Raw genomic sequence first — 72,089 nt, 5'->3', positions numbered from 1 at the left:
TTTAATTTTCTATTCTGTATTTTAAACACATGGTTTATTTAAAACAATTCACTTTATTCACCACTTTTTTTTGTCCAAAGTCATTGGTATAAGAATTTCAATACATCTATATCATCATAATTATTAGATATAGCTATTCTCTTCACAGTCAGTGATTTTCAGTTAATTATCAGTTAGAGAGAGCATCGATAACTTAATTTGTGAGATAATTTCATTTTATTACTATTAATGATTATAGTAGGTAGAGAAGGTTATATTTTATATCCTTTTAAAGTTATAATTTTTGCTTTGAAATTGCTTGAATGTTGTATTAATTTTAATACAACTTTGGGTTTGAATAGTCCAATTGAAAATCAACAACTAAATAAATATATGATATGAACAAAAAGAATATAAAAGATACAGTTGAAACTTGATAAAATTGAATGTAAAGAGTTCAAGACTTATTTGAAAGTTTTGATTTATTAAAAGTGAATAAGTTAAATCAATTTAGTAGTGCTTTAATTTTTTTCAATGATTTTTGAGTTAATATACTCTGACTACATAAATAAATGACTTGAGTTAATATACTTTTAGTAGAAAACAAACTTAAATTAACGGATAAAACTTGATAGAGGATTAAAATTGATTATTTTGGATTGTAGGGCATCAGTTTATTCTGTAAAATTTTGTAGCTAAAGAATTTCATGAATTTGTCTCGTAAATGAAATTTAAACTCGATAGTCATTAAACAATTTTTCAATTTAATTAACTGAGTGAAAATTACAAATCTGCAGACATGCTTCCTTTAATAATGTTTGTTTTGAAATTAAAGGATATTAGTAAGAGTGAGTTGTGATAAATACATGTATTATGTAAATAGTAACTAAGGTATTAGATATAAATATTGTATCGGTGAGAGTCGTATGATCAATGTCATGTTTCAGCCTCATTAATGGGTCGACCGATGCCATGTCTTGACCCCATCAACAGATCAACAGACACCACAAATCCAATTATATTTAATCAGAGTTAGTGAAGCTAATCAACAATCATGAGTTAGGTACTACACTTCTAAACACGATCCAAACTCTCTAATCCGACCCAATAAGAAAGACCCACTAAAATAATATAAATAGCACATATTCCAAGAACCAAGGTACATCATCATACAATACTCAGATTACCGAGTGTCAAATACTAAAACTGACTTGAGTTTTGAAGTGCCTTCTGCGGTACCATCTGAATTTGGGTTACGAGAAGACTGAGAGATGGAACGAGTAAAGGAGAGGAAGGAGCTTCCAAGAGGAATTGAAGTGCAATCTGATCGACCGATAAAGGAAGTGGAAAAACATTTTCAGTAATTCTTAAGGCCCAAACCCGTCGAGAACCGATGTGTTTTTTTCTCTTCCAAAATTTCGTTAAGCAAAAATAATAATTCAAGTTGAGAAATCTACTGCCTGTTAATTAGTGAAATATCTTAAACTACAATGAGTAATATATAAGTATAATTTACAATGAGTAATTAATTGTTTGTGTAGAGAGTGGCAGTATCCAAAGTACGTAGTTTTTCTTTGTGAAATAATCAGCGGGCAGTAATTGAATTTGATATCTATACCTAATAACCTAATACAAATGGAGAGAACTCTCAGATAAGTTTAAACACGTGTCCTCTCCACAAAATTTCAGAAAAAAAATAAAAACATTTAATACCAAAATAGAAAAAATTCCACCAATCAACACAATATACCTGGACCAATCAAAACGTGTCACGTAGCACTTTTTAAAAGTAACTTTTTTCTCTGATTTGATTCCCTTTTCTCTATCATATTTCGTTTTCTCCATTCTCTCTCTGAAACTCTCTTTTCTCTAAAACCCTAATGACAACCCTTCTGCCCTCGCTTATCTCCTTTTCCTTTACTCATTTTCACCATTTTGGCAATTGTGTCACTCATATGGAACTTCTGAAGGGTTCAGTGCTTCACAGTTTGCCCAAAAGCAATATCTTCATAATCGAGGATTAGAGTTTCGTTCTTCTCTCAACAAAGCTTAAATTGGGGTCTTTTTTCCGCAACTGTGTTTGCAGAACAATTTGCAGAAGAATCATAAATCACAAACAAGGTAATGTTTTTTCAAATTCAAATTTGATTTTAGATGAATTGTGGCTCCTTTTTCGGACTACATATACCTCCTCTTATGGATTGGTTTTGCACTCCATGCACGAGGTAATCTTTTATACCGTTTCTTCATCTCATTCTCACATTTCTACTATGTTTTTATATTTTTTGTATTTTTAAAGTTTCTTACTTTTATCTTTTCGACTGATTCTTTTGATCTATTTTATTGTTTGTTTTTGACATTTTTTGTTCTCGGTTTCTTACATGTTTTCGTAACTAAAGTTTATAGATTTTTCTGATCAAAGTTTCTTGCTTTTATCTTTTTTTTTCCGATTTTCTTTATCTCTTTTACCATTATTTCTTCTGTCTTTATCATATTTTTTGTTCTTTGTTTGTTACGTTTTTCGCTTTTTCTAGGGTTTTCTTATCAAAGTTTCTTGCTTTTATCTTTTTTACCGATCCTCTTCATCTCTTTTACAGTTTTTTTTCTCAAGTGTTTTATGTGTTTTTTGATGTCCTTTTTTGTATTTTCTGTTCAAGATTCTTTCATTTTGTACATCTTGTGTTTTCTATTGCAGTTTTTTGCTTTTGTAATTTTTGTTCATTCTTGCTCATTCTGTACATCTCTTTTATCAAAGTTTATTGCTTTTCTTTTTTTTTTACCGATCCTCTTCATCTCTTTTACAAATTTTTTTTGCTTAAGGGTTTTCTGTGTTTTCTAATGCAGCTTTTTTTTTGTATTTTCTGTTCAAATTCTTTCATTTTGTACATCTCTTTTTTCTCAACTGTTTTCTGTGTTTTCTATTGCAATTATTTTGTTTTTATATTTTTTGTTCAAGATTCTTGCTCATTCTGTACATATCTTTTTATCAAAGTTTCTTGCTTTTATCTTTTTTACCGATCCTCTTCATCTCTTTTACGGGTTTTTTTTTTCTCAAGGGTTTTCTGTGTTTTTTGATGCAGTTTTTTGTTTTTGTATTTTTTGTTCAAGATTCTTGCTCATTCTATACATCTCTTTTATCAAAGTTTCTTGCTTTTATCTTTTTTACCGATTCTCTTCATCTCTTTTACTGTTTTTTTTTTCTCAAGGGTTTTCTGTGTTTTCTGATGCAGTTTTTTTTGTATTTTCTGTTCAAGATTCTTTCATTCTGTACATCTCTTTTTTTCTCAAGTGTTTTTTGTGTTTTCTATTGCAGTTTTTTTTTTGTATTTTTTGTTCAAGATTCTTGCTCATTCTGTACATCTCTTTTATCTCAAGCGTTTTATGTGTTTTCTATTGCAGTTCTTTTTGTATTTTCTGTTCAAGAATATTGCTCATTCTTTTCATCTCTTTTGCTCTTTTTCATTTGTACCAGTTGTGTTCCAGTTTTGTAAGGCATATGTTCATGAAATTTCTATTTATTTCTTGCTTTCGATATTTTAAATTCTTCATGTCATTTGTTCTTATGTTCATCTCATACTTTTTTCAACCATTTCATCTGCAGGTTTCTAATCCAGTTTTGTGCTTTTGATTCAAGTTTGAAAACGTTTAAGAGGTAATTGTGTTTGTGCATTATTAGCTTTCATTTTATTATTACTTATTATTAATTATTATTATTATTATTTATTATTTAATATTTTCAAAATTTACAATTCCAAAATCATTAATTACCTTTCTGATTCATATATTCTTTTTTTTGACTTTTGCACTTATTTCCAATTCCAATATTATTATCATTACTCTTCGAATATTTAATTTTTCAGATTTTCAAAATTTACAATTCCAAGATCATTAATTACCTTTCTAATTCATATATTCTAATGACGTCTGAAGTAGATTTGACTGTCTGAAGTAGATTTTGACTGTGCAGACTTCATTTGCAATTTCAATATCATTATTAATACCATTTTTTTTCTTTTTCTTTAGTCTTTTGCATTCTAACCATTCTCTTATTTTTGGTGTGTTCTTCTACTATGTCAAACTACAACCACACATCCTACCTCCAAAAAAGTGAAGTAAATTGCAAAGTTCTCATAAGAGCACCTGCGAAGTCTTCTGTAAAATTCGGGTATGGATGGAGAGAGTTCTTTGAGGTCGGGGTAATCCCTAATAATATTAGAGTATTATTAGTATTGTAATAGTCAAGAATTTTTATTTTTTTTTCTAAATATAATTTGACAATATATTTTTGCTAAAACAATGTTTCGCTTCTTTTACTATTTTAAGTTTCGTTCTGTTTTGGTTTGAATGTGTGTTTGATTTTAATTTAAAAATAAAATTATAATATGAAATTATAATTTAAGGTTTACAATAAAATAATGTAATAATTATTTTCTGATTCTTATACTATTTATACACATAATATGAATTTTATTGAAGCATATAATTTAATAATAATTTCATAACATTTATATCATAAATATAAAGACAAAATTTTATTGTAATTATTTTTAATATGTACAATACAATAATAATAAAATAGAAGTTCGTTCTGATTATAGAAATATTAGGGCCGCATTCATTATTCATTAAATATTAAGTAATTATTTCATTAAATAAACACATTAAAAAATCAATTTTTGAATAGAATTAAAGAAATGATAAAATTAATTTGTGTATTATGTATTTTAGTTTAGGATTTAGACTTTAAAAATAAAAATAAAAATACACATATGATAGTAATAAAAAAAATAAAGATATAGAAAATAGTGATAAAAAAATATAGAAATACACATGTTAATAATCTATATTTTTAAAATACATGTACAAAATTATACTTATAATAATATGAAATTATAATTTAATATTTACGTTAAAATAGTGTAATAATTAAATTTTTATTCTTATAGTTGTTTAAGGTAATTACTTGTGTTTAGGTAGAGATGGCAAAGCGGGCCAGCCCGTCCCGCATTGACCCGTCCTGCGCTTGGCCCGCAAAGATGCGGGACGGGTTGATCCACTCCGCAAAGTTATTGTGAGCTAGAATTTCCGACCCGCCCCGCATAAGAACTGGCCCGCGTTCTTTTTTTTTATAATTAAATTTATTTATTTTTTACATTTTGTTCTTAAAAAATTGTCAAATTAAACCTATATATTTGTTATTATCAAACCTAATTTTTTTTTTCTTTCTTTTCAAATATAGTCAAACATCAAAACATTAAACATTAAGATAAATATCAAATATCACTATTCTTCCACTTCCAAAACATTAAAAATACCTAATTTCAAAACATTAAAAATACCTAATTTCAAAACATTAAACATAAACATTAATTCAAAAACATTAAACATAACCATTATTGACATTCTTCCATTTCAATAACATTGGATGTCACCTTAGAAGAACTTTCATCCATTTTTTCATAATTATAATCTTCCCGTCATCTGCATATATTAAAACAATGACAATTAATTAATTAATTTTTCATAAAAATAATACAATAAAAATAAGATAACTTTTGGCTCAATTGAAGGCTTGGTCATGGGTAACTTCTAAAATACCCTCTGTTCCTTCCCCTTTTCTGACTGGTGTCTTGCTCCTTTATCGTGTTTTGAAATCGATTTAATTGGCATGACTCAGTTTAGGGTGATAGGTATCTCTATTTCGATGGTTGTTGGTTTTTGTGGGATGTTGGGTTGGTGGATAAGAGTGGTTGTTCTTTTTGCCCTTGTTATGGTTGCAATGAGTTTGTTTTGAGTTTGTACGGGTTTATACGAGTTTTTTTAGTGGTAGATTTTTTTGTACGTTGCCATGCTGCTACTAAGTGCCAATTTTTTTTTTCTTGCGGGTTAGCGGGCCAGCCCGCCCCGCCCCACTACTGCCCCGCGCGGGTTGCGGGCTAATGCGGGGCGGGTTGAAAAGGTCAGCCCGCCCTGCGTTTTTTACCAGCGGGCCGGCCCGCACGGCCCGTCCCGCTTTGCCATCCCTACGTTTAGGATTTTGCTTGAAACAAATTTAATTACAGTAGTCAACATTTGCAGTCTTTTTATTTTTATAGCAGAGGATTTTCTAAGATGTATTAAATTAAATTAAATGAATATTAAATATAAAGATAAAGATTTAAAAGAAATAAATAAATATTAAATATCAAGATATAAAAGTAAATTTAAATATAAATATTAAATAATTAAAATCAATTAGATTAAATATTAAATTAAATATAAAATATTAAATAAGCAGGGGTGGTATGAATGGATATTTGAATTGAAATTGATTGAAATGAAAGTGATTATGATGTGTATTGGTATGGGTAATGTTTATGTGTATATATGTGTATTGGTATTTAGAAAAAATTGTAAAATAAAGCTATAGGTATAGGTATAGATAAAATAACTACAGTGCAGTGTAAAATAAAGAATAACAATAGTAATAATAATAAAAATATTAATAATAGTCATAATAAAAATAATAATCTCTTAGCACATAATATCTTACACAATGTATAATAAATAAAAAATTTAAGTTTTTAAAGATTTAAGTTTTTTAAATAAATAAAGTTTCTAAATATATCCATATTCTAAATTATTTAATTTCTCTTGGATAAAAATTTAAAATTAATAAGATATCTAAGTTTTTAAAAATTCTAAACAAATACGAATCCTAAATTATTTTATTATCTATTTAAATAATAATTTTTAAAAAAAATTGTAAGTAAAATTTTCTACTTAATTTAATTTTTTCAAGTTTATTTAATTTAAGCATATTAACATATATTATTTCCAATTCCCATAATATTATTATTATTATTATTAATCTTTAAATATTTAATTTTTCATATTTTCAAATTTTACAATTTCAATATCATTAATTACCTTTTGATTCATATCTTCTTCTTTTTTACTTCTTCTGCACACTTATAACTCCAAGATTATTATTATTATTACCAATAATTTTCAAATATTTAATTTTTCAAATTTTCAAATTTTAAAGTTTCAACAACATTAATAACATTAATTACCTTTGTGATTCATATCTTCTTTTCCTGACTTCGTCTGCTACACACTATTTCCAGTTCAAAAATTATTATTATTATTATAAATGTTCAAATATTTAATTTTCCAGAATTTCAAATTTTAAAATTTTAACAACATTAATTACCTTTCTGATTCACATAAAATGTCCAAAATTACTATTATTTAGCATTTCAATCGAATTCTTAAATAAATACAAAAATTAAATGATTTAATGTTTTACACAAATAAAAGTTATTTTAGTTTATAAAAGTTAATTGAAAAATTATAAATATCAAATACCATTAAATAAATAAAGTTTTCAGTCATTTAGATTTTTCAACTCATGAATAGTTTACTAATTGGGGTTCCCTGGACTTCTTTAATAGTGTTTTTTCAGCTCCATCTGAAGTGATTCCTTTTGTTGGGTAAATAATATGTTTTTATGTTCATCCTCTGTACTTCTTTGATTATGTTTTTTTCAGCTCCATTTGAAGTGATTCTTTTTGTTGGATAAATAACCAGTTTTTATGTTCATCCTCTACACTATAAGACCTTTATATAATGTAAATTCATTTTCTTCGTAAATATCTTATGGGAACATAATATTAGAATATTATTTATATAATGTAAATTTGTTCAAATTATTTTTTTCTATTGTAATGTATTTGTCATGGCAAAAATTTATTCATTCCTTTTTATTTATAATTAATTTGTGGAATACTAATTTATGTAGCATACACACTGACACGGGAACACAGGGAAACCAGACACGGATCTATATATTATATAATAATGAATTATATAAATTGACAATAAAGATTTATGTGCAAGAGTATTAATTTATATGACAAAATGTGGCTTCATAATTTAATATGATTTTTGCCTAAAATATGTTTATGGAAGAAACACACATTTTTTATTACTTGTACTATAACTGTACTTGGTATAATATAACGAATTAATTTTTTAATTGCAATAATTATTCTGAGATATTTTTGCATATTAACTTAACATGAAGTTGGTCAACAATACTTCCTTTTCTTCGTAAATATCTTATGTGAACTTAATATTAGATAATTATTTATATAATGTAAATTTGTTCAAATTACTTTTTTCTGTTGTAATGTATTTGTTATGGCAAAAATTTATTTATTCATTTTTATTTATAATTAATTTGTGGACTACTAATCTATTTAGCATAGACACTCACATGGGGACACGAGGACAGGGGACACGGATCTATATATTATATAATTATGAACTATATAAATTGACAATAAAGATTTATGTGCACAAGTATTAATTTATATGACAAAATGTGACTTCATAATTTAATATGATTTTCGCCTACAATATGTTTCTGGTAGAAACAAACATTTTTTATTACTTTTACTATAATTGTACTTGTTATTATATAATGAATTAATTTTTTAATTGCAATAATTATTCTGAGAGATTTTTGCATATTAACGTAGCATGAAGTTTGTGAACAATACTTCTCTTTCTTCGTAAACATCTTATAGGAACATAATATTAGATAATTACTTATATAATGTAAATTTGTTCAAATTATTTTTTTCTGTTGTAATGTATTTATTATGGCAAACATTTATTCATTCCTTTTTATTTATAATTAATTTGTGGACTACTAATCTATTTAGCATAAACACTGACACGGGAACACCGGGACACGGGGACACAGGGACACACACACACACATATATATATATATATATTATAATTATGAATTATATAAATTTACAATAAAGATTTATGTGCACTAGTATTAATTTATATGACAAAATGTGACTTCATAATTTAATATGATTTTCGCCTAAAATATGTTTATGGAAGAAACACACTTTTTTTTTATTACTTTTACTATAAATGTACTTGGTATAATATAATTAATTAATTTTTTAATTGCTATAATTATTCTGAGAGATTTTTACATATTAACTTAGCATGAATTGCTGAACAATAATTCATTTTCTTCGTTAATATTTTATGGGAACATAATATTAGATAATTATTTATATAATGTAAATTTGTCCAAATTGTTTTTTTCTATTGTAATGTATTTGCTATGGCAAAAATTTATGCATTCCTTTTCATTTATAATTAATTTGTGGACTACTAATCCATGTAGCATAAACACTGACACGGGAACACGAGGACTGGGGACACGGATGTATATAATAAATAATTATGAATTATATAAATTGACAATAAAGATTTATGTGCACAAGTATTAATTTATATGACAAAATGTGACTTCATAATTTAATATGATTTTCTCCTAAAATATGTTTCTGGAAGAAACACACTCTTTTTTTTTATTACTTTTACTATTACTGTACGTGGTATAATATAATGAATTAATTTTTTAATTGCTATAATTATTCTGAGAGATTTTTGCATATTAACTTAGCATGAAGTTGGTGAACAATGCTTCATTTTCTTCGTAAATATTTTATGGGAACATAATATTAGATAATTATTTATATAATGTAAATTTGTTCAAATTGTTTTTTTCTATTGTATGGCAAAAATTTATTCAATTCTTTTTATTTATAATTAATTTGTGGACTACTAATCCATGTATCATAAACACTGATACGGGGACACGAGGACTGGGGACACGGATGTATATATTATATAATTATAAATTATATAAATTGACAATAAAGTTTTATGTGCACAAGTATTAATTTATATATATGACAAAATGTGATTTCATAATTTAATATGATTTTCGCCTACAATATGTTTCTGGAAGAAAAACACATTTTTTATTATTTTTACTATAAGTGTACTTGGTATAATATAATGAATTAATTTTTTAATTGCAATAATTATTCCTAGAGATTTTTGCATATTAACGTAACATGAAATTGGTGAACAGTACTTCATTTTTTTTCGTGAATATCTTACGGGAACATAATATTAGATAATTATTTATATAATGTAAATTTGTTCAAATTATTTTTTTCTATTGTAATGTATTTGTTATGACAAAAATTTATTCATTGCTTTTTATTTATAATTAATTTGTGGACTACTAATCTATGTAGCATAGACACTGACATGGGGACACGGGATAGGGGACACTGATCTATATATTATATAATTATGAATTATATAAATTTACCTTAAATATTTATGTGCACAAGTATTAATTTATATGACAAAATGTGACTTCATAATTTAATATGATTTTCGCCTAAAATATGTTTCTGGAAGAAACACACATTTTTTATTACTTTTACTATAACTGTACTTGGTATAATATAATGAATTAGTTTTTTAATTGCAATAATTATTTTGATGGATTTTTGCATATTATTTTCTTCGTAAATATCTTATGGGAACATAATATTAGATAATTATTTATATAGTGTAAATTTGTTCAAATTATTTTTTTCTATTGTAATGTATTTGTTATGGCTATAATTTATTCATTCTTTTTTTTTATAATTAATTTGTGGACTACTAATATATGAAGCATAAACACTGACACGGGGACACGGGACACAGGAATACGGGGACACGGATCTATATATTATATAATTATGAGATATATAAATTGTTAATAAATAATTATGTGCACAAGTATGTTCGAGATTATTTTTTGGAGTAGAAAGATGTTTTTAATGACTGATTCACAAGGATTTGTTTCTTATTTTTATAATCGTAATAATAATTTATACAATAAAGTTTGTATTTTTAGAAAATTAATGTATTTTTCATTTTTAAAATTGTGTTAAAATCGTACTAGAATTGTTAGAAATCTAACAAATACTTTTTTAATTGGACACTTCACGGATACGTGGTCTACAGGTGTCATACAAGAATCAGTGTGCGATACGAATATCGGACACTCACACGACATTTAAAACGAGTGTCCGAGCTTCATAGCTACTAAGGATTGTCCGAATTTCATAGATACTAATATTACAAATTTATAATATATTAATTTCATTTGCTCAATTTTACAATTTTCAAATATAAAAAAATAATATTTTTTAAATTATAATATTAATATTTATATATAGAAGGTTGTAAAATGTTTTTATGGTTGTTTTTTTTATGTATTCTTAATTATTTACTAATAATTATTAATTGATCGATTTGATTTTTCTTAATTCTTTATTAATACTATGAAATTTTGATTTATAATTTTAATTTACTCTACAATAATTTTTACTTTTGATATATAGATTTATTATTATAATATTTTTATTTAAATAATGAATATTTAAAATATTCTCGTGCATATACTAGTTGGTGTACATACAACTTAAGGGGTATGGAATTTTATTTGAAAAACATGTTGCACTATTTTTCCAAGATTCATGTAAGTCGTATCTTAGTATCTCGTCATGAAAGGAATACGACATCACATATCGACTAGTTTCTTATAAAAGTCATTCTTTATAAAAACCTAATCCTCTAAAGAATTTGCCGAGCTCAGTAGCGCTAGCTTGTAACTCGTGTGAGGGCAATAGGGTGATGGAACAAGGCTCTATGTATGTTTGGTCTGCCCACTCCAAGCCGGTTTAACCTTAGAAGGGCTCCCTCTGCAATTATGATGGTATTAGCAAAACGGCTTAAGTTCCATTGATCCAGAAATGGAGGGTGCTTACGCTGCCTGCCCCCTATGATGGAATTTGAGCCGCCTGCTTAGTGGTTCTCCATCGGTTCAGACTGGAGGGGGAGCCCTGTGGGTTGGTTTTCACATAGCAGTGGAGGGTTTAACAAGGCTGGCTACATATGAACCATCACTTTTTTATAATTTTTGTAGGTGATAAACACTGAACAACTAAACCCAGATTAGTAGTATTTGGATAAACCCTTACGAAATTATTGCTTTATTGTCCACAACTTGTCCTGCATTTGAATAGTTCCTGCACCCAATACCATCCTTCTGTTTGTACAAATAAAGGTGCAAAGAATAAGTACAACTTGACTAATATTTTTCAAACACTAAGTGATAACCCCTATATTATGTGTGGTCAAAAATCAAATGGACTATTATTCATATAACGCGAAGTTATACTGATAAAGGAATGAGAATAAGCTATAATTTAATAAACTCGACTTTTGTAAGATATTTCCAAAATGGATTGGAAAAGTATTACTAAATTATTTATTAGTGGTCCGATTTCTAGTTGATTGAGATACTATTATCGAAGGTAATTTGTTTGTTACGGTTTTTGTAAGTTAAGAAAGAAAGATGTATATAAACTATCATTGACATCGACTCTTTAATAATATGAGACTATTGAGTGTACTATAACAAGTTCCGTAGTTGAGGGTTCGTATTTAGAACTTCTTTCGTTCCTACACACAGTGACATGTTATGATTTTAAGTCTATTCCGTTAAGATAAAATCACTATGATCAATCATTCATTTGAAGTATTGTTTACTTTGGAGCTTAGAACTCCATCATAATTTTGTACTTAAAAGACACCTCAATAAATTAAGGAAGAAAGATATATGTAAACGGCCTTTGATCTTCACTCCTTAATGATGTGAAACTATAAAGATAACGGAACAAATATGTGAGACATCCTAAACTGCATTTATTCAAAAGTAAGCTAAAAATTTTCAATATTTTTCATATAAATGTAAAGGATATATCAGTTGTAATATATATATATATATATATATATATATATATATTTTAAAAATTATAATGATATTGTTCTAGGTAAATATTGACGATCTTAGATTTAGAATATTTAGTGTAGTTAATGATACGTGAACTTTTAGTTACGGTGTAATCTGTCTTTATTTCTTGTGTATTATTTGATATATACTATAATTCACATTTTATCTTGTATGTATCTGACTTTGTTATTATTCTAATTTAATAATAAATGTTATCTCCTATTATCGAGATGAATCCATAATGCTACATGAAATTATAATTTAGCAGTGAAATTTATAAAATTTATTTTTATATAAAACAACTGATAGTGTAACGTTAATAAATATCATATTGATATAATTTGATCTTATATATACGCACTAAATAAATCGGTTTATCTGTAAAATAAGAAATGGAATAGTGTTTTATGAAAGTAAAGTGTAGTGACTTTTATGGGATTAAGAATTAATTTGTGGGAGACTCGGGAAGTACGTGCTCATGTATGGTTCATTATCATAAAATGATGGCAACCATACAATAAATCTTGTTTTTGGTTATAATCTAGGAGAGACAGAAAATTCAATGCACTTACATTCATCCAGTTAACAACCTAAAGAAATTTTATAAAAAAATCTCAAATATTTTTTAAAACATGTAGAGAATTGTTAAATATTTTAGAAATATTTAAATGTTTGTAAAGGGGACAAATCCCACATTGATTAAATGAATAGTAAAATGTTTATAATTAAAAAATACTTTATCTGAATTTTTGTGTGCCAAACTTTTGCCTGGTCTACATATTAGTCACTTTCTTCTTGTCTATTCACGAGTTCACGCCTGAAGAAAATAACTTTTTAGAATATAAATTTGTCATCTTCTTTGAGAGCGCCCAGTTTCTCCTAATTTTTCAGACATCAACAATGTACTACTGTATTTCAAAGGAAACTATGTAGTATTATACAACATCATAAATTCTAATTTTGATGTCTTTATTGTAAAAAAAATGTACAATCCCTCCCATTATTATTTTTTCCCAGGAAAAGAAATACATTACCAAAGTGACTTTACATAGGAAAAAAACTAGTAATATATCACATAATAATCTAGTTTTAACTTTCTTTCTCACTCTATATCTATCTATATATACTATAGCCATTCTTTAGTAATTACTAAAATCACTTTATAGGATCAAACTGTCACATAATCATAATAATAACCCTTTAAATGCTTTGTGAACCCCTTTACACAATAAAAATCTATAAATAGGAAATAATCACTTAATTATATATTATACTCTTTATACTTCAAACATTTTTATTCACGTGAAAACAATAAAGTTTGGTCCCAAAAAAAATCTTTTACACCTCGAAATTCTTTTCCACAACCCACGTATGAGTTTGATTTATACTGACAAAACTGTTGGGTATGAAGTCAAGACCAATTGGGTTGGGCTGACTATACACCATGTTTAGTGGGTGAACTTAATCATTGTGTCCCTTTATTATCTCTATTTAAAAAATTTGTAATTTTGTACGTACTAGAATAAAATCTAATAGTTGTTCGTGTGATGTAGGTTGCAGTTGACGACGGAACAACGTTAAATCTTGTGCTGTTTATTTTCTGTCGTTGATTTGTGATTATGTGTATTGTTTCAGTGTAAGTTTTTTCATCAGAAATCAATATTTCGATTTCAAGTCAATGAAGTAAAATCATTAGAATCAATCAATATCTTTGAGTATGTTAGATTTGGGTGGTAATAATTTTGGATATTATTATAGGATAGGTAGGAGGGGCCAAATAATTGATGCGTGTAGGATAATAGTACATCACATACTTCTCAGTAATAACTTGGCAACACAGAAGACAGTAGTAAAAAGGTAAAAACAAAAAAACAATAGCCATGGGCATGAAGAAACTAACAGCAGGACGTACTATGTGGGACTTTGTTGTCCCTCATTTCGCCTCCGTCAAATCGTGGCGGATATGGTTGAGAAGCACCGGAATCACCACATCCGGGGCGCTCAGCTGCGGCAAGTGACCCTCCGTTGGCATGACCTCCACGATGGTCTTTCCGCCGAGATTCAGCTGTAGATATTCGGCCACCACAACGGGCGCCGCCAAGTCCTTGGTGCTCTGAATGATGTGGCAGGGCACCGAGACGAGGCCCAGGACTGGCCTCATGTCAAACTGGAATATGGTCTGCGCCAAACTCAGGGCTATGTCAGGTCGCATGTTGAATAGCGTTCGGCTGAACTCTTGCACCGACACCGAGTCCATGTCGCCGCCTATCACCAGAGGAGCGAACCCCGAACACCACGCTTTGTAATTCGATCGGATACCATCGTAGAGCTGCGTCAGATCTTCTTGCTGAAACCCTCCAAAGTATTCCGAATCATTCAGAAACCTATGCACAGGAAAGAAAAACAAATTTACAGGTAGAATGTGGAAATTTATTTTACTTTTTGGGTGGAAATGAGGATATTCCTGCTGTCATAAATAATCTTTCAAAATGTTGAATTCTAGTTTTTATATATCATGAAAAATGGAAATCAAATCCTCACCATATATTATTCATAATTACATGAGTTTTTTGTTTACCATATGCTCCCGCTCCACCTACTTTTTTTTTTTGAGAAATTCTATAACATCTTTCGAAATTTAAAGATTTCAGTATTGTTCTTGAAAATGTTTCTGTTTTCCTTTCTCTCTTTAGTGTATCCTAACTTATTATTCCAAAATTCTTCGATTTTGGTATTACTATGATTTATACGTTTCTCCTTTTTCGGGTACTATATATATATATAGCAACTGTCATTTTTTTTTTTGTATATGGTTTATGGTTTACCTTGGAGAGGCAGAGACGAGGATGAGCTTAGTGAAGAGATGAGGGTGGGAGATGGAAGCGAGGAGGCCCACCATAGCGGAAAGAGAGTGACCAACGAAGATGCAAGATTTGACCTGAAGCTCTTCCAAAATGGCCAGTAAATCATACACAAACCCATCAATTGTGTAATATCGGTTAAAGTCGAAGTATTCTGGATTTGTGGTACCAGCTCCCATGTTGTCGTATAGAATCACACGGTAATCATCAACCAGATGCGGTACGAGGTGCTTCCACACAGATTGGTCTGTTCCAAAGCCATGAGCCAAAATCACGATTTCATTCCCCTTCCCAACTATTCTCACGTTGTGAGCCTCTTCCACGATACCCATTTTTGTCGCTTTTGCTTTTGAAGGATTGATATTTTTTTCGTTTTTGGTTTTGGGATTGTGATACTTGGGTTTGCTCTCTAAGTATTCCTTTCATATCCACCATGGCTGGGAAATTCAAGAGAGTGGGGTCGAATTTATGCTGGTTGACATTCTGCAGATGATGCAAACCCCACCTTGCATAAACTTCTTTTTCTGGGAGGGCCAAATTTTGCCACGTGACACGGAAAAGTTTCAGATTTTTCAACACCTAATAAAGATTATATTCTTTTTATAATTTTTAATTACAAAACAGTCCATCTTTTTAATGCCTTTAAAGATTTCTAACGTGAAATACTAAAAGCAATTCTTTCGTCTTCTCTATTTTCTGTACAAATCTTTAAAAATGATCTGATATTTTTGTAACAGTTCTCTAAAATGAAATATGACACCAAGTAATATCAAAAAAAGAAAAATAGATAATATAATAAGTAATAATGTGAGAGGAAATTGTTCCATTTTTAGCCTCTTGTGTTTTATGTGGTTGATAAACTCTGGCATTTGTGATGTGAGTTTCTTGAATTAGTGATATAGAATGATAGCTTCATGATAAATCTTTTGATAAAAAATATGGATCTCACAAAGATCTCGTGTAAAAATTATGTGGTGTACAAGACCTAATGTTTGTAGGTGTTGCTTATAGTACTCTCTTAACTTTTGAATAACCTCTTTGTTATCTTCTATGCAATTTGTTGTCTCAATAGGTTTCTTAAAGGAGTATTGAAGTCAAGATTTTTTAAAGAACCGCCAGATGCCCATCCCTACTTCTGTGCAACACACACAATCAAGATTCTGGAGTTGTTTAATTACAACAATAAGTATGTTTTGAAGATTGATTTGGATTGGATTGAAATAATCGAAGGTAAGGATGATGATTGAATTTAAATTGATTATTTTGTACTGTTTAGAAATTGTATTATTGAAATAATTTTAAAAAAATATTTGAAAAAAATATTTGATTTTAAGGTTTTTTTTTTTAATATTTGGGTTCAAGCGAAAATAATCATGCACTTAAGCTTGTTCTTGATCAAGGGAAGGATTTTTTGCTCAAACGAGCTCGTTCTCGCTCAAGCTAAATTATTATCACTTAAACTAAAAAAACTTTTTTTCTTCTTTTCATTTCTTCTCGTCTTTTTAATGATTTGGATTATGTATGAATGTTTTATCTACAAAGTAAAGTGAATATTATTCTGTATATTTAATTGATTTGTGAAATTTTCAAATAATATGGAATTTGTATGAAATTGAGGTCTTTGGATGGAAGCTAATTGATAGTTGAAGAGCGAAAACATTCTTAAAACTGAAGAGGAGTCTCGATTGATTGAAGTGGAGATAAGAAATTTGTGAAAGTGAGATGTGGGTTCAACTCACCAAGGAAGAGTCCAGATTAAGTCTAGAAGAAGACTAACCTAGGAAGTGTTGGGAAAAACGGGTAATTTTCCCACTAAAACAGAAACCTAACAGAGCTACCCGACAAATAATATTGAATAAACAGAGCGGAATAATAAAAGAGATAAAGAGGGAAAAACATACCAGAAAATTGTTAACGGAGTTCGGCCAAATTAGCCTACTCTCTGAGCACAGCAAAAACAGCTCACTTTTATTATTATGAGAGAAGATATTACAAATTGGGATATATAACAGTGAAGGAGGAGAGTTTGATTTATAACCCTCAAACCTCCTTCCCAAACAATGAACCCACTGATGTGGGACTTGGGATTAAGCCAAAATCAACAAATCTCCACCTTGGCTTAATTTCAAGTCCCACCTAAAACAAATCTTCTCAAAACATAACAAAAACAAACTTTGCATTGCTTCAAATTTGCGCCTCAGGGCGCCAACTTCAAATGTGCAAGATATTAACCAAGTCTAAACAGTGTTCAAACTTGGTCCTTGTAACCACCTTGGTGAGCATATCTGCAGGATTCTCCGTAGTGTGAATCTTCTAGAGAACAATCTCCTCTTCTTCGAGAATCTCACGCACAAAGTGATAACGAACATCAATGTGCTTCGTCCGTGCATGAAAGACTTGATTCTTTGCTAAATGAATAGCACTCTGACTGTCAGAATATAACTCAAGTTGTTTCTGACCAACTCCCAAGTCTTTAAGCAACCCATGAAGCCAAATTGCTTCCTTCACAACCTCTGTAATCGCCTTATACTCTGCCTCTGTCGTAGACAAATCCACCGTAGACTGCAAGGTAGACTTCCAACTAACTGGCGCTTTTGCTAAAGTGAACAAATAGCCAGTTGTAGACCGTCGCTTATCCAAATCACCTGCATTATCAGAATCACAATATCCAACTATGCATTGACCAAGTGATTCATCTTGCTCAAATGTCAATCCAAAATCTAAGGTATTTTGGAGGTACCGTAGAATCCATCTCACAGCTTGCCAATGTCCCTTGCCCGGATTATGCATGTACCTGCTAACAACACTCACAGCCTGTGAAATATCTGGTCTTGTACACACCATTGCATACATCAAGCTTCCAACTGCATTTGCATATGGGACTTTTGCCATATATTCTCGTTCTTCATCAGTCGTCAGAGATAAAGGGCTACTCAATTTCAAATGAGGAGCAAGTGGGGTACTTACAGGTTTTGTATCTTCGTGTATACCAAAACGTTGTAGTACCTTCTGCAAATACTGCTTCTGTGACAGCCAAAGTTTTCCCCTCTCCCTGTCCCTGTTTATCTCCATGCCGAGAATCTTCTTGGCTTCCCCCAAATCCTTCATCTCGAACTCTTTACTCAACTGAGCCTTTAACCTGTCAATCCCAACTTGACTCTTTGCTGCAATCAGCATATCATCAACATATAAGAGTAAGTAAATGTAGGAACCATCTTCAAGTCTGCGCAAATACACACAGTGATCATATTTGCTTCTCTTGTACTTCTGATCCTTCATGAACTTATCAAATCGTTTGTACCACTGTCTTGGAGATTGTTTCAGTCCGTACAACGATTTGCTAAGTTTACAAACCCAATCTTCTTTACCATCAACCTTGTATCCTTCTGGTTGAGTCATATAGATTTCCTCCTTCAAATCACCGTGTAAGAACGCGGTCTTTACATCAAGTTGAGCAAGCTCCAAATTCAACTATGCTACCAAGGCCAACAAAATTCGAATGGAGGAATGTTTAACAACTGGAGAAAATACCTCATTATAATCAATTCCCTCCCTCTGAGCAAAGCCTTTAGCAACCAACCTTGCCTTGTAGCGAACATCTTCTTTATTAGGAAATCCTTCTTTCTTTGCAAATACTCATTTGCACCCAATTGCCTTCTTACCTTTTGGTAATTATGCCAGCTCCCACGTCTTGTTCTTCTTCAAAGACTGCATCTCCTCTTCCATCGCACCTGCCCAATTACCACTCTCTGAACTCAGAATGGCTTCTGGTAAGTGGATGGAATGTCATCAACAACTGGAAGTGCATAGGCAACCATATCCATGAAACGAGCAGGCTTCTAAATATCTCGTTTTTGTCTTCTAACTGCAATTGGCGCTGATTGTTGTTGAGATTCTTGGATAGAAACCTCTTCCTCATCTGACTCTTCTTCTGCCATAGGAGAGTCACTTGTGGTATTTCGTGTCGGGATCACCACTGTCGGCTCAAACTCCACCTGCTTCCCGGCACACTCCATCTATTGTGGAGTACTATCAGCTCCTTCTTGATTTACCTTCTTTAACATGGAAGATTCATCAAAGGTAACATCCCTGCTGATAATCGTCTTTTTTGCCTCTAGACACCACAAACGGTATCCCTTTACTCCAGGACTAAAGCCCATGAAAAGAATCTTCTTTGCCCGTGGATCCAACTTTGATTCAATCACATGATAATATGCAATAGAACCAAAAACATGCAAAGAATCATAATCAGTTGCAGGTTTTCCAGACCATACCTCTAACGGGGTTTTTCCATCTATAGCAGATGATGGCAAACGATTAACGAGACGTTGAGCATATGTCACAGCCTCAGCCCAAAACTCTCTGCCTAACTTAGCATTAGACAACATACAACGAACTTTCTCCACAAGTGTCTTGTTCATACGCTCCGAAACCCCATTATGTTGTAGTTTTTTTCTAACAGTGAAGTGTCGAACTATGCCACAATCTTGGCATACCTTCAGGAACAGATCACTTTTGTATTCTCCTCCATTGTCTGTTCGGAGAACCTTAATCTTCCTTCCTGTCTGGTTTTCAACTTGAGCTTTCCACTTAAGGAAAATTTCAAGCACATCATTTTTGTTCTTCATAGTAAACACCCAAACTCTCTTGGAAAAATCATCAACAAAAGTGACAAAATAATGCCTACCTCCGATTGACGGAGTCTTGGCAGGTCCCCACACATCTGAATGCACATAATCCATAATACCCTTGGTATTGTGAATTGCAGTGCCAAACTTCACTCTTCGTTGTTTTCCCAGAACATAGTGCTCACAAAATTCAAGTTTGCAAGCCTTTGTACCTTTCAACAATATCTGCTTGGTAAGAATTTGTAAGGATTTCTCTCCAGCATGTCCCAATCTCATATGTCACAACTTCGTTGCCTCTGCATCCTTCTTAGAGCTAGAAGTTGCTACCGCTACTGTCCCCACCACTGTACTACCTTGGTAGTAATACAAATTGTTCTTCCTCACGCCTTTCAACATCACCAGTGCTCCTGAAGTTGCTTTAAGAATTCCATCTCGCATCGTCACAACTAGGCCTTTAGATTCTAAAGCCCCCAATGAGATGAGATTCTTCTTTAACTTTGGCACGTACCGTACATCCCGCAAAATTCTGGTGGATCCATCATGATTCCGCAGCTTGATTGAACCTATCCCAGCTGTTTTACATGGATTATCATTACCCATGTAAACAACCCCGCCATCAAGTTCTTGAAATTCAAAAAACATTCCCGAATGGGACACATATGATAGGTACAACCTGAGTCCAATATCCACTCATCTGGATACGATGATGCTGAAAGCGAGACAATTAAAGAGATATCTGATTCCACATCACTTTTGCATTCTGCAACATTTGCATCTTGTGGAGCCTTCCCTTTCTTCTGCAGTTTTGGACAGTCTTTCTTCCAGTGTCTTTTCTCATGAAAGAAAGCACACTCATCTTTGGCAACGACTCGACCTTTAGACTTAGACCTCCCTCTTCTCCCCTTTGTTTGGCTTTGCTAACGACCTCTTACCACCAATGCTTCTTCTGATGTCATTGATTTGGTTTTCATCTTATCCTGCTTTCTCAATTCATGACTATATAAAGCAGAACAAACAGCATCTAATGACACATTCTCCTTCCCGTGAAGGAGCGTAGTCTCCAAATGTTCAAATTCATCAGGAAGAGATGATAACAACATCAAAGCCAAATCCTCATCCTCAAACTTCACATCTAAATTCAATAGATCTGCTAGTAATTGATTAAACATAGTGATGTGTGCATTCATAGTAGTACCTTGTTAATAGTCAAATCGGAACAACCTTTTTTTCATCTGGAGCTTATTCTGACCACTCTTCTTCAAAAACTTGTCCTCCAATGCCTTCCACAGTTTGTGTGCAGAAGTCTCGTTTTTTACAGCATACTTCTGCTCTCTGGACAGGCAGGATCGAATAGTTTCGCATGTCAATCGGTTGATGATGCTCCAATCTTTCTCCTCTACCTCTTTTGGTTTCTCTCCTTCAATAGCAATATCAAGACCCTGCTGGAAAAGAGAGTCCAAGACCTTTCCTTGCCACATGCCAAAATGTCCAGTGCCATCAAATATTTCCACCGCCAATTTCAAGGTGGACACTGGGAACCTCGACCATGATGACGAGGAGCCTGACACTCTGGATACATCCTTTTCTTCTTCTTGATTTGCCATTACAAACTCAAAATATAATATTCAATATTACAAATAATTTCAAACAACCCAAGGGCGAACCTTCGGCTCTGATACCACTTGTTGGGAAAAACGGGTAATTTTCCCACTAAAACAGAACCCTAACAGAGCTACCCGACAAATAATATTGAATAAACAAAGCAGAATAATAAAAGAGATAAAGAGGAAAAAACACACCAGAAAATTGTAAACGGAGTTCAGCCAATTTAGCCTACTCTCCGAGCACAGCAAAAAACAGCTCACTTTTATTATTATGAGATAAGATATTACAAATTGGGATAACAGTGAAGGAGGAGAGTTTAATTTATAACCCTCAAACTTCCTTCCCAAACAATGAACCCACCGATGTGGGACTTGGGATTAAGCCAAAATCAACAGGAAGAACTTATAAACGAGTAGAATGACCAAAAATGGCTAGTATTTCATGATTAATTCCATGTTCAAAATTACAAGATATTATCATTCCTATTTTTAGGTGGCTTGATCATCAAAATGAGGAGAAAGAGTGTCAAAAAAGCCTCTAACTGTAGTTTGGAACCCCAGTTTGAGTGAATCTTAGACAACAAAGTTTTAACCCTAACTTTGGAGCTCAAGATTGGTGTCACTTCCCTTGCATATCCTTCTTAGGATTTCTCTTGGGTCATTAGAGACCCAATTGAAACCCTAACTAGGTTTTAGAAAAACGTATTATACTGTATCCAAATACATTACCTAATTATTTTATGCTACTAGGCTCAATACATGGTATATGAAATCCTAAACTATTTTATACATTTATCTTGAACTAAAGTCTCGTCCAAAATGATGATGATTTGTCTTTGTTGAAGCCAGCTAGTTCTAGTCTTCTTTGTAGTTTTTGACCAAAACTCTAGTATTTTTTCATGGTATGAAGGTTTTGTGGGATGCTCAATCTTTCATCCTAAAGTTGTCCTCTTTATTGGACCTACAAAAGATAAACAAAAATCATATTAGACCCAAATATGCAAAGAAGTTCTTGAACAAAACTACACGCACTCATCTTCCTTATTTTGTTGATGTTGTGGTTGAATGGTTTCCCGTCAATTTGTCTATTAAGTATTGACACCTATATTTTAAAAGAGATTCTTTAGTTTCACTGATTACATAAGTCACATACACAAAGATATTAGATGGTGAGAAACTGATAAGAAAATTTATTACACACTATAACCCCTATAGACACACGATATTAGATATCTTGAACTTACATTGTTCCTTTCTCTTAATTTGCTTGTATCTAAGTCTTGGGTATTGGACTAGATGTTAATATCTGGTAGAGCCTACTTAATACGAATCTACATAAAGACATTAATTGATGTTTGCTTGTTGAATATCTTTAATATAAATGATGAAAAGGAAACACTCAACCAAATATTATAGTTTGAGAATATGTTGTTACTCTTTCTCTTCCACTCTTCCTTTCCTTTTATATATTTTTCTCCACTCGATTCCTTTTATTTATTTCTCTTTCTAGAATTTTGTAAAATATTTTAATACTTCTCATTAATTTTAAAAGGTACTTTCTAAAATATATTTTTACATCTTAAAAATATATTTTGAAATTAATGAAATATGTCCAATTTTTTTATGAAAAGCAAGAACCTTAAAAAAAAAACTATGTATATACCCTTGGAGTTTAGGAATCCCATTCCCTACTAGTAAAAATACATGGGCACGAGTATATGTGATCTAGATTTTTATCACATTGAAATAATACAAATTTAAAAATTTGTAAGAATAATATTAAAAACATTAAAATGATAAATTTTGTAAAAACAATATATATGGTGGTTATTTTTGAAAGAAAAAAAAGTATATAGTTATTTTTCAGTAGAGAGTGATTGTTGAATTTGTTTATTTATTAAAAGGTAAGATTATTTAATTAAAATATGAAAATAGTTACAATTACACCAAGAAATATAACCTATTAACGTGTTCGGCATTGTACATTTCTTATTAAATACTTTTTAATGAAATTTGATATTATTTTATATTATTGTCTAAATAATCTTCATTTATTTCTTTAAAATTACTATTGAAACAAACTTATAATAATATCAATATTTCATAATTTGTAATTATTAATTAAAATTTCTTAACTTAGTGTGTATATATATAGTATTTTCAAATAATCACCACAACGAACTTTTATTGATTAATGTAAGTTTTTTACTGTTTAAAAATATTTTCTCTCCATGGTATTTTTTTATTATTATTAAAATGATCTATGTAAATTGGATTAATTTTCATCAGACAAGATCATTAATTATTTTTAAGAAGTATTCTCGAACGGGTTTGGGACCTAGAGAACGATTGTTCCCTCTTTCACCTTTGGTCGGTCTACAATTCTCAAAGCTATGTTACACCTTCCTTCTCTCGGTCGTCTGGTTCCACAGGCGGGGATGGTACCTGCATAAGTCACTTCAACGTTCAAGTCAGTCGGGGTGTTAGCACTCGGATGTCAGAGTACTGTAGATAATGACATACCTATCTCCTTGAAATGTGTGCTATTTATATTAACTTATAATGAGCATTCATTGATGAACCGGATTAGAGATTTGGTTCGTGTTTAGGATTGCACTAACAACCCTTAACCACAGATTAAACCTGCACTTGGTCAACCCTTAACTAAAAGTTAAGGGTCGATTGGCCACCTGTCGTCACGTGGCCACATCGACATTGCTTAGACGGTGACTTGGTTCGAGTGTTGTTCGACTCAGTGTGTCGTCCGCTCGTACCAGTACAAGAAGCAATAAAAAAAATTATTTTGAAATTAGTTCTCCTTTTGTAAAGTTCTTATTTTTAAATTTAATTTAAAAGTAAATATACTTTTTCAACCATATTCTTTAAGATTTTAAATTAAAAGAGTGGTAATTAATTTATTTAAGAAAGTAGTTATATTGGTGAATAACAAGAAAGAGCAAGTAAAACCTTAAGGTAATAATTTGCACCAACTAAAACCACCTGTATGGCATTACAATTTACAAATAAAAAAGGTGGACCAAATGAACCCAATCAATGTGCCATTAAACTGCTTAATATTGTTAAACCCTTTAATTAGAAAGGATGAGAAAGTGAATGTGAAACTTACAAAAAGAATAAAAAATAACTAAATATATAACAATCTTAAAACTTATATCTTCATCCACCATCGCTGCTTTATTTATGCTAAACGAAGGACACCACACTACTGCTAACAAAATATTATACCTATCACACCTAATAAATAAAAGTACATTAAAAAAATCTTCAAAGTGTAAATATTAAACACTTTCGTCTTATTATCTGGGCCTCTTCCACTGAAAATTTTGTCTCCTACTCTTAATTGAATTGTAACATGAATTCCTTCTCATGTTGAAATTTTGGTCGTGTAAAATGGACCCCTCTACAAAATATTTCAAACTTAATATCCAGTCTCATACATATACACCAAAAGAATAACGTCAACATTGATTTATTCTTTGTGAAAAAAAAAATGTTTCTTATTTCATTTGATATATGTTTTTATTAAATTTCTAAGAAGTATGAATAAAATAAAATTGGATTAATTTATACTTCCACAGATATATAGCATTGGGTCTATCTTTTTGACCCAGATGACAAAACCAATAACTGTTTTCTTGATAATGGCATTGACCAGAGACAAAACCATTCTTGTGTTAAAAAACTCCATCTTTAACGATAGTACGAAATAAAAAAGACAAGAATGAAGGAAAAAACCTTTAATGTTTTCTTTCTTTTGTTGATTTCTTTCTTTCACGGCTTTCCCATCTTTTTTCTCTCTCCAACTCTGTGGCTCGCGTGACTTGGTGCAGTCCCCTAATCCTATTTCACATCCTCCACCCAACCAACACACAAAACATCGAAATTCACACTTCAATCATGACAGCCATAAACACCAATTCACCCATGTTCGCCCTTATCATTTAAGGCTCATCATGCATGCCCACATAACTTCTCAACAAACCCAATTCAATTATTAATTACACGCCCAAATTAACACCAAAGGGTTTTTTCTTTCTTGAAAAAAAAAAACAATTTTGATTACAGCCCTGCTCGTTCTTGTTAGAAAGCAAGAACTTTTGATTACAACGCCTGCACCACAATATTATAATTTATTTAATTCAAATTAAAGCAAGTAAAGAAAGGCACTGCAATATAACCTAATCTAATCTTAGAAGTAAAATCCAAGCATCATGCTTTTGATAGCAAAGCCTCTTCGTCGTCATCGTCATCATCATCATCAGGGTGACTTGCATGAAGTTCCTTTAGCCATTCAAACGTTCGACGACGTGACGTAACCTTCTTTCCCTGCTTTTGCCTCTGCTTCTTCGACTCCACCACTTTTTCTTTCGGGGCGTGCCTTGTACTTTCTGTCTTGTTGCTACTTTTACCACCACCGTTACCACCTTTTATCATGATCATGTTGTTCGATTGCACTGTTTCGAAAGAACAATCACAACCACTCAATAGACCACCGCCTTTGCCAATTAACTGTTTCAAAACACCATCATTGCCCTTGTTCCTGTTACTCGTTTTCACACTTTTCGCACTGTTGTTGCTGCTGCTGTTGCTACTACTGTTGCGACTGACACAGTTTGTTCTGTTCCGAACCTTGAGGTCTTGCAATCCTATCTCGGGAGCAGGGACCACACCCAAACGGAAAATTCCCCATGCTGACGTTGATTTTCTAACTGGGTTACCCAAGCTTGATAATTGTGTTGGAGTGGGTGCTCTTAACTGAGGTTTTGGACTTGGGTGCATATGAAACTGGTTTCGAATTCTGGGCTTTGTTCTCAGAGGTACTGTAGCAATTGTTTTTGTGGTGGTGATGGTAGTGGAGCTAGAGGTGCTAGTTGATGAGTTTTGGCTTCTAAGACTACTGCTTCTACTGCTACTGTTACTTGGAAAATCCAAGGATTCGTTGATAAATTGCTTACCATAATGTGGTTTAGATTGAGAGAGTGTGGCTAATAAGCCAGCCTCGGAGCTGAACGAGACACGGAATGGGAGGATTTGGCCTTTGAAGAAAACTTCATCCGCCACACACATTTCGGGTTGTTTGGAAAAGGGAGCACCCCAGGAGCGGAAATTGAACTCCTCTTGCGTTGCTTCGTTGGCAGCAGAATGTTGTTCTTGGTTTCTCGGTTGGTCGTTGAGGTTGATGGGAAGATCGCAAAGTGACAATGCTTCTTCTTCTTCTTCTTGATCTTGATCTTGATCTTCCTCTTCGTGAACTTCCTCTTCTTGGGTAGGGTTCCATTTTGCTTGGACGATGTTTGAGGTGGCCATTTAGGAAGGAACAGGTGTGGTTGGAAAGCTGGTAGGTGTCGGGGGAGTTGGGGAAGGATGAATTAAATGGGGTTAAGGTTTTTGAACAGGGTGAGGAGGGTGTGGGTGACAGAGTGACACAGGCATTTGGAATATAAAAAGAGGTAAAGGAGTGTGGTGCCCAGCACAAAAGTAAGAAATCAAATGGAGGCATTGTAGCCATCACGTAAGCGACCCGAGAAAATAGGAGAAACACTTCTTTGGTTTGGACACATGCCCCAAAAAGACACACCCAATAAGCTGCTCATACATCATTAAAAAAATATCATGTAATAATCCTCAATAAAATCATATTAATTAAACCAGTTTCTTAATGCAGTGTAAATTAGAAACATTTTGGTGGTGCTGATATATACATGATGTTTAGGCTTATGCCTTTGCAGCTTTTGGCTCGCGGGAGTAAAACGTGTTGTAGATGAGTTCTACATAGATACCTAATCTTCCACATATATAGTTTTGTACGAGGTGAGCTCCTGATGGATATTTCTCAATTATGAAATAAGGTGATGATTCAAGAAAATAGGTTTTGTGAAGTTTTAATGTTGTTCCTGTTTTTGAATAGGTTTGCCAATTGTTGTAATAAACCCTAATTTAACTTTTGTTGTTGGTTTTGAACAGCTTCATCGTGTTTAGTGTGTTAATTTAGTTGGGGTGAGGAAAGGAAGTGTGACTTTTTGGGCCTGCCAAATTGCATTAGTAGAAAGAGGACCTCTCTATCTATGTGTCTAGTGTGTAGTGTCCAGCAGGGGTTAGCCTGACTGAATAATATTGTTTTAGTCCAAGTGCGGGTGAGGACCACTACGGACCCTGCCTTATAATTTCAAATTCAATTTTACACCCAGTTCAAACATGAAGCCAGTACTGCAATGTCTTAAAACCATGAGGGTACACTCATCAAAGAAAAATACATAGTGGCAGAAAAAAAATATTATAGATTTCACAACTTATACCTCGTTTAAGAAAGACTAATAACATTTTCACATCCCTCGTCTTGATACAACCACTTATAATAATGACTATGGATATGTTGACAATGAATTGTTCATATTGTAATTATTAGAAGTTGAAGAAGAATTAAATTTTAGTGAAATGTGGACTCATGAAATTGCTAGAAGAAGTATAAGAAGAACAATTTTTTTTTATTGAAATATAGATTCATATGAAAAAATAAAGAAAGAAGAAATTTTGTAGACCGTGTCTTTTACTACCCTTTTCAAAAAGTAACATTTTTCTATAACAACTTAAAAAATTATATACTGGGCCACTTGCCGAGTAGTGAAATAGAACTTTTTTTAATTCAAAAATACATAGTAAGGCCCAATGAGGGAATAAAAAGTAACAAGATATTTTTGAACTGAAAAATTGTAGTTTTCAAAATATATCAAAATCTATAATAATATGAAATTTTAAATTAATGAGACAATTTTGAAATTTTATGTTATCTATACAGAGGATTCTCCTCATAACTTTTTTTTATACACGTTTATTTTTTCATTTTATCTTTATAGTAATATTTTATTTTAAAAATATATAATAAGAATTTTTTTATCATTTTATTGTTATTTTGGTTATTCCCATTATCTTTTTTTATTATTGATAAATAATTTTAAATTTATATCTAATTATTAATTAATAATTTTTTATCTTTAAACTTAATTTTATTTAATAATTTTGTAGTAATGGTCTTAACATATTAAGTTCTCATTGTTCATGTTCTCATTTTTCATCTTTCATCGAACATTTATTAAATTAGGATGAAAATGAGTTATTAAATAATTTTAAAATTTTAGAAGAAAAAACCTTGGTAAGAAATTAATAAAATTTGAAATATTTTGTAAGATTTAAAGTTAGGGTTCTGAGAAGAAATTTTGAGATTTTTATCTTGATTTGATATTCAGAATTCATCATCTGAAAAAAATAGATAAAACGAAACAAAAAAATAGCAATTTCTTCCTCTATACTTCCGTATTTTCTTCCTCTATCTCCATAAATCATTCAATTTTAAAACTATCCTATATTTTCTTTCTCACCTTCATAAATCAAAATTATCCCAAAGCAAAAGGTGTAGAATTTTTTTTTCATTTTTAAATTATATAATCCACAGAACCGAACTCTAAAATTTATTTTCAATTCAAAAATTATCTCAAAGCAAAAAGTGTATAATTTTGTTTCCGTTTTCAAATTGTATAATCCCCTGAGAATTTTGAATTCTAAAATTTAAAATTTTTTTTTTTTCAAAAATATATTTCCAACTAAAATATTAAAACTTTTTAATATATTTCAAACTTTAGAATTCAAAATGTAGGAGGAAAGTTGTCATTTCACATGGAGTAGGAAAGAATGGAGGTGCAGTAAGAAATTGCCCAAAAATTATTGTGAATAACATCGTCTCGTATGCACAATTAAGAAGGCCCGCCCTTCCTGGAAACAGGCCCAATACAGCTGGAAACGTCAATTCCAGATATGGAGTCGGCATTTATTTAAAAAATTATTTTCTTAATTGATCTAAAAGTTTATCCTAAAAGTAGACACATTGAAATTTAATTTATTTTTTCTTAAAGAACATAAATAAGCAAATAAATTACATGAACTAGTTTTTGTTAGTTTCTATATTTCTAAAATCTTATTTTTATTACACGTTACTACGTAAAAAATGAATAAATAGAAACGGTTTATTGAATTACCGATCTTTAATGAATATTATTTAAATCTAAGTTGATAAAAGAATTATATTTAAGAAATTAATAAATTTTAAAACACAATTAGAATAAAATTAATATTCCAGGTGCCTATTTCAGAAAAATGGTTAAGATCAGTTAAAACAAAATTAAAGTTTAATGTCTTTCTTTATAGATAAAATTTGATAATTAAAACAAAATTTAAATTTGAAGTTGTTAATTATAAACAAAAATAAAGTTTAGTAACTTTAAAGTTTTTTTCATTGAATTTATCTTTCATTATAAATATTTATTTCCAAACTCATTCCATCATTGCAACTCCAAGGTTGTAAAACTATATATTCCTTTTTCTTTTCATCTCTACAAACGTGTTTTCTCAGACAGAGTGTTCTTCCAACAAAAAGATCCACTGTTAGTGATTAAAAAGGTAAAAAAGAGACGCTATTAACTCTTCCAGTGAAATTTTGTGTTCATAAGCAAATACCCAAATCCAAAACCCTATATTCACACGGCGGTAACACTGCTTAAAAAAGAAGAATGAATAATAAAGGAAGATCAAGATCCACTCGCTGCACATGGATAAATTTGTATGCATGTTATCATGAAAGTGAAAATTGACCCCAAAAAAATAGAGATCAAATCACCAAACTAGCTTCCATATTTGTAAAGACGTAATTAACATAACAAATTAAGAGCAGAAAGAAAGCTGTAACAAGAGAAAAAGTATGATTTGGATCCATTGTATCAGCACTACAACATCATATCTAAATTTGCAACAACAAAAAAAGGATTTAGCCAACATGTCATGATCGAAAAGAAAAGCAGAATAGAGTACATGGAAATTTAAAACATGTAATAATAGATTTTATTAGGGCAGTGTAGGAGGTGGTGTAAATTCAGGGAGTCACTTGTGATTAGTGGCACCAGTTCCAGTGGCTTGGGACTTAGAGGAAAATGCAGCCCCAGAGAGAGTTGGTGCTTCAGTAGCTCCAGCACCTCGACCAGTCTTTGGTTCCTGATGGCCCTGTGTGCCATAACCCTGTTGCTTATAATCCTCCAAATCCTTGTATTTCACATAGGGACTGTCCTCTGTTGGAAGCCCTTCAAGGTTTACTTTCCCTTGTTCACTCTCTGTCTTTTTCTCCTTCTCCATCTTTCTCTTACTTACTTCCCCAGTTTCAACCTTTCTTTATATAGCATACTTCTATTTTCCACCTCCTCTGCACCTTCCCTCACTCTAACACACGTCCTCATCCCCACAAATCTCACACTAACGTGGCAGCTTTACCACCACCTTCCTGTTTCTAAAATAATCCATGGACAACAACCTCTTTCTCCAGATGCTTCTCCACCCCACGTGTACTTTGGAGTTTCGTTCCCCATTATGTAAAAACTCTATTTTTTATACTTTATATTACATTATTCCACCCTTTATTAAATATAAATTAATTTAACAAATTTGGCTACTTTTATCATGTTGTAAGGAACTAGTGAATGCAGCATTCACCATATATAAGCCTATGCATTGGGATTTAACAGACTTTTCTGAGAACTTTTTCCTAAAATACTCACCTGTTTCAACCACCCATTATTCGTCACACGATGGCCATGGCCAATTCTCATCTGCACTTAAGTATATGAAAACACAAACCCAAATTTAGTATTTTATAGCTATTATGAAAACACATTAGAATCAATATTAGAGTGGCTATTTCAATATTTATTCTTTTAGAAGTGCTTGCAACAATTCATAATAGTTGAAACACTAGATCAGAAAAAAAGGGGACCAGTCTAGTAAGTGTCAATGTCACATTGGCAAAATTTTGAAGAGTCACACCACATTAAGCAGGTCTGAAAGTTACACCGATCTGAAAACACGACACGATAGATCGCTATAATCATTTATAAATGACAAAGTTACGTATACTGTATGTATATTCATAACCTCTCAGAGTTGTTGAAATCCACTGGCCACTAGACAGTGATAGCGGCTCTTGCACTGCGCATAGGTTTCTTCTTTTCAATGTAGAAGGAATCCTATGAATAGATAAACATTATGAACAGATTTCCAATTTTCAAAATATTACACCCTAAGTTCTTTATTCTATTTTACAATCCAGCTATTTAATTCCAACTTATTCGTCTCTTATGTATTTTTTAAGCCTGCCACAGGCTTATAAACCTTTATATAAAGTATGAACTTATATAAAGACTAATTTCATATAAAAAGAATTTAAATATATGTTAATTAATTAATGAAATGAAAAAGGCAATGAATAAATATACCCTCTTGTTTTCAAATTTTACCTTATAATATAATCTTATGAAGTTTGAATAACATGCATAAATTAGAAATTTTGAAGTATATTATTTAATGTTGGCATCTATGCTAAATTTTAAGACACTAATTTATCATGTTTTGTGTGTTTGTGTTTTTTTTTGTTTAATCCATGATGATCGTATTACACTAAAAGCATGTGATCTTGTAAGCAGAAATTTTCATCAAAGATAAGTTGAGAGAAATATATATTTATGTGTGTATATATAGGAAACTATTTTCTTTTTTAGGGAACTTTATTTTATTTTAAAAAAAAAAACTTAAAAACGTAACATAAATATCTAATATTTATGTATCTTATGAATATTGATTTAGTAGTTAGTGAGATGTTACATCAAGTGTTATATTATTAATAATTACGAGAGTGATAAATATTTATTTTAAAACTATAGTGCTTTCAATGTCATATAAGAAAATATTAGAAGACACTATATAATTAAGTCATTAAAGTTTTTTTTATAAAAAAATATTTATTTTCTTAATTCTTATATTTTATATATTTTTTAATCATTACATTAAAAAAATATAAATATAAATGTTATTTAATAAAAACATAAAGGAGATGAGTGTTTATTTTAAAAAGGAAAAAAAGACAGTGTTGTTTTGTTAGAAGTAAATGTGTATTTTAAAATTAGAGGGTTTGTGAGTATCTTTAGTATGAACTCATAAAAGGTAACTGTAATTTTTTTCTCTTTTTTACAATCAAAATAAAATATATTTTATAGTCTATGATAATTTTAAAAATTAAATTGATTGTTGATCTAAATTTTCGAAATTGTTTCCTATTTTAAAAAGTAAAAATACTAATTTGAAAACTGAATTATGAGTATGATTTACCACTGTATAATGGACCACGATATGGGATTGGGGATACAAAAAAGTGTTGCAAAATAATTGTATAATTAATGACAAATAATCTAGGATAACGATAAAAATCTACCAACGTCTTTGAAATTAATGTTAAATAATTCGTCTAATTCCATTCACACCCTTCATTTCAACATCTTTCCATTTCTTGCACAGTCTCTCATTCGCTTTTCTTCACCAATGTTTCAACCATTCTTTTTGCCATTGTCGCACTCATTCCCTCCGATATTTTCTAACAAGTGCAGATGTCCCAAACGTAAACCATATTTTCAAAATGTATTTAATGTATTCTAAAATTGATTTTATGGGACATCTAATAACTCCTCAAAAATATGTTTTGGCATGTATTCCAAGAGGGAAAAACATATATAAGAAAAATGTAAAGGGTTAGAAGAGAAGAAACAAAGGTAAAAAAAACCTTGTCCTCAAACCTAAGTCATAAGTATGTGTAAAAATATTGCCAGTACTTCTTTAGTGTTGTTTTCGCGAGAATTGTGTTGAACTTTATGCATTCACTTCTTAAACAAAATTAAACTTCTAGCTCTTTACATAGGAGCACAAAACCAAATGTTTAGACATTTCATTAGCCCTTATAATGATCCAAATTATACTTATTTTATCTCTGTACTTAAACCTACCTACTTTAGTTTCTAGAAATACAATTGTTATCAAATATTTTAAATTTTGTAGTCATTACCGTCTAATGTCATAATAAACTAAATAGATTAAAAATAATATTAATAAAAAAGTAAAATATTTAAGTTAATTTTATTATTTTCTTTAAAGAGATACTTTTTATTTTATTTTATGATGTGATAGAAAGGCAGTGAAGTTTGACGGAATTAAAAGGGCTAGTTTGAATAGCATTAATGGTGATGAGCTTGGTGGCGTGTGAAAATAGAAAGTTGGTAATGAATGTGGTAAATGGGTGGAAGAAATATTGATGAATGAATGATTAGGAGAGGGTGTAGAGTGGAAGAAAAATGAGCCAATTTTAATTTGCAACAATTCTCCATGCCAGGGAGCAAACAGACCAACTCCAACCTATGATGAATTTGCAGGTGGATAAACCAACTTTGAAGACTTCTGTTTTTTGGAAAAGTTAAATATAATAATACTATAGAGTAAAATGAGTAGCCAATCAAGCACACCCGTCTTCGAGTGAGATGAACCTTAAGTGCCAGGTGTTAGCATCAAGCCCAGTTAATTGAAATTGGGGTGGCAACCACGTGCTTCCCATCAGACCATTCTAAGCGTCCAAACGCATTAACTTTGTCTTGTGCGGAAGCCGAGGAAGAAAAAGTGACCACAAAAGATTTCTTCTCATTCTCCTTCAAAGTCACCACTTGCGGATCAACAGAGATTTTCACCGACGCTGTGTCTGACGTCACTGAAGCCTTGTATGTTCCCGCGGGCCCCACGTTAGTGAGGGTCCGACTGTGCTTAACCACCCCAGACCCACTCCCTGATTCAAACAACACCGCAAACGACGGGTAGTTCAGGTCGTTCACACTGTACTGCTTGCCCGCGTTGCACTCGAATTTTCTCTTAGCCAGGGTGTTGATTTCAGAGGCAGAGTAGTTTAACGCGCAGAGAAAACCAAGATAATCATCCACCGTTAGATCATACACCAGCCCTGGGTTAAGGGCAGTCACCGGGTCCACGTGTCCCGCTCCGTGATCGAACGGCGTCGAGGGTTTTCCTGTTGCACTGTCTTGCAACTTCGCACCGGTTTTGTAAACGGTGTAAGCCGTTGTCATGAGAGCCGATCGAACCGCTGCTGGGCTCCACTCAGGGTGAACCGACTTTATCAAAGCTGCTAAACCGCTCACGTGAGGACAAGACATGGAGGTGCCAGAGATTATGTTGAAATCTACGCGCCTGTTATCAACGGGCAAACCCGTGGGACCCACGGCCTTCGACCACCCCGCCAAGATGTTGACACCTGGCGCGATCAGATCTGGTTTCAGGATCTGAGGCGTGATCGAGTTAGGACCTCTTGAGCTAAACGCCGCAACCACCGGTGATGGCTGAATCCCCACCTTCGTTCCCTCAAACAAAATACTCACAGTCGGTTTCGCCTCGGTAAACAAATACTTCTTGATGGCGTCGCCGGCTTTCTCCCCCACCGCCGACGCTGGCAAGAGGTGCGCATCGGCCACCAGCTCCTCACCGTTGGCAGCGGTGTTGCTCAACACCATGCCCAAAGCTCCGGCGGATTTCACCACTGAACCTTTTTGTACTCTAGCAGTTAATCCACGGTCGCATAACACAATCTTTCCGGCTACTTTCTCCGGAGACAAGGTTCCCGTGACGCACAGGTTCCCGTTCGTGGCGTTGCTTGCATTCCCTGCGTAAACAAACGGTAGCGGGGAATCGGGTAAAGCGTTACCTCGGTAGAGCGACACGCCGGAGAAGTTAAGCCCGTTCCCTAGAGAAACATAAGCCGGGAAGTCACGATCCAGAGTGCCAGCACCCACGGTAGTAATCCAAGGTGCCACGTTTGAGAGACTGTAAGGACTAGGACCCGCGTTACCAGCAGAGCAAGAAACTAAAATCCCTTTCTCCATCGCGGAAAAAGCTCCAATAGCAACACTGTCTCTGTAATAATCAGCCATTCCCCCACCGAGCGACAATGACAACACATTAACGTTGTCTTGTATCGCGCTCTCAATCGCCGCAAGAATATCGGAACTGAAACACCCTCCCTTCCAACAGACCTTGTAAGCAGCGATTCTCGCGCGCGTCGCCATTCCACGCGCCGTCCCGGAGGCGTAACCGAAAAGACTTGCACCGGAAACCACCGACCCCGCGGCTGTGCTGGCTGTGTGGGTGCCGTGACCGTCGTCGTCGCGAGGGGATCTAGACTCCTCCGTCTCGTTGATGGGACCCAGCATGGCCTCGCAACCCTTCGCAAAGAACCTGGCTCCGATCAACTTTCTGTTGCAGTTGGAAGTGCTGAAGTTTGTTCCCGTTTCGCACTCGCCTTTCCAGCTACTAGGAACAGGTCCAAGCCCGGTGTCATCGAAGCTCTTGCTCTCGGGCCAAACGCCAGTGTCCAGGACTCCGACGACGACGTCACTCGCGGAGTTCGACTCGGGGAACATGTCCGCGCTCTTGTCGAGACCCAGGAACTGCGGCGTCCTCGTTGTGTGAAGCTCATACCTCATCTCCGGCAACACCGCCAGAATCCCAGTCTGGCTTTCGAGCAAACGCGCTTCCTCCGGGGTTAACCTAGTAGCGTATCCGTGGATGGCGTTATCGTAGGTGTAAATCATTTGGGCTGAGTTAGACACTGATTTGAGCGACGATTCATACCACATGGCATGGTGGTCAAAGCTTTGGGGCATTTCCGATTTTGCAACGTGTACAATGTAGGTGGCCCTCTCCGGTTCTGAAGCCTGAGCCGCAGGGTAGCGACCCAGAAAGAGAAGAAGTAGAAGCAGAGGCAAAGTACAGGGAATTGAAGCCATTGGAGAGAGTGAGGGAGCAGGGTAGAGGGAAATGAAAATGGATGTAGTGGCTTTAAGGAGTGGTGTTTTTAATGCACACTTTATGGGAGTGTCCCAGTTTAGCATTGTTGTGAAAAAAAAGTAAGGAAGCGGTGGGTGGTTGTCTGCTTCTCAAATAATTGCGCTGTGACAAAAGGAGGAGAAAGAGTGAACTAAGATACTATACATCTCAATTAGCTCATTAAAGACCTTTCATTTAGTTCACATGTGCGTTTATGACCGTTCGTTCACTTATTATTATTACTATTATTATTTTCTTTTGCTTTTTCTACCTGTACCTCTTCTCGCAGATAAAAACTTGATTATGCTTTAGCTTTTTAACAGGGCCCTTCACACGTCTGCCACACTACCACGTTCCCCAAACGTTACTTCATACACCAATCCTTTACCTACTAACCTTCAACGGCATTCCTTTACCCATATTTTTATATACCATTTCTATTTACACCATTGCTACATGCATACCGTGCTACACGCTAGAGAAGTTGAAGATAAGGTGAAGCTTAATATATTGTAAATTACTAGTTTTTCGATCACGGGTATTTATTTGTAGTGTACACTTACACAGATTCCACTTCAACTTTATTAAATCGAGATATTTTAATTAGGTATGCCTTGGACCTTAGCGTCTCTTACTCTATCCTACTCAACCAAATTTTCCTTTTTCTTTTCCTTTTCCTTTTCTATACATTTCCTCCTCTGTTAATAAACTGGTTCACGGATTACCAAAACCAAGAAATTTCACTCACGGGCTTTCTTCTGTGCTGGGAATTTACATGAATTGACAACAAACAGCACACCACTTGTGTCTTCAGATAACTTTGCTCCTTTTCTGAATAAATATCTTATAGTTTTTAATAAGTGTTGTTGAGATCTTTGCCATTTGTTTATACTCCGATAACTTCGGTGACGTCAATGTACCATGCTCTTGGACTAATTTGACTTTAGTAATATGTTTCTTTTTATTTTTCTTATTCATTACAAATAAAATCAAAGTCACATTTAATGACAAGAAAAGTGTTGGTCCTCACTGCCAGTTACTTACAACCACCTATAACTTTCTTTCTTCATTTTTAATTGTCCATTTTTTAAAATATTTTTTATTTATCAATTTTAAATTTCGAGATAACATCATTTCTTTTAATTATATCTTTAATTTAATTAACATGGAAAGAGAAAATATAATTAAATATTACAAAATGAAATGAATATAATCTTCAAGCACCGCTACTCATTGGATGAAAAAGTATATCTTTTTTTAGTGAGTTGGCAGATAAGATCATATGCAAAAACAGTAAAATAATAAAATTCTTAAAGATAAAAAACTATCAAAAAACAAAAATAAACTCTTATTAATTATTTTATTTCTGCTGGCCGCCTAATAATTACATTATTCGATTTAATTTATTTGGTTGCGTCAATTATTGCTTCATCCAACATGTTAAAAGGTTACACTACCCCAATGTTTGGGAGAGAGGAAGAGAGGGGATTAAAAATAATTATTTTGTTCGTTTAATTGAAGCGCAATGGGTGAAAAATAATTTTAAAAAACTGCACGATTCTGTTTACTATTTTATATTTATTTTCTTAATATTTATCAAATTAATTAATCATATCACTTTTTTTACTATATTAAATAATTACTTTTTTTTTTCAAATCAAATGCATACAAAGTCAAAAGTTGAAAATAGTAGCTTATACTTTATCATCATAGATCAAGTTCATAATCATAACCAAACATATTAATGGTCTTTATGCAGAATGTTTTAGTAGATCAAATTAAAGACCTCAACAAAAAGATTAAATTTGGTTACTAACCTAACAGGTCACGTTGGACTGACTGATTAAAGGTAGATTGAAAAATATATGTCAGATATCATACGAAGAAACTCTCCGGATATCACCAATAATACATTTGAATATAGTAAATTACATTCAATCCCAAATTAGAAAACACTTAGCTACTTATGAGAGCTCATCCAATCTTCGTTCTTGATCTAATTTGCATAAGAAGGGCTTATCTAAGCAAATTTTTCTCCTATAATAAAGTTCTCTTCCTCTTCTCTTACTAACCTCTCTCTATAAAAATCACTTCTTTTTTCATCGTCCCTATTTTAGCTGTGTTTCAAAATTTATTTAATGAACTTTAGCTCAAGTGAGCCAATTTAGGTTAAGTTAGATTTCGGTTTTTTTTAGCTAGAGCTAGATTAGTACTGCACCATTAATCAAATTTGGATAATTTTAGCTTGAGCTAAATCTTCTTGTGATCCAATTAAGTTTTTGCTTTATTTCCATGCATCATATTCATATGCAATTTACACAAAAAAATATTATATTAAATTTATTCATTTGTTTCTTGATTCAAAATGTATAATCAGATTCAACAATTCTCGTATTAGAGTAATTTTCTAACATTATAGAATAATTAAGTTCCAAAGTATTCAATTTTGTCAATTATAAATACTATACATTTGCTCTTATCAATTACATAGTTTTTTTTTTATACATTTACTCTTATCAATTACATAGATTTTTTTTTTTATACATTTGCTCTTATCAATTACATAGATTTTTTTTTTAAATAACAAGAGACACATTGTATTAACTTTAACATTGAGAAACTATTTGTAAAAAAAATTAGTCAAGTGAGAGAAATCACTCCAAAACCATTTAGTATTGTTTCGAGACAACGTTCAAAAAATGTTTTTAAGCTTTATTCAAATCTCAAACCAACATATCTACTGTTATGGTTGGACTGCTACATCTAAAATTTCATTTATTAAAAAAATAGTTAATAGAATAACTTTTTTAAATATGGTATGATATAATTAACTTCATTAACGTTACTTAAATAAATGAAAAAATTCGCTGAGAAAAATACATTTCATTACATTGAGAAGTTACAAAAATTGTTTACGGGAGAGTTTTATGTCTTACACACGATTTTTATTCTTTGTTTGATATACCTGAGAATAAAATAAAAGATAGGAAAATTATACGTTTTCCCTTGTTTAGTTACCTGGTTCATGAAACTCTGATGTTTTATTTTTCTTTCAAAATGGATAGTAAAAGACAGAGATACATGTTTTTTTAAATCTAAAATAACTAAAATAACCTTATTTTTGTATAACTTTTTTTTTTACAAGCATATTCATATTATTTTCTATACATATTTATTTCTTTTCTTTTTCTATCAAACAACCTACAAAAGTTATTTTTTAATTTATTTCTTTCCTTCTACTTTCTACCTTCTCCCTCAAATTAAACATACCATTAAAGATCTTTAAATTTCACTAGATAGATGTGACAAATTTTACTTAATTTCTTATCTATTTTTTCTATTTTCATTTTTTTAAATCAAACACACGGGGAGTCAAAAGCTGAAAATAGTACCTTATACTTTAAGGTCATAAATCATGTTCATAATCATGACCAAACATGTTAATGGTCTTCAAAGACAGATTACCCTCATTGAAATGACCTTTGAATTACATTCTCAATCAATTCAACTTTTCATGTTTTGCTATCAAAATATTTATAATCAATAACATGGCCTTCAACTAAAATGTGTATATACCTTTGTTAAATTACAAAATAAAGCTTAATTTCATTAGTATGAAAATCAGTGAACATATGAAGTTAAAGAATTATTCTTATTTTTGTCTTACTAGTAGCAATATTTTTTGTGTGTATATAAGTTAACATGATTTTAACTTTTTTTTAACCCAAATCATCCAATTTTACTTTTTTGTATGATTTTATTATTGATGAATTCAAATATTTATTATTTGATGAATTCAAATATTTGTTAGCAAGACTTAAATCATTGTCTGAAAGTAAAAAAATTAGCAGTTAATACTCAATGATATAATTTCTAAAGTACGTGATTAGGGACTTATATTCACATTTTTTAAGCGTGAAAAAAATTTATTTGGAAATTTCAAACACTTTAATGAATTTTAATTTTTTTTTGAATTGTCAGTGTTTTATTAGATTCAGACAATCTAATAAACTACACATTTAAAAAAAAATTCTAATACAACTTAATATATTTTTTATTCCGGATTTTTTTTCAAATTTTTGGTTTTAATCTTTAAACAACCTTTTAGCACTTTTTTCTTATATTTTTTCTCTAGTTTAAATTCTTGTTATTAAAAATATTAAGTGATAATGTAACTATTATCTTCTAACAAGTATGCATTTTTTTTTAATAATTTATATTATTAATCTTTACTTTTGTTAAAATACGTAAAACTATTAATATACTAAAATCTTATAACAACTATGGATGGGAAATTAAATGTTATTTAAAAATATAATATTATTGCATTAGATTTCTTGATCATTTAACAACTTATTAGATTAATAATGCGATTACTAAGTTATCAATTAAATTTTTTAAAATAAAAAATAAAAAAAAGGAGAAAATTGTATGCACTATAAACACTACTTTTTTTTTAAAAAAAAAAAACAAAAATTGTATGCACTATAAACACTTGATCAACTTATTATTTCCTTGCCTTTTTTTATCAGTTCAAATATCGTATGATTTATTATACTTGGTATGTATTTAAACATTGTTGGTAAAGTTGACTTTAAATAAAATCAACTTTTAAGTAAATAATTTATGTTGGGATTAGAGGTGTCGTGCATCCAAATCTATATCTGCATAGATTTATACAGTAAAAGAATTGTGTATACCTCACATTTTAAATGATTTTTATTTCTATAAGTCCTACAAAATTCAGATTAAATGGGTTAAGTATACATTAAATTTTTTAATATTAATTTATTAAATATTATACAATTAATAAAAAAATAAATTTTGTGTTGAATTATACTTGATGGTATAAATTGCTCACAAGTAAATCTCGTTTAATATATGAGTTAATAGGAAAAAAAAAACAAATATAAAAAAAATCAAACTTTTACTCGCGAGTTGATCATGCGCGTGATTCACGGAATTTTGACCAAATAATATTTGAGAATTGCCTAAAAATCTACATATATTTGAGAATTGCCTAAAAATCGTTATAAAAGCATGTAGGTGTAGTTTTTCCTTATTTTACTTAGAGTTCACTGAAACATTCAAACATGGTAAAAAAAAATTAAACCAAAATTATTTTTTACCTAATAACAACAGCAAATTTACATTTACATTTTGTACATGTTTGAGTTGTCGTCAAACTCAACCCACATTATAATACACACTTCTGCCTAAATAAGACCTAATTTCACTGTAATTAAAAATATGAAAACTATATTTTGATACCCTCTAAAAAACACTCATTTAAAAAATACAATTTAATAATATAATAAACATATTAATATTTTAAACTATAAAATAAAAATATGAATATATTTAATAGTAACATGATTGTTTTTTCTTATGAATAAGCTCCTAAATATCAAAGTCATAAAAGCCATTAACAGAGTGACCATTACGTACACTTAAGTCACTTTTTACTCTCTCCAATGGCACGGTAGATAATAGTATGATGCAGCGACATTTTTCAAAACATAATGATAAAATAGTTTGTAGAAAGCATGAATTCGCCGGAAAAGCTGCCAAGAGTGCTCCGTTTGTGCGTAGACAGAGACAATGAAGCGTCTTCTGCTGCAATTGAGTGGGTGGAGTGTCATGTTCACCGCTTCATGACGCGTTTTCTGAATATACCATCCCTCGAGTTACACGCTAACAACAAGTTACAAGTTACAAGTTAGAAATACTTGTTATATCATGTTACTTATTGTCTGATTGTGATGCTACCATCGTGAGTTTTATAGTGAGATAGATACCATATCAAACTATCTTTCTTCACTTTAATAATAATTAAGGCTCATAATGTAATTAGTTTTTTAAAATGATATATGAACGGTGCAGCTTTTCGTCTTAATTAGTTATAATATATTGCATTGATGATCCATATACCACTTGAATATTGCGAGTTTTTTCATAAATTTCCGTAATTACGAGCTACTTAATTGCTGTGTTATTTTTCTGCAACTGACTACAACGACACCGTCAACATATATTCTGTATTTCGAAATTATAATGAACTTGAACGGTAGGAGTGTTTCATAGTCTTCTATTTCGATCATGTCATTTACTTTGCATACCCCTTTTTAGCTGTGTGTCCAAACTTCTACGTAAATCACAATTAAATTTAATATTTATGTTGATCTGATCTGATTATTAATGAGTGTTTTGAGAGAAACTTTAACAGAAGTTTTTTTTTCAGAAAAGAAGAGTCCCTTAGCATCACACTTTCTCATCCTAATTAACAACGTTAGCATGGCATTCAAATTGATTCTAGGCCGCCCTAACTTGAAAAAAAAGTATTGACATAAGAGGACAAAGATGAACACAACTTGGAAGGCGAGATAATCACATTTCAATGAAGAAAAAGAGACATTTGAAATGCAAGATGCGCTAAGAATCCACTAAGAAAATTCTAGATTACGTGCTCAAAAAGTCGTTAGCTTGTCTTCGAAGGAACTATCTCTGCATAAATTTAAGTCTAAAATTGAAAGAAAGTTGAAAGTGTTTATATAGTTTGGACAGTTTAAAACTGAAATGAGAAACTCAAAATTTGTTACGAGCCATAGGAAAAACCAGTTTTTAGCGACAACTTTTTCAATGACAATACTAATAGTCACTACCTTTTCATAAAAAAGTTATATGAAATGAACCTCAATGTTAAGAGCAAAAGCTTCCACAAAGGTAGAATTAACATGAATAAAACAGCACCAAAGTCAGCTCTGCCCCTTAGATTCCCACAATCAGTATTGTCTTTGAGTAGGAAGCTTCCAAGAAACTTGCCCTTAATTATAGGATGACTTCTAAACCGATAAATTCTTGATGGTGCAGAGTCAATCATAGAATTCATCATATGACCACAAGACGATAACCAATGAGATTAACACTGTAAAATATATTGCTAACAAATGTGAACTGTTGACGAAGCATATAGACAACATGTTAGTCTTCCAATAATTTAGAAGAATGAGAGTAAATATGAATGAAGAAGCAGACAAAAGTTGGTTATGGGGAAAAAAACATAAAATCATTATAAAAAAATTAAATATTTCTTAATATTAGAATTATTTAATTATAAAACATTAATAAATAATTTTGTAACTAACAAAAATAGAAGATTAAGTTAAAGAGGATATCAACCGGCATTCACTTTAGTTTTTGTGACATTAAATTTTTCACTTTAGATCGCTAAACATGACATTAAAATGATTGTTTGACATCCATTATTCCACCCTACACCCTACTAAATATTAATATTTCAATTATTTTTAATTTTTTTAATTTTAAAAATTATTTTAACATTTTATATTTTTTTATATTTTTATTAAAGACTTTTTTTTAATTTTTAAAATTTTTATTATTATAAATATTAATATTTTATTGTGGACTTAAACTGGAAACAGGTTATAAAATATCATCACCCAATGTTAGGTTAAATGTGAGGAGAGGAAGCTTCCCTTGCAAACTTAATCTACACCTAATTTCGCTTAGCTTTTGGACTCACCAAGGTTCTAAGGCCCAACATAAAATAAATGAAAGAAATTGGCAATTATATTTTTTGCACTCATGATTTCTTCCTGCACCTGCATGGATTGTTGGAAATGTATAACACTACTCTTTGAACCCGTGCAACACATACATTTTTTAACATAGAGTTTAACATTCGTTAATAAAAACAATTTTATATTATATAAAAATATTATAAAGTAATATATAAAAACACTATAAAATTAAATATATTTTTTATGAGTAAAATTCATGCTTGGATTGTGGAATTCAGAAACAAATCTTGGAATTCATAATATATAGTCAAATATAGAAATACATTGAATTGCATAATTCAAAAAAAAATTCAGATTTTTGAATTATGTAATTTAAAAATAAAGTCTGAATTATATAATCTATAATTCATTTATAGATAACACAATATAGAATACATTTTTAGATTTTTAGATTAAGTAATTTAGAATATATTTTAAATTAAAAAATATAAAATGTATTTTTGGAATTTAAAATTATATTAAAGATTGTATATTTTGTAATGTATTTTGCGAATTGTGTAATCCAAAATATATATTTGAGTTTCAAATCGCACAATCTAAACAATATTTTTGGATATTTTCAGAATGTGTAATCCAAAATATTTTCAAACTGTTGATATTTTGGGTTTTTTTTTGTACATTTATGATGGATGTGGTAAAAGAAATAGACAAATTCTCCCTCCATTTTCATACCTCCTCCTAGCACCTCCATATTAATTGTAAAATGTTGATTGTAACCTCTTCTAAAACAGTTTCATCATTTGAACATTTTAAACTATGTTCTCTAGTGTGAAAATATTTCTTTTTTGAGTTTTGTATTCCATTTTTGTACTTTACGATATTTTTCTGGATCTTTGGCTTCCTAAAAAATGATAAAAAAATAAACGAACGAAAACTTAGCTACCAACAATATAAAATATCACAAAACTTATCTCAACTACCAACGTTTATCAGCCACTCCAAACAACCACCATAAACAACTACCACAAATAATCATTACCACTTAGAAATAAAGAAGAAAATACCATATTAAAAAAAAAATGGAATTAAAAAAAGATATCAAAGTGTTCGGAAAATGATAAAAGGGCAGGAGGAATTTGCCAAGAAATATCAACAAAATTACAACACTAAACTAAACAGATATGGGCCTATGAATTTAGAAGCCCCGTATAAGAGAAAGAAAATTCAATTTATCTAATTCTAATCAAAATAGTAAACTAAATTTTGCACTCGGTTAATTATTTAGTTTAACCTTCCTCCAATTTTCTATTTAATTAATCTACTGTTACAATCACTAATTAATTAACTGTCAACTAATTATTCACTTGAATCGCAGTACGTCATTTGTATACTTACAATAATCTATTTTTTATTAAATCTCCTAATAATATGTAAAACTTCAAAAAAAATTGTCCTAAATAAATTATTAATATATTTTGAGCTAACTTTTACGACTCTTGTAGCACAAATATAATAGTAATATAATTCAAATAACAAGCAATAATAATAACAATAATATAAGATATTAAGTAAACTAGTTTCTTAAAAAATAGGATATTGCATTAGCAAAGTAAGTTAAGTGAGTGGTGAAATTGGAATTCTAACATAGATGGTAGCAATTGTCTCTCAAGTAAGGTTGTCATCTTCCACTCACTTCATTTTGGTATTGTGGGATTAATGATCAAGGATAAATTCAATTAGGTGTTGAAATTTTATGACACAAGTATAAATCTTCATAACATGAACTCTTTACTTAGTTAAACATATTTAATATTAAAAAATGATTCAAGGTAACAAATTAATACATTATAACAAATTTAATATAAAAATAATAGTAAATGTTTATTCACATATTATTTAAATTGATCAACCCATTAAGTTTAAAAGACCTTTTAAAAATGAGTCATAATATAATTTAATAAAAAAAACTTATATAATTTATTCATTAAAAAATCTGATCTGACTTAATGTAGATTAAACCTAGATACGGTTAAATAGCATGGCTTATTTTTCACTCATAAATTCTAATCATATTTATTGAAAATATAAACTTATTTAAAGCTATAAAAGAAATATTAGTATTGAAAAAGAAAGAGGAAAAGAAGGACAATGGGTGGATAGGCACGAGTCATGAGTGCATTATAATTGACATCCAGCTGGAACATTCCACTCATAATACTATTATACTATGAAATATTGATAACGTTTTTATTTTAACTATTTATTTTATTATAATGAAAATACATAAATAGTAATAAAAATTAGCAACATAATTAATTAACAAGGGATACCAACATGCCAGGTGGTGTAGAAAATGCTACTACTTTAAAAGCGCACTAAATTTCACAACTAGCACTTGTTTGGATACCAACATAATTGTCCCTTATAATCACGTACAAAAATTGAATAACGGAATTGCTTTAGCTGAATTTGACTATTAGAATCTGGTTGCAACAGGAGTTCAATCGAATCCAAACGCGAAATTAATGAACCTAAAAATAGCGTGTGAGAATCACTTTCGTATTCTCATATAAAAATACAGTAACTCATTCTCTCTTGCTCCCAGACTCAGCACCTAAATCCTCTGTAAGAAGAGTTAGGGTTTTGTGTTTTGGTTCGTTTCCCGTTTCCATGGGAGGAGGCAATGGGCAAAAGTCTAAGATGGCTCGCGAGAAGAACACTGAGAAGCAGAGGGCTGCGGCTAAGGGTAATCTTTCTCTTTCTTGTTTTATTTTTCGAAGTTCGTACGTTTTAGGAGTAAACAAAAATTGTTTGATGAAAAAGATTTCTCTTGAAAACAATCGGGACATGTGTTAGATCTGATGCAGTTCTTGATTTCAACAATCCTTTGCAGGAAGCCAGTTGGACTCAAACAAGAAAGCCATGAACATTCAGGTAGAATTCCTCTGTTTTTTTTCAAAGGTTTTAAAATTAGAGGGCTATATAATAATATGATGACATGTAATTAGAAGCTTTGAAAATTTTGTAAGGCTTCATGTGAGGGTAACCTTAACGCATAAGGTTCTGTTTCGACACAAGCTTGCAGAGCTTCTGTAATGGAAATTCCATAGAAAAGCTCTTCTTGCTTTGTATGCAAACTGGCTTTTATTCCTTCCCTTCATCAAAGAAATCTCTCCAACAGAGTCACCTTCTAATCTTTCATCCCAATATTTAATTAATTATTTAGCTATTGGTGTATTTCTGAAATTCATCAAAGACGTTCTGTTTGGTTGCTAATAAATGCTTTTCACCCAGACGGTAAAACTTTTCAAGAAGAAGCTAAAATGTATTCGACCATGTTTGGATAAGTTTTTTTTAATTAGTATTAATAAGACAAGAAAATAAATAAGACAAAAATGAAATAATTTTCTTTAAAAAAAAACTTTATCTTTCGCTTTATTAAATTTTTTCGAGAAAACTCATTTTAACTTGAGCATAAAGCTAAAATTTGGTTTATTTAAGAAACTTATTTCAATTTTCTTTGTTTGCTTCTTCTCCAAGTTATCTTGGACAAGTTTATCCACACAAGATTTTAATATTTTTAGGTGAGTTAAAATTAGGTTATGTATAAATGCACTTTTGAAAAAGTTAATGAGAGAGCTTAAATAATTAAATTATGAATAAACTAATTTTAACTTTTAGAAAAAGATTATTTTGTATAAATTTTTTTCTCCTAATTGTGCTTGTCGGAAAGTTTATCTAAAGAAGACATAGGTTTTAGAAAGTTTATCTAAACGAGACATGGGTGATTGATTCTTTGCTGGACTGAAGAGTATATATATATATATATATATATATATATATATATATATATATATATTGTGTATGATATTCTATCACAAAAATGTCACATTGAACATTTAAAGACTTTATTAATAGATGTGTGATATTTGAATCGATTGATTGTATGGTTTCTGTTATGCTACAAGGGTGATCTCTTTCGTTCTTATTGCTTACTGTAGTGACTCGGCATAACAATGGAGCCCTTTAGTGACTATAATGTTGTAATTGATGATTGCAGTGTAAGGTGTGCATGCAAACATTTATGTGCACCACATCAGAAGTGAAGTGCAGGGAGCATGCTGAAGCCAAACACCCCAAATCTGATCTCTATGCTTGTTTTCCTCATCTTAAAAAGTGAAGGAGTGCATGTTGAGACATAGATCTTCAATTTCTTTTATATGGAATGTGTCTGTGTGTTCTGTGTCTTGGGGGTAGTGAGAAACGAGAGGGGATGATTAGTACGTTTTTCCATTGTTTAAGTGTGAAAAACTGTGTTCATCTTCTTTTTTAGTTGTGCAATTGTAACTTGTGAATGATCGCCAATATTAAGTGAATTAGAGAATCATAGCAGAACTGTTTCACTCCTTCTTAATTCAACTTAATTTCATAAAATTAATTCAATTATCAAAGTAAATAGTAAATTTAAATATAAATTAATCTCATAAAATTTGAGTAAATTGACTTCAGAATATTAAACGACGACTTTGGCAAATCAGCATTTATGGTAGTATTAGTTGAGAGAACAAGAAATTGGGAAACTAATGTAAGGAAGTTGGTTGGTGTCAGATAGAAGAAAAGTAATTTAAAATTTTCTTATATATAATATTATTTTTCATATATTTTTATTCATTTTTTTTATCTTATTTTTATCTTTTCTCTAAGTTTTTAATAAAATATTATTAACTTTTATTTTATTTTACACTTATTTTCTTTCATTCAATTTTATTTCTGTACCTAACAAACAATTAACCTGCCTTATTTTCTTCCACGTTAATCACACCTATCTATCTCCTATCCGGGGCCCAGTAACAAATTATGATACTTCTACGCTCTGAAACATTGTAATTTAAAGTTCTTTTTATAAAGATGGCTAAAATAATTTTACTTAAATAATTAATTTTTTTCAATAAATATAACTCTTTTATCTATTATATATTTAACATTAATAGTATACTTGATTTGGAAGTAAATAAAAAAATATTAACATTTTATTAAAAATTGAGAACGAGTGAATTTAGAGTTTTTGTACAAAATTAATACTGCAGTGATAATAAGATGATGGAGGTGGGTATAAAACCCTGTACAAAATTAATGCTTTGTTTAGATTTAACTATAAATGAAGAAGGACACAGAGAAGAAAAAGAAAGAGAAAAGTCAAATAGAAAAGAAGAAAAAAAGACAATAGAAAGTAATAAAAAAAATGAATAAAGAAAGAAAACAAAAGAAAACTAAAAAAGGAAAAAAAAGAAAAAAGTAAAGTGTTTAAATTAAAGAAAAAAGAGTACAAAAAAAAAGTAAAAATTTAGAATAATTTGATTGAAGTGGTAAAATAAAAAAATAATTAATATATTTAAAAAATGACCAAAGTACCTTAGATTGAATATTAAGAGAAGTTTTAACTCCTACTATTGCTTTTCTTAAATTTTCTATCCTAAGTATTTATTTTTAAAAATAATAGCCGGTTACAATTTTAAAAAATACAAATATAAATAAATAAATGTCAAATTTATACATAAAAATTATTACATTATAGGTTGAATCTCTAGACGGTTTGTTGAGACACTAAACAATTTAATGTATATTCTGTTTATGTTTTGATGATAACAAAAGTTGAGTGGATGACGTACATGTATATTATAAGATCTAAATAATGTTTCAATTGTATTGTCCATTAGACAATATTATATATTTACAACATAAGTTCATGATAGATGGTCTTATGGACATTTCTAACTCGTATAACATATTTGTTAGTCATACGGATAAGACTTGTTAAATGCATAACAAAATTTATACTGAATATATTACTTTGTTCGAATAATGATTCTTACTATTGTAATATAAAGTAGATTATTCAAATGTCTACATGTTTGTTCATGTTAGATAAATTATTTAAATCCTAAATCCTAAACTTGTTAAACGAGTAATAACTTTTACTTAAACTAAACTTGTCTCATATATATATAATAAAAAAATGTTTAATTAAAGAGATTTTTTTTCCAAAAATGATAGGATTTGAATTTGCACATTAACTCTCTCTATCCATGTTTTTTTTTATATATTTTAAAATTCATCTTTCCTAAATAATTTTACTGAATAAGTATTGCGAATATCTTCTTCATATATTATGAATATCTTTAAAAAAAATAATTTGAATAAATTGAAAATCTCAAAATACTATATTTTATAGTATCATGAGTTACTGGAAAGAAATAATTTTCTTGATTATTTTTTATTACTTACCTGTATTGTAAATACTTTTCAATTAATTTCTCAGAAAATATAAAACTTTTATAATCCAATCTTAACAATTCTATAATATATATATATATATATATATATATATATATAAAATTCAAAATAGTTTTAAAATAAAATTTTTACATAATGGTAGAGAATTATTTTATAAAGATGTAGTATCTTATAAGAGGATGGACTTCACCTGAATATGAATTATTAGAATATTTTTTTAATATTCAATCAAAATTTGTTAATAAGAATATTTAAGTTATTTTTTTAAAATATATCAATTAACTTTTTTATTCTATTATATTAATCAATTATTTTTTTCAAAATTTGAAATAATTTTTCTTTAATTTCAACCTTCCAAACAATTTTATTTTCCGTTTTTTTTTCACCTCACTTCAATCCAAACAAATCATATTAAACTCTCAAGGTTTTCCCTGCAACTATGCATTGCACACTTCTATTATTCTATACGGATTTGGCAGTTATGCCTGTTCAGGAGGTATCAGTTAACAGTGTATACTGTGAAGCTAAAGATGGCAAACATGTACTTGACCCTTCTGTAAAGTAGATTACAGACAAATTTAGAGAATAAATTAAATGAGTAGGCTTGGACTTTCAGATGGAAAATTTGTAACAATAGTTCAAAAAATGAAACTGTACCTTGTTTAATAAAGTCTAATTACATTGAAACTCAATTCAAAATATAAGAAGAAATTTGTTTTCACCAGATTCAATCCATACATGTAACAAAAATTATACTATAGAAAAATAGTGATTTTTTTTTATCTGACATTAATAAAAAAAGTAAACACTGGCTTGAAGTTCTCGGGAGTTTATAATAAACTCTTTTAAGATAAAATTTAATTTTTCAACAGATTAACAAATTATTCCACTGGAACAAGATATGATATTGTTACATTCCACAACAAATCTAACAAACTATAATTAACAGAAGGCAACGATGCCACCACATGTTTGGGGTATATTATAAAACAATCCCACATACATTAACTCACGTTTATCACTAATCAAGTTATTGTGTCCTCATTCTGCTGCTTTCAGCTGCCCTTACTTGAGAGAAATATGGATGTGCCTACGGAAATACATCAAGGAAACAAATGTTAAATCAAAACATCACAGTATTGTGAAAATTAAGCTACTCACAACAATATAACCATGTTACACTAAATTAATGAGCTCTTTATTATTACCATTGCTTCTCTTGCTGTAAGCCTGTCTTGGTGATCGTATCGAAGGAGCTTATCAAGAAAATCAATTGCCTGAATATCGGATATTTTGAATCAATTAAAGACCCGTTATAAAGAATTGTTAATTACAGTGTAAAGTAATTGGTTAGTCCCAATGCCATAATGGAACACGGGTTAAATTACCTCAGGAGACACGAGATGTTGATTATCAGCATTAATAAATTTAGACCAAGGTTTGCGACTGTGCCTGCAGAGGTAATAGCGCAACACAAAAATGGGTAAAAATAGTAATATTGCGTGTGTGTGTGTGTGTGTATATATATATATAAGGAAAAGAGAAAGTCAAAAGAAAAGTAGTAAACTTCCAAGAAGAGAACTCGGATTCTACTGCATAGGCATGAAATAGTGACAAAACGATGTGAATTCGCTATATTAAAACTGGTTTGAAATACGCAAAAGATGAAATTAGAATATGATACCTTCCCACTAGTGCATCAAGTTGAGGATCAAGCTCCAGATGATACTTATTCAGATATGCATTCAGTTCATCAGTCCCAAGCACCTGGGGATCACAAAAAAGAAAAGAAAATGAAAATGAAAACCTTCAGATCTGGAAAGAAAAATATATCCTTAAATGATCAATAGGAGGGGAAAAGTCGTCTAGAATTCTGTCTTTTAGCATGAAAAAACAACAGGAAATAATTCAGGCATACTTAAGATCCCCATAAAACAAAAGATAAGATATTTTAATCTGAAACTTAAACACATTAACTTGCAGAGTGTCAACATGTTGATTTTGCAATTTTATACACTACTGAACCACCATAAATGTTACCTTAGCTATTTTGACAAGTTGATCATGGTTGTCGTGACCATAAAAGAAAGGCTCCTTGCGAAATATCTACATGAATTAAAATGATCATAACCCACAATTACACCCTCTTACACTAGTAGATTCAAAATTAGACTTCATATTAAACAGAAGCAAGGGTCTGAGTTGTAGACTACAGTTATATTATTCTCACCATTCCAGCAAACATGCAGCCAAGACTCCACATGTCTAATGAGTAGTCATAATCTTGCAAATCAACTAGAAGTTCAGGCCCCTTAAAGTATCTGAGAAATAAAAGCACAACACATGACATTTTTTTGGCGTGTCATTCATAAACTTTTTCAAAACTTAGATAGCAATATCGTACAAGTCTGACAAAATTTAAACAATAATTTTTACCTGGTCAATCTTATATCTAACTAACAAATATAAGCAAATTACAAACATTAAAAAGGGAACTCCAATAGTGAATTAATGCGGGTACCTAGAAGGAAGATGAGAATGTCTACATGATTATAAAACAAGTGGAAGATTAGGGAGCTGAATATGCTTTACTAATAATGAGTTGGACAGAGATTTACATAACCAGACAAGTGAACTAGGGTATGTTTAGGCCGAAAATAACAATAGTTCTTGGAACCCGGAACAATAGTTCTTCGAACCCCATTCCTTCTTGGGTATCCCTTTCCCTTATGCCAAAAAGCCCTCACATATGGCGACAAATGACTGGTGGTGTTTTAAATATCCTCAGCTATACCTGATACACTCAACCTCCCTAAATTATTGCTCAGTAGGATTAAATGAGGAAATGGGTTTATTTAACAAGTCTTAAAAGTAAAGTAACTTTGGCGCGTGATGAGAGCAGCAGCTCTGTCACCAATTTCCACTAGCAGGAACAAAGAGAAAAGACAAAAGAAATGGGATTGCGGATAACCCTAATCCTGGGTCTTTTCAAGCAAAATGACATAAAGTGGCATCATTTTCAATTAAACAAATAATAACATCTGAACTCGCCAACTGGGAAGTGACCTCATGATTTTGGCCAAGTTCACCTGAGTTTACCTCAAGCCTACTCAAAAACAATTCTACGAGTTAACTCGAACAAGGGATGTGTGTTTGTAAACTACTACGTTTTTGCGAGTTATAACTTGAGTTTGATTACCATAGAAAACACAATTGGTTGACAAACATTTTAGGAAAGGACCAGTTTGAGGTGGCAGCATGGTTTTAAAGTTTGTTTTTCAAATCCAACTTTTAAACAACATGTTTAGCTAGAGAGGAGCTCAATTATTTTTTTACTCAATTTTGAAACACTTTAAACATTCTAGGAAAGGACCAGTTTGAGGTGGCAGCATGGTTTTAAAGTTTGGTTTTCAAATCCAACTTTTAAACATGTTTAGCTAGAGAGGAGCTCAATTATCTTTTTACTCAATTTTGAAACACTTTGAACTCAATTTTTAAAATTAAAAAGTTATTTTGATTTTTGGATTTCAATCATAAACCCACTTATTCAATCCCCATCCCTCTGGCATTACCCACTATTACTGTCATCTCCAATAGTCCAACCACTACCGTTGTCATTACAATTATCATCACAACTACCAACAACTACCACTCTCGTAGGTGCTGCCACAGCCACCACAGACATCATTATTGGTAGCCTTTTGGTCTTTCATATTCTCCCCGACTATTGTTACTGCAACCATTGACACTCAATATTACTGCTATTGTTACGACCACTAGCACTGATAGTTTCCCTCCTCACTGCTCACCGTCTCCATCCATAACCGCCATCACCATTAGTTGCTATGCTACCACCACCATCATTGCCACCCACCTTTGGATATTGTACAGCAGCAGTGCTACTCCTCCCAACCTAATACCACCACGTTGTAGGCCACTGCAACCAACACCAGCCATAACTCATGTTAGCAGCAGTATCACAACCATGGTTGCATTGCGGCTGCAATCACTAGTCATTCAGCATTCACTGCCATACTCTCACTGCTGCAGCCACAATCATTGATTTCCACTGTAATTTATAATAAACTTTGTGCAAGTCCTAATAGTCACTGTGTTCAGTAGCAATAGATTAGACTGAAGCACACGCATTTTAATTGACCAAGAACATATCACTTCTACACCTGTACTTCAGACGTGAAAATTATTTTAGAGCAAAATTTTGTATTATTGATGCACTGTTTGATCAAGTTTCCACATCTTCCGAATGATGTTAGCAGATATACCACTACATGCACTGTTTGATCATGTTTCCACATCTTCTGAATGATGTTTAGCAGATGTACCACTACTTGGGAAGCAATAATTCCACTAATCCATTTGTATTAAAAATTCATACTTAAATGAGCTAACTATACCTTACTGCTTTTGATATATATTATATGCTGATATACTCAGGTTCATCCATTGTATAAATATTTTATTATTTTACTTCAGAAATTGAGTTGTGAGCATAGTCAATTGGCCAGAACATTACCTTGAAGCCACACGAACATTGTATTCCTTTCCAGGGTGATAAAATTCAGCAAGACCCCAATCGATCAAGCGAAGTTTCCGTAATTCATGATCTATCATAACATTATGAGGCTTGACATCTCTATGCATTATGCCTTGAGAATGACAGTAATCTAAGGCCTGCAATTCACAAATAAAGCTTCCATTTAACAAGAGAAGGTCCTTGAGGCATATTTCTGCAAATGTAAAGTAATAATATTTTACATGATGCATACTCAAAAGCCTATACACATATAATCAGATGCAAAATTGATTTGAACCTTGTCCAAAACAAAGATACTAAAATTACTTTTAAGGAAAAATATATAAAGGAGAGGACACAGAACACCAGTCGAGGTATACCATAAGAGATTGAAAAATCATGTTACCTTGAGAAGCTCGTATATATAATAGCGTATGTCATAGTCAGTCAAGGTTGGATACAAAACTTTAAAATCTGTACTGTTGACATACTCAAATATTAAGCTAGGAGTTTTAGAGTGTTGATCTCTGACAATATCAAGAAGCTTGACAATATTTGGGCCCCCACAAAGGTTCTGAAGTATTTTTATCTCTCTTTTAATCTGCAAAAAGAGGTTAAATATCTCAGAAGGTAACATAAAAATCTCATAAAAACTGAATGTTTCATTACATGAAACACTATATAATAAAAAATGTTTTTAAAAAAGTAGAAGATATATACTAAGTCCATAAAATGTGAGGACCACTTTGTGGTTCTACTCTAAAAATTGGAAGTGAAGTTGTATTTCTTCATGCCCTAAATCATTCACATCACCAGTTGGAATCAAGGTTTGGCTACCAACTCTGCTAACAATTTAAAAAATACAACTTGCAGGAGCAGGTTTCTGCAATGAAGCAGAACAACTCTACGTCCTGCCCTCGCTGTGGAATCACACATTCCACCATCTCCTTTCCAGCATTTTGTTTCAAAAAGAGGATGCCCCACATAAGGCTAAAGTCCTTCTTTAATCCAATCATGGATATGCATACTAGGGATATACAAAAAAAGTCTCTCCCTTATTGCATGTATTTTGAAGATGACATAAAGTTGGCTAAGAAACCTAGGGAAGCAGTTAACTCTCTCAACTCAAACTTTGGAGACAAAACTTTGAAAACAAAGGGCCTACACTAGAGCAGAAGTAAGACAAAGTAAATGCAATGTAACTTCAGCAAGAGACAAGAACGTGACACAGAAGAAAAACTGAGAAAAGATGTCATACTACATATTTCTAAGTTTAAAAAATCTAGAACAAATAATAAAAAATGATAGAAAAACTAATGAGGATGCTACACAAATGTAGAAAGATATTGGGGGCTATTTATGTTCGCAAAGCGCCAACCAAATTCAAAGGCCAGTGTTATCCTACTGCTACACACTCAAAATATTTTATTGTAGTGATGTTGGGCCTTTTAAAAGGACAGCAAGGAAAAAATGTTGGAATAGCATAAACGAGAAAGCAAAGATGGATGTGTGGTCATACAAGAAAAAACAAAGTACGGAATGATAGTACAAGAGGAGAGATGCACCGATTGAGAAAAAGATAACGGAAATCGATAAAAGTGGTTTGATTTGAACATGTATAAAGAAGACCAAGGGAGAACAGGAGGAATAATATATTATATGGTTTTGGTTTCTATGAAGAGGAGGAGAGGGAGGCCAATATGGATTGAAGGAAGTAGTCAACAGGGATTTCATGGTAAATAACACTGTTGAAACTCAGTATTTAACTAAACAAAAAAGTGTCATGTGATCCATGTAAACAACCTCTAATAGTTAATAATCCTTGAAGCTCACCAATATTTAGGGTGACACAGAATTACACATTTTTTCAGCTAAGGAGAACTAGTTCAAACTTTGAAGCTACTAGTCTCCATTCAAAGCATAACTTCCAAAGGTCAAATATTATGTCTTTTATTTTATGTTTTTTATTGGAAATAATTATTGCACAACTGTGTTAGGAGATTGTGCAGAGTAGTGCCAGATGTTATCCAACAGCTCACAAGAAAAAGTGAAAGAGTATATGCGTGAAACTTGTGCCTAAATTTTAGGAGAACAATTCTCATGAAGCACCCCTACTCGACTTTTACTCGTAGTCTCCAGGTCCCAAAGGTAAAAAACAAGATCAATGTAAAAACAAAATCTCTCACCTTTTTTTTCTTAACAGGCTTGAGAATCTTGATTATACAGCGGTCGTTGCTATTAACATTTACGCCTTCAAAAACCTCACTATACTTCCCCCTTCCCACTTTTCGCACAACCTCATAATCATCCTGATCGCTGAAAAGAGCACACAGAAAATTCATAAATAAAATAATTGGAATGGAAAACGTAAAGCCCCAAAAGAATTAGACCTCCTGCCGATGAACCTTGCTCAAAGAATCAACAATACTTCAAGTATTTCATTTTAGACAACATATAACAATTACATCAACCAACCAAATTACATCAGACAAGTTGATTCGTCATGGTCAATCAGCTTCTGAGTTCATACCACACACCGAACGTAAGAGGGCCAACAGATCCAATCAAAAGGATATAATCATAACACAAGCGGTATCATTCAGCATCCCCGTCGGACATCGAAATTTGAAAAGAATGTGACATAAAATTGTTGAAGGTTTAGGTATTTGAAATGGAGGACAAGTAACAAAAACTACAAAAACAACACCTGAGGCTTATAACCTAAAAGGAAAAATATCCATTAATTGAGAATTGGGGCTAATTAAGGCGCTACAAAAAGCTTAGAAAACAAAATTAGATAAGAAATCAGCAAAAGGATGAGAAATATGTTAGAGATGGGAATATTACCCCCATTGAACGGTGAGAGATTCATAATCCCAGTACTCTTTGGGGCGAATAACGTTGACATCGGTGTAGACACGCGCCTTCGACATGGGTTGGGGATTGGAACCCGAGATCTGGGTTCTGTTGCGCTGATGAAGGATTGTGGTGGTCTTAGTTTCGATGAGGTGGGTGGGGATGCGCACGTTAGGGGGTTGCGCAACCGGCGCACGCAAGGCGACAAGGGTGCACACTAGCAAGAAGCGGAGAAGTATTGCTGGTGGTTCGTGCGCATATTTAATGCGTGTGTAAGGATAATTACACATACTTTTTACATTCTCTAATATTTTTTTTATATGTAAAAGTGTCAAACGAATAATACCCCCTCCGCTTTTGGAGTAACTTTTTTTGGAATGGTTTGAGGTATGAGGTTTGAGTTTTGAGGATCATTTCCCTTACTCAATAAAGCTGGTACACTACGGCCTCCTTCAACTTCATGCCGTTTTAGGTCCTTAAAATAAATTTATTTCAATTACCAAACTGGTGTGAGGTGATGCTTCAACCAAACTCATGCAGAAAAATAGGCACTCTAGCTACACTCTTCTAATCATATTTAGACTCTTATTAAATATTTTCTATATCATTCAAATGAAAGCTCAAATATGATTGCAAAATAACTTAACGAGTCTTCTCCCCAAACTCAGACTAATGTTTCTTAAGATCACAGTGAGAATTCAACGATCAGAAGTTTTGAATACAAACTTAAGTTATGCAGCATGCACCACAACGATCAGAACATTTTTTAAATGTATATGTTACTTTCTCATACTCTCTGTAAAATAAGAGTCGTATATTTTGTAATTTTGACAAATTTTAATATATAAAAATGTGGTAGCTAAAATTAGTAGTTTCCCAGAATGCCCAAGTTATGTAAATCAGATCATATTCATTTGACATTCTTGTATTAAAAAGTTAAAAAGAAATGGGCATAAGATATTTAGAATGCCCAAATTGATAGTAACCTTAACGTGTTTTCATATGAGCCCATGGTAGCAGGTGCTGAATAGAAATTGAAAAATGGGAACTCTCAAAAGTAATTCTCATATAACAAGTTGGTGCCCCATTATGAATATAACCTCCAAACCGTCCATTCATTTTGAATAGAATAGACAGACTTCTAACTTTCAAATCATAGCTCCATCCTTTAAAATAACACTAAACTCCGGTTTTTCTCACAAAATATTATACCTGCACTCCAATCACTATGTGTTTTCTAAATGTCTTAGTAAATCTACAATTAAAAAAAGTTTCAATCTTATAACTGATGTAGGAATTAAGATTTTGCTAGACGTTCAAGAAAATGATTGAACTAGTTATTACCATTTGGTATGAATGAACAAATAAACATTGTTAGTAGCTTCACAAGCACGATAAAAACTTATTTAGAGATGAAAGACTGAGCCAGATGGATCTGCCTATACAAGGGGGAGAGGATATATAGCAGTTCTGCATGCCAGTTTGGGATTTTAACCCTTCCTCAAAACTTGACTAGGAAAATTTTTGGACTCCAAAAGCATTTGCCATTCAATGAATGGCATTCACTACGTTCCAGCCTGGCCGAAGCAGGTTCTTCCAGCACCACGACATTCTTTCGGTGCATGCTAGGGATTGTAACAATACGAATTGTATATTACAAAAGTGACACGAATAAGAAAATTTGGAAAGTAGAGTACTCAGCTTATGGAAATCCTGTAGTAAATGGATACATACATGCATAAGTCAACCGAAGGTGCACCAGATTTCATCATTGGAAAAAAGGGCAACCTTTTCAACCAACCAAAGCAACCTGCAGAGTTTTGTCCAAACAGAAAATTTTGAAAAAGACCACTGTTTCTCAAACCATGAGATGAAATTGTAGCAGGACGATCACTATGCGAAGAGTACAAGACTATGACATAATTATTCTATAACTACATCTTTCAAGAGATTTTTTTGGGGGAGGGTAGTTCATAATCATTAGTTAGATTCAAAATTTAGCCCCATAATTTTGTTACAATGGACAAGTATGAGGTAATATTCATCCTAAAATCACCTACTTGACCAACAAAGTCTGGCTATGGTGATTGGAGAAGAACAGATAGCCAGACACATCCACATAACGCATCCTCATCTCCATGCAATTTTAAGAATGTAGAGCTCAGTCTTCAAAATTAATAGAATACAGTGAATATATATACAAGGGCAACTTCAAAAGAATTTGCAAATCAATTAAAGCAAGGTGGACCAAATCATAATATGTAATTCTTCTATCCTTGTCACTATTGTTCTGTCTCTTCATATTTACATTGCCTCAGACTGGATTTGCTCAAAGTCAAAAACCTCAAACATCAGACGTCTCACATCACGTTTACCATAAACAGCATATGAAAGCCCGTGAAGGGCCTGTTGAACAGCCGTATTGACTGGGTACTTCAGTTTATAGCTGCGCTGATATGCGTCTTGAACCTCTTCGGAATATATAATAAAGTGGTGGAGATTTTTGTTCCTCAAATATCTTCCACAATACTTGTTCATAAGAAACCTGCGGTGTCTATTTTGTAACCAGGACCCTGGAGCATCTAAATGCTTGATCAACAATCTTTCAGCCATTACCAAATCCTGTAAAAATGCCAAAAAGACAAATTATATGGTATGCAGTGCAAAGACACGAGAAAATTTTAGTGTATGATATAAAGAGTTTCTTTTCAATCAAATATTAATACAGTGAACAGAAAGATTAGTACCTGAATCTTTTGGCCAAGGTATTCTAATCGCTCGTAGCAAAATCGAGGATGATCGAATTTGTACTTTGATGGGTGCAAGAAACATAGCTGTGATTCAACAAGAAATTCAACAGTATTAACGGTAGTTGGGGAACCTTCAAGCTGATCACATTTTCCTAGGAAGACAGGTTAAAGAAGAGCCCCCACCACCCCAGACAACTTCATTTGTCATTAAACCTGGCCAATGTAGCATGAATATTGAACCCAAGGATGGGACAATGGAAGCATGCATGGTTATATATTTATTCAGAGGTGCATCAAAAGATATCCCCAACCCTCAGAAGTCAAGTCAAAGTGTATGTAATAGTCAGATCTGGCAAATGAAAATCACACTGAGAGGCAATAATAGAGATACCTGCAACCCAAGATCAAGCTCTATGTTCCTGGCTTTAGTAATTTCTGGAATTCTATCTGTCATTTTTAGTGGATATCTAAGGACTCGCATAATCTGAGGTTTGCAATCATAATCCCATACATTTCCTCTAAACCGATGCATTCCTGGAGGAACACAAGCTCTGAACAGCCGTGGATGTGCAAACAAGGCATCTGCAGGAGGCTGAATGCAGAGCAGTAAACATCATTGCTGTTCTTCAAATAATAACATATGCCAATTATATTGAGCATCAGGGTTTTGCATGCACAACTGACAAAAGAGCAGAGAAACAATTTTGAATTTATAATGAAGCAAGATTAGGTTTGGCAACCATAGTTCACAATATTTAGTTTTTTATGTGGTAGCTCTTTCGAAATAAATAAATACTGAGACAGAAGACTGTAGAACATGCCTTGTACGCAACCATATCTTGCCAGCTTATCTTGCCTTCAAACTCCGCAGATACATGATCTATATCTTCAAGTTGCCTACGCAATTTGGGCTGGCATTCCTCAGCATCTGGATCCATTCCAAAGACTTCAAAAAGAACACGATATACTTCTGGCATACCAAAACAGAGATAGATTGCCCCAAACAAAGCCCAAAACACAGACCTGCAATGATAGTAGCAAATAACAAAAGCCATACATTCAAGAAACAGATTATTGGCAGACACCCATTTAATTGATCAAGGTCATTCTACAATTAATGATTAAAACAACAACAACAAAAATATCATCAAGAGAGGCTAATGAAATTTGTCTTCTCTTTCATATATTTCCCTTTAATAGTATTCAACTCATTTAATTGTAGCAATTTAAGAGTTAACAGCTTGGTCTCCAAAGGAAGCTAGCATCAAAAGAAAAGGTCATTGATCTCACAAACTCATGGCCCATATTATGAGGATTAGGCAGATGGAGAAACACAATGTTGAGCTACAGAGCACGAAACAAACATATTTGTCCAAATTTTGCAGGCAGGTTTTCAGTTAGAAGCAAAAATAACACCAACGAAATTTTCAAATCCAAATCTCTTACTGTTTTAAAGAATAAGGTTTAAGTACTCATTTGATCACTACAATTACAGAAAATTTCCCCAAATAGTACCTATAGTTGAAATATTATCTTCAAGTCCTTACACATACGAGTTGTAGACCCTTTTAGTCTCTGCATGTATCAGTTTAATCCCTACGACAAGGATTAAAAATTATATATATTATATAAGGATTAAAAGAAGAATTTTTTAGCTTATGGAATAATGAGAAAGTTTGTATAACTAAAAAAACCAAATAATAACTTTATACTATGAGAGGGAAAGGTGGGGGCATTACAAACTTAATAACAACTGAAAATTCAGTGTTAATCTAATTAAGAAATCCAGTTTGGCCAGTCAGGTTACTCCAACCAAACATATTGAATATGCCAACAGCTCCCCGATGTCAAGGTTTTTCGGCTGTCCACATCCCTAACACTATCACAACTACGGCTGGTGCATCAGCCGTATTTATCCACAATTTCCCACAATATACAAGGATTGAGAGAAAACCATGACTGCATTCTAAAACCTTCCCTAACAGTAACACATAATTGCGGACCTCTGACGTCGTCCTTACATTTTCTAAAAAGAATATTACTTGAAAGTGAGCATATTGTATTGTAAAGAAGCTACAGCAACAATTCCTAACATCAACTACCATCAATTTTGTAGTGCTATGGCACAGTAATTCCTGATTTTTTATTTTCTTAGACATGATCTCAGTAATATTCCTGGTAGGTCATTGGCTAACCCATAAGAGTATGATATGATTATGATAACTAAATATATTTAATAGGTGAATTTCGATAAAACCGTTAAGTTAAGACATTTAAACTATTTTGATAGGAATCATGAGAATAAAGAGACATAATTAGGAGAGAAAAAAAGGACAGATTGAATGTTTTAGCTTGGGATCTCTATACTTTATGCTGACTAGAACATTTTAGCGTTCACCCTGAGGTAAGTAAATCAATCTTGTGCTATTTTCAAAAATGCGAACAATAAGAAGGACTATGTCATAAAAGGAGGAAGAGGAGGTATCCCAAACCTTACAAAATGATGGCAAAGTAATGGAAAAGATGCCCAAGCAAAATGAAAAAAGGACGAAGGAGTCAAGAAGGATGTAGGAAGAACTTAAAGGGAAGTAAAATAATAAATGCCTGTGATGACAATGAGGGGTCGTCGCCAAAGCTTATTTACGCTTGAGAATCTTCCATGAGATCATCAGCAAAGCTTATTTATGTTTGGCAATCTTCGCTTGATGTCGTTGCCAAAGCTTGTACACTTGGTATTGGTCACCACAAAAGCTCGAGGTTGGGGGCCTGTGTAATGTTATGGTCCAAGTCCAATCTCCTTAGGGTCGATCTCACAAATATTCTTGGTAGATAGCCGAGCTAAAGGAATGTGTGATTGGTTTACCACTTCTTTTAGCCTTCGAGCTCAAAGCCCGAGGTTGGGAGTTGTGTAGTGTTATGGCCTAGGCCTAATCTCCTTAGACTCGATCTCAGTAACATTCTTGGTAGGCTGTTGGCCGACCCATAAAGAGTAAGATGCAACAATTAAATATGTTTAATAGGTGAATTTCGATAATAGGTTAAGACATTTAAACTATTTTCATACGAATCATGAGATTAAAGATGCGTAATTAGTAATAAAGTAATGAATTATATAGATAATCACTCAAGTATCAGAAATTATGTTAAGTAGTCCTCAAGTAATGAAAAAATCTTCAAATTAGTCCTTAAAACATTAGTGAAATATGTCAACATAAGAACCAAACCGATGGATATTCAATACTTTAAGCACTGTCTACATAATTCATAACTTTGTTTATTTAGGAGAGAGAGTGATATACTTGAGAAATCGAATTGATGTTCATTCCAATGTAACACCATGAAGCAACTTCAGATGCAAGAAAAACGACAGTAAACAGAAACAGCTAGCATCATCACAATCATCACAAAAAGGAAGCACGTTGATTGTAAAAGAGTAACAAACAAAACAAAAAAGAGGTTCTTACTTTACAGTTGCCTCCCTTTCCTTCCGGACCAACTTATCCATATCATGATACGGGAACACCAAATTGTGCAAGCTCGAAGCTTTAATCCACTTGGGCATGCTCCCCTTCCCTATCAGCCCAAAAACACGCTCCCTCATGGGGGCAGGCGACTCCCTCGGATACCTCTGCAAGAAAAACTCGGCGAAAGCCAGCTCCAGCACGTACTGCCCCAGAAAGAAGAGTCTGGAGTGGCCGTACCTCACGTGCCGCGCCTTGCTCCTCTGACTCGACTCGTGCTGGAACGCCAGATACAAAAGCGTGTCAAGCTCTCTGGCGGGGTTGCTATCGTCGCCGAGCGTGTGGGAGGGCTCCAGCGGGTACCCCAGCGCTTGCTTCACTTCGAGCAGGTGCTGCTCCATCCACGCCCTGTCTCCGTAGTTGAGCTCAGTGAAGGGTAGGCACGAGCTCAACAAGGGGAAGGATTTAAGGGAAAGTTGGGGGCTGTTGAGGAACCTGTTAGCCAATCTTTTGTTGTCTAGTGGGGGCGTGAGTATGAGACCCCGCGGGGGCGCGCGTGGGGTTCGGCGGTAGGGTCGCTTGCGCTCCTCGAGCTCTTTGAGAAGGCGCTGGGGACTGTTCTTGGGAAGCTCCTCCTGCGGCGGGTCTATGGCAACCGCCGAAATGCGGAGGGGGAGAGGTTGCGGGGTGGGGGTTTTGGGGAAGATTTGGATTTGCAGGGCAATGGGATTGAGTGAAGATGTGAAGGAGAAGGTGCGGGAGAGTGTGAAGGAAGAAGAAAGCTCCATTGGTGTGGTGAAATGAAATTCGGTGGTGGGCGATGGTGAGATATGAACATTAGAGTGAAAGTGTGGGTTTCGATAACATGGATTGTAAGGTTGATTAAAGGGGTTTTGGGTGGGTTCTGGTTGATGCAGGGTTTTGGGATTCCACGATTACAAGTCCATTTTAGTTATTACATTTATTCACTATAACTATTTAAAAATATTGTTTTTTCTATATATAAGGAAGAAAGAAAATAAGTATTTTTTTTTCTATTCATATTTCTTCTCTTTATTTTTTAAAACTAGATTTTTTATTTTTAATTTGATAAGATTTAAAATCCGTTTTTATTTTTTTTATTTTGAATTTTCTGATTAACTTTATACTGCTGTAATTTTGTAGTTGGTGATGGAAATTGTGAGTTTGTTTAGTTGGAGTAATGAATTTGATGGAAAACATGATTATAAAATGAAAAACTATTGATTACTCACACAAGTAAAAGAAAATAAGAACGTTTTAAAAATATTTATATATAATATCATACCAAAATATTCATAACAAAAAAAAATATTCATAACAATAGAAAAATAGAAAAATATGTATAATGTAAAAATACTGGTAAGACAGAAAAAAAATATTGATATATAATAATATAATATAAAAATATTCATATATAATATTATACCAAAATATTTATAAGACTAAAAAATTATAATAGAAAAATATACCTAAGATGTTAAAATATATTCATAGATAATATAATATAAAGTTAAATGACAATATCATACTAAATATGTAAAGAGAGATGATCTTTGAAGGTAAATTGGTATAGTTAAGCACTTAAAAAAAATTGACACAATTAAGAAACATTTCAACTAAGCGTAGTGGAATGTGAGGAGAGTACGAGTCCATTTAAATAGGAATTGTGAATACATTGTGAATGCTAAATGTGCATCCTTCATCCATACTAATGAATATTAAGTTTGAATTCAAATTGAGTGTGACAGAGAATCTCAAAGCATTCTTATTCAATTATTGTACCCATATCACCAAAGTAAGAATTGTTGTAGACATGTGAGAAAAGAAATCTTAGCAAAGTAGCAATTGTTGTAGGCATGTGATGTGAGAAAGGATGTCATGTGAGAAAATAAAGGGGGTGCACGCTGTTTCAATAGAAGTTGACAACAGTGTGTGAAACTTCTTCATTCGGTGACCATGCAAGGTTATTAATGGTGAAGACAACTTCTTTATTATGAAACTGAGAAAAAATAAATGAAACAAAGTGTACCGTTTGTGAGAATTTTCTATACACTGGAAAAAAATGGCACATTCGTTTGAGGGATTTGACTTAATAATGAATAAAATTTGAAATAATTATGTTGTTATATTCAATTCAGACACAATTTTGTTATATAATAAGAGAGCAATGGAGCCTTGTACCCATCATTTGTTTTACTTCAATATCTCTCAATTGTTGTATCCACATAAAAAAAAATTGAGAAGAAGGTTTGTGAGATACATTATTTTCTCTTTCTATTGTAAAGTTCAAACAAAATCGTAAAGGCAATTTAAATTTTTCATAACATTCTTGTCTACCATCTTGTTTCCTCCTATTCAGGCAAGACACACACACATTTACAAATGACGACATCTATTGATCCAATTTATTGTCTCCACAAAATTAAAAAAAGCATATCAAGTTGAATTTCATCCCGTTCAAAACGAGGATTACTGGTCTACTTATACCAGATCAAATTTCATACCTAACCCCCACATGCAATGTAAAAACTCGGGATGACTAATTACAACTCGTTTGAGTAATGAAATGGATCAACCAATTTAAAACAAGCACAAAAAAAAATGTTCTAACTGTCACAATAAAAGTCACCACAGAGAAAATTGTCCATTTAGACAATAAAATTATCCTTAATGTTGTTTTCATAAAATATTTTAATATTATCTTCTTTTAATGACTTATATAATTTAATTTTTTATAAATACATTTATTTTAGCATAAATAGATGTATATTATTACTCTTTACATATTATATAATCTATAACTTCATATAATATATAATCTAAAAATTTATGCATAAACCATATCCATTTTTTTATAATTGTATCAACCCTAAAATGTAATTCACAAGCATATTTTTTTTATAAAAAAAACAACAAAAATACTTTTAACTTTAACAATATTTAAAAAATGTCAATATTTTTAATTTATCACACAAATCATTTTTCTTATTGGGATAAGGTGTGTGAGCCTCGGGATTTTGGAGGTCATGGAATCATTGATCTTAGGATTTTTAACTTAGCATTGTTAGAAAAGTGGATTTGGGGACAGATAGAGGAGGTTTGTGGAAAGAGATTCTCGATTCTAAGTACGGAGGTTGGAGAAGCCTGAGAGAAGACAACAAGTCTAATAGGGGTTCTCTCTGGTGGAAAGATCTGAAGGAGGTGTGGAATTCATAGGGTTGGGGCAGAAGTTTTGAAGATGGGTTAAGTGGAAAGTGGGGGACGGTAAGAAGATATCTTTCTGGGAGGACAATTGGTTGGGTTGCGGTAATTTGAAGGGAGTTTTTCCAGGACTTTTCTCTATAAGTTCGGCCAAAGACGCAAAAGTGGTTAAGCTTGGATATTGGTATAATGGTGTGCGGGTGTGGAATCTGGAATGGCGCATATCCTTTTTCGACTGGGAGAAGTCTTTGGTGGAACAACTAGTTCAGTTATTGCAAGAGGCGAAGTTGACTTTGGGGGAGGCAAACTGTTGGGTTTGGAAGGTTGGGGAAAGGCAAACTTTCTCAGTCAACTCTGCCTATGTTCAGGTAAGGCGGGGTAGAGGAGGGGAATTTTCTCCTGAGCATAGTAAGTTGTGGAGGTGTAAAGCCTTGCCTTCTGCTTTGTTCACTGCTTGGAGGGTGGTGGAGAATAGGATTACCTCAAGGGTTAATTTGGTAAGGAGTGGAGTGGCGGTGGAAAATTCCTTGTGTTGTTTGTGCGGGGAGGAGGAGGAGTCGTCGTGTCACTTGTTCTTTGTTTGCAGGTTTGCTTGGCGTATCTGGTGTCTGTGCTTTGAGTGGCTTGGAGTGTAGTTTGTTTTTCACAAGGACCCTAAGTCAAATTTTGCACAATTCAGGATGAGTCAGACTTCTGTTTCGGTTAACGACGTTTGGGGTTCAATTTGGGTTGGCATTGTGAGCGAAATTTGGAATATTAGGAACTCGGTCATCTTTAATAGTGGAGTGGCAGATGTGTCTGAGGTGTTCGCTTCGGTGCACGTTAAGGTATGGTCTTGGATTCATGCAAAATCTCGTTTTTCTTATTTCTCGTATTCTAGTTGGGTTTTAAATCCTTTGGATTGTATGAGGTTGATTATGTAATGTTGGGTAGTGTTGGTCTAGTAGCCCATTTGACAAACTGGTAGGCAGGCGTTCTAATAGGAGTTATTGTCAGGTATTTATTTATAAGGGTTGGACCACCCATGAAGTGGTTTCTATTTATTTATTTATTTTATTACTGATAAAAAAAATCACACAAATCATTTTTAACCCAATTTATTTAAAATTATTGTAAAAAATAATTTTAATTCTTCAACTTTATATATGATTTTTTTAAATAAAACAAAATTAAATTTTTGATATTATCTATAAAATAAAAATATTCAAATATATATATTTTTATTTTAAAAAATATTAATTATCATTCATTTTGAAGAAAATTTCAATTGAACTTGTGAATCGAATTGAGAACTTCAATTTAGATAAAATATACTAAAGTTGTCAATCTAGTGTACAATTTTTTAACATTTTATTTAAACCGAAGTTATCAATCCGGTTAACAACTTTAATTAAAAAAATTAAAATAAGTGACAGATTAATAGATTTAATTCATGTTGCCAACTTTAACTAAAAAATGTCAATGTTTATAAATTTTTTGCATTTTCTCATTTATGTAATTTTTAAAATGGATTACACCATTTTATAGTAAATTTTCCTTGTTTACACTAGTAAGAAAGAAGAGTGTTTGTTACAAAAAAAACTGAGGCAAAAGGAACTAAAGTACAGTTTGGCATGGATATTTGTGGAGTTATTTGATGATGGTAAATAGTATATACATGCTTATTGATTTGTGTGATAGTATGTAGATGAGTGAAGCATATATATTAACTTGGATCTGAGAGACACAGTACTCCATGCAAGGAATCCCGACAAGCATGGGTAGCTACTTTAGGGATTGCAGTCAGGTTGTTTATGCTTTTCGTTTTTGGTTTGTTGCTTTGTGGTTAACGAAGTATGAGAGGTAATGGATTGATCGAAATGGAAATAATGGTATAGTGAGGTGTTGTAGGGCATGTTTTAATTAAGCATTATTATTTGGATAGGCAATAATCCAAGGAAAAGGTCCAGAGAAAAACTCATTCGATTCTGACATGGATTTCTATGAATGATCTTTCTGTCCCATGATCAGTCTGCATTCTAAAAGGGACCGTTATTGACCTAATATGCATGATGAGGGAGCAAGATCATGAATATGCCCTTGATGGCTACGTGTGCTGGGTGTTCATTATATTAGGATCTTTCAGCTACCACCAATTGTTCCTCACCATCACCATATCTTATCAACAACACCCAGGTGTCAATGCTTAGATTTTCTTTTACTATATATCTATAACTCACTTCACTTCTTTCATACACTTCACATGCACGTTACCCACTCAATACATTATTAATGCATTTTCACTACTACTGAATTTGATTTTTATAATTAAGATCTTTTATAAATTAATTAAGAGAAGAAATTCTACTACAGAGGACCAATTTCAATAAATATTAGGTATTGATAAAGTTAATAAATATTTCATACTAATAATAACATTATATAATATATCATGATAACTTTGCTAGACGAGTAGAGATAATTAACTTGATATATTGGCTTGGGAACAAATATATTCGATGGAGCAAGAAGTCTTGAAAAAAAATAATTAAGGGATTTTAAGAATGACTATGAGTTTAAATAATACTTGAAATGTATTTCATAACAATAGTCGGTCTATAGCGTAACTCAATTAGTTAATTGAGAATTGGATGTAGTTTGTTGAGATAGATGAATCAATATAAATTGTTGAGCATATTTATCTTCCATATCTTCTTTACATTATATGTTATTATGGTCTGATTTCTCAAGAATGAAAGTGATCCGGTCGGTCATCGGTAGTCGATGACGTCAGCAGCAGATAACCACGTGGATCACTCGCAGGGTGACACGTGGATCAGGTGGCAGAGAAATCAGGAAGGAGATCACCCAGAACGGTGATCGGTGGGTAGTAACCGAGTGGCCACCGACAGATCAATTCCAAGATAAACACCTGGGGGAGAACGCGAGAAGCAATAGAGCACCGATCAGTCATCGGGTGCATGGTCATCGGGGTTTCGTGTTACACGCAGTTAAACTGGGACTGAGATTCCCAGCGAGAGCGTTACGCATGGACCTCGCATGATCATATCTCAGAGAAAGAGGAGCTGCTCGCCGGTAGAATCGTGCACGAGAGTGGCCTGAGGGAGTTAGTAAACCGGTCAGTGATTGGTGACTCTCTTAACCCATTACGTGCATGACATCATGAAGGGGAAATCATTTATGCAGAGAACAATGCTTGGTGAGTGTGCCTAGTCCAGCCACACCTGGAGTTCTCCTATAAGTGTGCGATTCACCCAGATGGAAGAAACGCGCTAAGTTACTCCGCAAGGGAATAACTTAGGCGCACAAAGAGATGCGCTAGAGCCCTTCAGGTAGTGGCACGTGTACGGTTAGATGTGAGTTGCATGCCTCCACGTGTCACCATCTGAGAGAGGCGCGACCAAGATAAAAGTGCACTCCGTGTCGTGAAAGGTACACACCCACGTTTTTACTCATTTTGGTACGTTTTCGCACAATAGCGTAATAGAATCCTGACACACGCAGAGGATAGCGTAACAGAATTCTGTTAGGCACAGACACAGAGAGAGAGAGAGAAGAGAATCAGAGAGAGATTCGGTGACATTTTTGTTGGTGGTTCTGTGACCTAACTTGAGCGTCGGAGTGCAAACGGCCGCTAGAGGCGCCGTCTGTGTGTTTTGCAGGTTGCGTTTGAAGTTCCCGGAGAAGGTTCTAAGAGCATTCTTGCGGATAGCACAATTGCATAGGCGGGGTAAGGAAGCGAGAAAGCAATTCCTCCATGCTTGAGTTGACGACAGGATCAGAAAGATTTGTGAGATTATGCAAAGAAAACAATTTTACCTAAAGAGCCTTTTGAATTGAGTTTTCTATCTACATCTATAACGATCAGACGCAAAGTATAAACTTGTGTCTGATGTGACCTATCAGACAAAACAACTACGTTAAAGACTTGTTTTCAAAATACATTTCTTTAACCAAAAAAATTATTAAATGTTTGAGTTAGGTCTTTTGAACTTAATCAAATGTGTCTTAGTATATAAAAATCTTTATTAGAAAACTTTCCTTAAAATCTCGCCTAATCTAGCAAATTATTCTACCTCTGGACTTGTGTTTGTCTCAAATCAACAAACTCAAATCACTAGTTGATAGACCCATCAAATTGAAGACATTGTCTATATATTTACATACTAACAATATTTGCAAAAATTTATAATAATTTGTGAAAAATAGTTATTTAGAAACCAATCTTATTTAATTCTCAGCTAAGATTTTAAACTACAACTTTCATGATCCATAAAACACTATAAATACTCTATGATGATTTGTTAGAAATAAACTAGAAAAATGATTAAAGTCAAGTAATTAAGATAAGTTACTGGATTACATATGATCAAATCTATCCGACGAAAGACTTACAGTTTGATCACTTGATAACTAATATATCGCTTGAGTATTTCCAATTGGATAAGATTTTGATAAAAATACAATTCAACTCTCCCTTTTTATGTTTTCTTCTCGTGTTCACACTTTATAATCTCCATAGCTTCTTGAGATGTTGAGATTTTTATATCTTTACTACATGTCCCAATTGACCATATTTGTGACATTTGGCTTCCATTACACTTGTTGTGTTCATGATTTTTTCTTGCAATAGGGACAAAACAAAATAACATGCATATCATTGTTTTGGTTGTATTTGTAGTTCTTGACATGAAAAAACTTTCAACAATATGAAATAAAGTACCTCCAAGAACACATTCTTCTCTCACTAATCTCTCTTGCTTTTGTACTTGCAAGACATATATAATTTTTTTCAAAGTAATTTTAGACAAGTCCTTTGTATTTTCCAACAAAATAATTGATATTTTGTATAATTAATTTGGAATTAGGAAA

General features: G+C 32.1%; 7 protein-coding genes across 12 annotated transcripts; 1 reads left to right on the top strand and 6 right to left on the bottom strand.

Moving 5' to 3' along the window:
• Nucleotides 1–14,428: 14,428 nt before the first annotated feature.
• LOC137808246 (probable esterase KAI2) lies at nucleotides 14,429–16,294 on the bottom strand. Its single transcript, XM_068609273.1, has 2 exons — nucleotides 15,529–16,294; nucleotides 14,429–15,087 (listed from the first exon to the last, which is right to left on the bottom strand). The coding sequence occupies exons 1-2, from the start codon at nucleotides 15,894–15,896 to the stop codon at nucleotides 14,637–14,639; spliced, it is 819 nt and encodes a 272-aa protein (XP_068465374.1). The 5' UTR covers nucleotides 15,897–16,294; the 3' UTR covers nucleotides 14,429–14,636.
• Nucleotides 16,295–25,828: 9,534 nt separating this feature from the next.
• Nucleotides 25,829–27,427, bottom strand: LOC137808245 (uncharacterized). The gene has a single exon (XM_068609272.1). The coding sequence runs from the start codon at nucleotides 27,122–27,124 to the stop codon at nucleotides 26,027–26,029; it is 1,098 nt and encodes a 365-aa protein (XP_068465373.1). The 5' UTR covers nucleotides 27,125–27,427; the 3' UTR covers nucleotides 25,829–26,026.
• Nucleotides 27,428–30,550: 3,123 nt separating this feature from the next.
• Nucleotides 30,551–31,021, bottom strand: LOC137808242 (uncharacterized). The gene has a single exon (XM_068609269.1). It carries the CDS (start codon nucleotides 30,992–30,994, stop codon nucleotides 30,746–30,748), a length of 249 nt encoding a protein of 82 aa, XP_068465370.1. The 5' UTR covers nucleotides 30,995–31,021; the 3' UTR covers nucleotides 30,551–30,745.
• Nucleotides 31,022–34,019: 2,998 nt separating this feature from the next.
• LOC137808244 (subtilisin-like protease SBT1.7) lies at nucleotides 34,020–37,163 on the bottom strand. Its single transcript, XM_068609271.1, has one exon. It carries the CDS (start codon nucleotides 36,622–36,624, stop codon nucleotides 34,240–34,242), a length of 2,385 nt encoding a protein of 794 aa, XP_068465372.1. The 5' UTR covers nucleotides 36,625–37,163; the 3' UTR covers nucleotides 34,020–34,239.
• Nucleotides 37,164–46,477: 9,314 nt separating this feature from the next.
• On the top strand, nucleotides 46,478–48,490 carry LOC137808243 (uncharacterized protein At2g23090-like). The gene is made up of 3 exons (XM_068609270.1): nucleotides 46,478–46,846; nucleotides 46,994–47,034; nucleotides 48,161–48,490. The coding sequence occupies exons 1-3, from the start codon at nucleotides 46,771–46,773 to the stop codon at nucleotides 48,278–48,280; spliced, it is 237 nt and encodes a 78-aa protein (XP_068465371.1). The 5' UTR covers nucleotides 46,478–46,770; the 3' UTR covers nucleotides 48,281–48,490.
• A 2,733-nt stretch (nucleotides 48,491–51,223) lies between these two features.
• LOC137808241 (casein kinase II subunit alpha-2-like) lies at nucleotides 51,224–58,459 on the bottom strand. Its single transcript, XM_068609268.1, has 10 exons — nucleotides 57,776–58,459; nucleotides 57,115–57,244; nucleotides 55,335–55,529; nucleotides 54,929–55,086; nucleotides 52,625–52,715; nucleotides 52,435–52,500; nucleotides 52,079–52,161; nucleotides 51,783–51,846; nucleotides 51,603–51,671; nucleotides 51,224–51,484 (listed from the first exon to the last, which is right to left on the bottom strand). The coding sequence occupies exons 1-10, from the start codon at nucleotides 58,072–58,074 to the stop codon at nucleotides 51,425–51,427; spliced, it is 1,215 nt and encodes a 404-aa protein (XP_068465369.1). The 5' UTR covers nucleotides 58,075–58,459; the 3' UTR covers nucleotides 51,224–51,424.
• A 1,469-nt stretch (nucleotides 58,460–59,928) lies between these two features.
• Nucleotides 59,929–64,945, bottom strand: LOC137808240 (ribonuclease III domain-containing protein RNC1, chloroplastic-like). Of its 6 annotated transcripts, none has more exons than XM_068609267.1 (6): nucleotides 63,999–64,191; nucleotides 62,050–62,130; nucleotides 61,356–61,557; nucleotides 60,926–61,213; nucleotides 60,532–60,618; nucleotides 59,929–60,406 (listed from the first exon to the last, which is right to left on the bottom strand). In XM_068609267.1, the coding sequence occupies exons 4-6, from the start codon at nucleotides 61,064–61,066 to the stop codon at nucleotides 60,089–60,091; spliced, it is 546 nt and encodes a 181-aa protein (XP_068465368.1). In that variant the 5' UTR covers nucleotides 61,067–61,213; nucleotides 61,356–61,557; nucleotides 62,050–62,130; nucleotides 63,999–64,191; the 3' UTR covers nucleotides 59,929–60,088. The 6 variants fall into 6 exon arrangements, with proteins under 6 accessions (XP_068465368.1, XP_068465364.1, XP_068465363.1 ...); XM_068609263.1 differs by having other exon boundaries at nucleotides 60,926–61,126; XM_068609262.1 differs by lacking the exon at nucleotides 62,050–62,130 and having other exon boundaries at nucleotides 60,926–61,126; nucleotides 63,999–64,945.
• Nucleotides 64,946–72,089: the final 7,144 nt, after the last annotated feature.

Source organism: Phaseolus vulgaris, chromosome 3 (genome assembly GCF_000499845.2).
Source record: "Phaseolus vulgaris cultivar G19833 chromosome 3, P. vulgaris v2.0, whole genome shotgun sequence".
Classification (NCBI taxonomy): Eukaryota; Viridiplantae; Streptophyta; class Magnoliopsida; order Fabales; family Fabaceae; genus Phaseolus; species Phaseolus vulgaris.
The sequence above is the reverse complement of the archived record's forward strand: the minus strand, read 5'-3'. Positions and strand labels throughout refer to the sequence as shown.

Bases quoted from the DNA above. Each gene is read 5' to 3' on its own strand.
- LOC137808246 (XM_068609273.1), bottom strand. From the start codon at position 15,896: ATGGGTATCGTGGAAGAGGCTCACAACGTGAGAATAGTTGGGAAGGGG. The intron at 15,088-15,528 runs GTAAACCATAAA...TCCTGTGCATAG, and splicing joins CTCGTCTCTGCCTCTCCAAG to GTTTCTGAATGATTCGGAAT.
- LOC137808245 (XM_068609272.1), bottom strand. From the start codon at position 27,124: ATGGCCACCTCAAACATCGTCCAAGCAAAATGGAACCCTACCCAAGAA.
- LOC137808242 (XM_068609269.1), bottom strand. From the start codon at position 30,994: ATGGAGAAGGAGAAAAAGACAGAGAGTGAACAAGGGAAAGTAAACCTT.
- LOC137808244 (XM_068609271.1), bottom strand. From the start codon at position 36,624: ATGCTAAACTGGGACACTCCCATAAAGTGTGCATTAAAAACACCACTC.
- LOC137808243 (XM_068609270.1), top strand. From the start codon at position 46,771: ATGGGAGGAGGCAATGGGCAAAAGTCTAAGATGGCTCGCGAGAAGAAC. The intron at 46,847-46,993 runs GTAATCTTTCTC...AATCCTTTGCAG, and splicing joins GCAGAGGGCTGCGGCTAAGG to GAAGCCAGTTGGACTCAAAC. The intron at 47,035-48,160 runs GTAGAATTCCTC...TGATGATTGCAG, and splicing joins AGAAAGCCATGAACATTCAG to TGTAAGGTGTGCATGCAAAC.
- LOC137808241 (XM_068609268.1), bottom strand. From the start codon at position 58,074: ATGTGTAATTATCCTTACACACGCATTAAATATGCGCACGAACCACCA. The intron at 57,245-57,775 runs GTAATATTCCCA...TGCTCTTTTCAG, and splicing joins TCTCTCACCGTTCAATGGGG to CGATCAGGATGATTATGAGG. The intron at 55,087-55,334 runs GTAACATGATTT...TGTGAATTGCAG, and splicing joins ATATATACGAGCTTCTCAAG to GCCTTAGATTACTGTCATTC.
- LOC137808240 (XM_068609262.1), bottom strand. From the start codon at position 64,783: ATGGAGCTTTCTTCTTCCTTCACACTCTCCCGCACCTTCTCCTTCACA. The intron at 60,619-60,925 runs GTATCTCTATTA...GTTGAATCACAG, and splicing joins AGCTTGATCTTGGGTTGCAG to CTATGTTTCTTGCACCCATC. The intron at 60,407-60,531 runs GTACTAATCTTT...GCATTTTTACAG, and splicing joins ACCTTGGCCAAAAGATTCAG to GATTTGGTAATGGCTGAAAG.